General features: G+C 44.8%; 1 protein-coding gene and 2 pseudogenes across 1 annotated transcript; 1 reads left to right on the plus strand and 2 right to left on the minus strand.

Moving 5' to 3' along the window:
- Positions 1 to 3,028: 3,028 nt before the first annotated feature.
- LOC119375268 (sulfotransferase 1C2-like) lies at positions 3,029 to 9,425 on the minus strand (annotated as a pseudogene).
- An 11,194-nt stretch (positions 9,426 to 20,619) lies between these two features.
- Positions 20,620 to 21,564, plus strand: LOC119375269 (sulfotransferase ssu-1). Its single transcript, XM_037645451.1, has one exon. The coding sequence runs from the start codon at positions 20,620 to 20,622 to the stop codon at positions 21,562 to 21,564; it is 945 nt and encodes a 314-aa protein (XP_037501379.1).
- Positions 21,565 to 35,485: 13,921 nt separating this feature from the next.
- Positions 35,486 to 46,052, minus strand: LOC119375270 (sulfotransferase ssu-1-like; annotated as a pseudogene).
- Positions 46,053 to 72,089: the final 26,037 nt, after the last annotated feature.

The following is a 72,089-nucleotide window of genomic DNA, read 5'->3' on the forward strand; positions in this document are numbered from 1 at the left end:
TCTAGATTGCTTTCCTCGAGCTGTCAAGTGTACCACAGAATAGTAAGAATGAATGCCGACATTACACTAATGACCACGCAGACGTCCGTGAAATATTCGACATATTGCAGGTTAGTTAGTTCAGTTTATGCATTGCAAAACATATTCACAGTGATACTTAGAAAATAAAAGGGTTTCTTATGCATTCGCCTACGACGGCTCAAAGGCTAAAGCCATACGGTGTGGCTATTTTACCGTGAACATTATATTGACGTCCAGTATTCCCTACAAAACATTCACTAGTTCGCGTTCAACGATTAAGTCACTGCCACATTGACATAATCACTGCGGCAGTGACGTGCCACAGTCCTTGAGCTGCCTAACAGAACTTTGCTCATAATGCCCAATCACGTACGGCACGTCCATCTTCTTTGGGTACCAGGCCACACTGGATTGACATTAAGTGAAGCGACGGATACTCCGGCGGCAGAATCCCTTAAGAACCTGTCTCAAGTGTTCTAAGGCCGCCGTCTAATAGCATAATTTCATGATTCCGAAATTTTTGTCTACAAAAGGAACGTACTAAATCTTCTGTCCTAAATAATAGAAATTTTCAGTACCATGGGTTCCAATCAAACAATCAATCAAACAAAAGCTGGCTTTTCGCTCAAGACAGCTTTTTAGGACACCCATGACACATGACTGAAAAATTAGATGGTTTGAAAGCAACAGTTAGCTTTAAACAAACAAGATTAGTACTGACTACACTACATCATGTGCTGACAGCTCGTTCCATTTCTTTTATATCTACAAAGAACATAAAATAAAAAGGAGAGGATTGACTCTGAAAGCACATTCATGAACACAGGAAACAGGAAATATTTATGAAGACCTCAACGTTGCATTTACCGCACAATAATACTCCCGATACGTCATTGCGTTTTCAGGTGTTTTTGATTAATACAATATATGCAAGCTCGTTTTCACAACGAACAGCCAAAGCCCAACTAATGCGTGCAATTAAATTTTCGACGTATATTTGAAATCTCATTTCATTGCCTATGATTTTTCAAGGGCTCGTTTATCTTTGTTAGACACAATATTAATGAGAACTAACAGACAATGACGCCAAGGAAAGTATAGGGGGTGTTATCTGTAGTATTTCGTATGTAAATGTGAAGAAAGTAAAGTGGACGAAAAGATGACTTGCCGCCGGCAGGGACCGAACCTGCGACCTTCGAATAACGCGTCCGATGCTCTACCACTGAGCTACGGCGGCGGTCATCCTCCCGTCCACTTTCTGGGGTATATATGTTGATTAAACCTAGGAGTGTTAGTCAGCGCCAATCGCAGCCATGGCGGCGAGTGTGGAACACTCTTTTTTTGCCTCTTGGCGTCACGGAGCACGTGATCTTTTTACGAGTTGGCAGCTGACCAATAATCCCTCGCATACTACCTGAAGGCATTAAGTCTGCCAGGACGAGACCCTCGCTATGAATGAAGGAAAGCTATGATTTTTCAAGGGCTCGTTTATCTTTGTTAGACACAATATTAATGAGAACTAACAGAAAATAACGCCAAGGAAAGTATAGGGGGTGTTATCTGTAGTATTTAGTATGTAAATGTGAAGAAAGTAAAGTGGACGAAAAGATGACTTGCCGCCGGCAGGGACCGAACCTGCGACCTTCGAATAACGCGTCCGATTCTCTACCACTGAGCTACGGCGGCGGTCATCCTCCCGTCCACTTTCTGGGGTATATATGTTGATTAAACCTAGGAGTGTTAGTCAGCGCCAATCGCAGCCATGGCGGCGAGTGTGGAACACTCTTTTTTTGCCTCTTGGCGTCACGGAGCACGTGATCTTTTTACGAGTTGGCAGCTGACCAATAATCCCTCGCATACTACCTGAAGGCATTAAGTCTGCCAGGACGAGACCCTCGCTATGAATGAAGGAAAGCTTCAGAGGACAGAGGACCTATACCTTCAGAGGACCTAGACCTAGGACCTAGACCTAGACCTTCAGAGGAAAGAGGACCTATACTTTCCTTGGCGTTATTGTCTGTTAGTTCTCATTAATATTTCATTGCCTAATCACATAAGGGCAGCAATGTATCATCAAGAGGACAAATGCCCGCGTAGGAGCACGTCCTGATTTGTATCACTGATTTCAAACAATGTGAATGTGGAGGTTGCAGAAGCAGCAAAATTCCTGCACATTCGACTTAGTTCGGGTAACTGCAACGCAATGCGTGTAAACCACAGTTGCAGTTGTTATGTTGTTACACTTGGGAGTAACAGTCGATGCGTAGGTTTGGCAGATGTGACGACAACTTCTCAGAAACCGCATCAATGCTGCAGTATAGGTGGGTAACTTGATTTGGGTTCATAACAATTTAAAAGCATATATGAATTCACATCAAATGCGGTTGTCAGGGAAGTAGTCCTCTTATTTAAATGAAAAAAAATCAGTGCTACGCTAGTTTGACAGATTTTTTTTTTTTAAGTGAGGAACAGTTTTACTGTGCGATGTTCTATCACCCACGAAGATGTAATCATAACACGGTGTTCCACATGAGCAGATGTACTTATTTTTTGTCTTTCGGCAATGGTAACGATAATAGCTTTGTGATTGCTGTGTTAAACGTTGATTGGTTCGGTTACAAGCTTAGGCAGATTCTTTTGCACGGTAAATTGTATACATGACCGTTGTTCAGTTGTTGAGTGAGTTGAAGAGGTTTGCATATCTTTACTTTAGTGCGCCATTTTTCGCGTTCTCTTGAGGTAATTGTCTTGATAGTGCGAACCGAAAGGCCCGCCCCAGTTGCAGCACATGACCAGGTGAGATGGTACTGATAACTAAAGAACAAGAATCGCATGTGTCTACTTTAACGACACCCTTCACTCCGCCCTATTAAACGGGCCACTTTTATGTTTTATTGGAACCTTTTATTTCCTCTTTATTACGAACCGTCCTTGAATTGTCATGTTTATTATATTCACTGTTGAGGTCTTGCGTACTGCAAAGAAACCTTTATTCCGTATCAGAGTGTCAAGGCAGTCCGATGCCGTTCCACAGATTCATAACATCGCTTCCAGCAGTTTTAGCAGCAATGGTACTTTTCATGCGAGTCACCTGGTCAGGCGTGAAGTGATTCCGCCAGTCACCCACTACTCCCTTCCGTACAAAATCTACGGTTATGGGTTTGTTCATAATTTCTTCCCCGACTGCCGCTTCAATAACCTTTATCCAGCGCGGCTTCTTATCCTCAGAGATGGACTTCATGCGTTTTTGCAGTTTCCGTATATCTTCGTTCACACTTTGCTGCATAGCTTTTAAACTTGTGTTGTTTGCGAGATGGGAAAGCTCGCACTTATTATGCCTTAGCTCACAACTATACTCTTCACCGATAAAGTCCGCAATCCTCATGATCCATCCGGCAGTGTCCTTCTTTAGATCCTCGTAGGTCGCAAACAGGACGTTGTGGTCGAACCTCCGCTCGTACCAGGACAGAACGTGCTCGAAGTAGTGCCCAAAGTCCACATGACCTTCGAGGAACATGTCGAAGAATTCGTCGAAAGTGCCGTCTTGAAAGCGATACTCTGGCAGGCCCTTGGTGTGGTAGTAGTAGGAGACGCAACAGTCGTAAGGATTTCTGGTTATATAGATGTACCTTCACATTAAAAGGCCAAAAAGTGCAAATATATTCACGTAAGTTGTACACAAAAGAAAAAAAATTGGTCCGCTACTTAGCCGTTGGACGACTGCCAAGCAGGCAAGATTAAGTTTCATGAGCATCCTCAGACCTACCATGGCACTGCAGGGCAAAAGCCTCCACCACGTTACTCCAAATAATCCGGACCTGTGCTTGCTGCGGCTACGTGTTTCCTCTAACTTCTTATTCTCATCTACCCACCTGACTTTATCCGTCCCGCTGGATTACTTGCCTTAACTTGGAATCCCCTTTGTCGCTCTCAATGACAAGCGGTCAGTTTTCGTAAATCTCAAGGCTTTCGTAAACCTCAAGGCCGAATCCAAGTGCCTATAAGATGTAGCTGTAATATGCCTTTCTCTGGAGCTGTACTGGTCAACTACAATTCATGATCTGAGAATACCTGACAAACGCGCTACATCCAATTGCCATTCTGCTAATTGCTTCAGTCTCATGAACCTTTAGGTTTGCACACCATGAGACTTTGGGTTTTCCCCACTCCGATTTTGTAATAACGACATGCATCCCAGCCCCAGCACTTGCAGCGATAATTAGCCGGCCTCTGTAGGTACAGTGTCGTCCATTCCTAAGGGGTATGGTAGGGTTTATCGAACAAAAAAGTGATTTTTTATTTCATAACTAAACAGTAACACACACTCTGAGGAGCAAAACCGTGCATTAGCTAACGCTTAGGAGTGCTCCTAGCCCTTTAAAAATAACGCCGACGACCGCACCTCCTAACGGATACCTGGGCTCTTTTCCAGCACTTTCTGCGTGTATGCGTTTTATTTATAATAACAATGGATAGATCGGTGGAATATATTCACTTCTTGCCATTTTCCTAATTTCTGATCGCAAATTTTCCCACCAAAATGATCTTTTGGCGTAAATATTGATATACGTTGTGAACGCGTTTCGTGCGTGTTTTTTAACATAAAATCTTCATTTTTTACTATCAGTATTCTGCAAATTTTCCAAACTTCATGTACCTTTTCTGGAGAACTATACAAATGATCGCGCTAACACTTCCCGAGATTACGTTTAAATTTCTACCAAACAGTCGGAACCTAAAAGTTTTAAAAACTTTTATGTTATGATTAGGAAAAAAAAGATAAATTGGAATGTTTCCCTCACGGCACGTGACAAGCAAGGACAAGATATTTATTTCTTGTGACATAAATGCAGGGGCCCGTTTTTGATACGTTATGATTTATACTAATAATATGTTGAATAAGCGTGCCAAATTTCACGGTCATATTGTCTTGTTTTTTTAGGAAAGGCACATTTATTTTGTGCACCAGTCTGGACTTCGGTACTCAACCAGAAGTAAGTGAGAAAAGCTAGAAAGTCAAAATTGCACAGACGGAAGACCACAAGCTCTCTTATTGAGCACGCAAATTTCAGAACAATACATGACGCTGTTCCTGAGATATAAAGCGGAAACCAGGACAACATGTTTACCCTACCATACCCCCTTAATGTGAAGATTAGTGGCCGCGCTGATCGGAGCGCTATTGCATCCGGCAAAGTTGCGCATCGAATCGAAGCGGCTCAGGCTCACATAAGCACGCCGCTTTTGCTGTAATACAGCAAAACATGAGCGGCGTCACGTCCATGGTGGCTACTATAGAGCCTGCTACAGCGCTGGAGCGCTTTAGCAGGCTCCAGAGCTGTGGTCCCAGCGATGAGACCAGAATGCGCCAAGGCTAATTGGGGCAGGCTACAATCTTGTCGCCCCTCTTTGCAGAAACAGGCATGAGGGGGGAATTACGTCACGTCGTCGGCATATTCGGCGGATGAAGTTGCTCACGTACAAATTGTTCAAGAGGTCTTTAGTGACCGCTTCTTCTTCCTTTGTTCGCTTTTCTTTGGAGCTGCAGATGGTCTTGTGCGGGTCAAGTGCGTCGCGACAACCGATGTTTTGTACAATGGGTACACGAGAAGCTTCAGCCTCCGAGTAGGCCAACGACGTGACGATCAGAGGAATTCTCCCCTCGTGCCCATTTCTGCAGAGTCGGGCCAACAATGAGGCCTCCCCCAAACAACACTACATCATCGCGGCCCGATACCTACAGGGAATCAGCAAGCAACTGGCGAGGGTGTTGGGGAAGGAGCGTATCCGAGTTGTGCAAAAACCCGCGTCAATACATGGGCGACTCTTTCCTAGGACAAGAGACCGGCGCCAAAACAAAGATCCCCTGTGCTAGTCTACAAAATTCCCTGCGCTGATGCCGTGACACTCCCATCGCCGAGACAAAATACTTACCGGAAAGGATACGGCAACACCAAAACGACGTACGTAGCTTCAATGCAGCACGAAACGCTCTCGAAGAACACAGCGAGAAGCTGGACCATCGCCCCAACTTCGATGCCGCCCGGGTCATCGAAACGGAAGGTTGCCGCACCAAAAGACAATATTACAATATTGGCATATTCAAACGACATCTGAAAACATTAACCGGTCAACAGGGACACTGCCGAGCGTGTATATACACGTTCTCCGCCACCAATGGAGAAGACAACCAACTAACAAGAGCGGCGGGGAGAACGATGGTGGAGAGGAAGACATTAAAAAGCGCTAGCCTCGGAGCCGGCTCGGCCAAGCAGTCACCCCATGAACAAGAGACCGAATGGTTTTCGAAACATAGGCTCAGTTTTTCAAAATGAAAAAAAAAAAACTAAAGACAAAACGTGGCTGAAGAGACCTTTTATTCTGACTCTTTATGCTTCCATTTCCAACGAATATTCACTGCATGAAATAGTACAAACACTTCTCATTCTATGAAGTTGTGTAATTCCTAATGAGGTTAGGCCATATATATGTTCCATTGGTCTTCCATATTGCAAGACTTACTGCAATTTATTTTTTAATCATTCTTAATAATCACTTGAAAAGGCGTAGTCGTCATCACTAAGCGGTAACAACTCTCTTCTTTAATTTGAAATCCACAAAAAAGGATATCGCTGCAGTGTTGTTTCGTGTGCTTTTGCTAATTATGTTGGCAGAGAAATAGCAAGTGACCTTTAGCTACTCTTGTCCGGCTGCGTATGATTTAGTACCGTTCCTGTCCTCTTTCAGGGATAGTTCCAGTCATTCTTTATTTCATGAAAACCTCGCGAGCTAGAGATAACAGTTTTTACATAAGTAGTTTTAACTTGCACGCTTGACATACACCAAATTTTTATGCACGCTTTCCATGATGCACTACTATCACGGACTTTGCAGGCGCATTTGATATTTTCACAGGATAGAAGGCTGCGCAAGATGGTATTGGTTGATTTTCGAACGCCAGAACACCCGAAAATTGCGCGTCGTTCCCGAGCGTTCTATTGTTGAATGAAAATGAACGTTTCGACAAAATAATCAAGTGGACATAATTGAAGTGTGCTTTGAGGTGGCTTATATTTAAAGCTTTCCATTATAAAAACGGATGCTCTATACCCTGGTGTTTTGCTGTGTGCACGGGTGGGGGGGGGGGCATTTCATGCGCGTGCAAATGCCATCCCGATATAATATAAAAGGGGATTAAATGCGATCATACTTAGCCTCTTTGGAATAAGGGTGCAAGTGAAACGGCATGTGAGTTTTAATGGCTCCCGGTCTAGGCATGACTCTCGCTGACTCAGCACCCTGCAACTCCAAGAATGGCATGGCGTTACTCTGCTCGAGCAGGCCTCTCGGGGGCGGCCGGCTGTTGAGGATGTTGTACACTATGTGCTGTATCCATGGCTTCAGAACGGCGCAACAAGGAAGACGAAAATACGAAGGATCACACGATCCTTCGTATTTTCGTCTTCCTTGTTGCGCCGTTCTGAAGCCATGCATCTGTACCAACTCGCCCAATTGTCAGTGCTGTATCCATGTTGTTCCGCACTTTGGGTAGCTTACAATGAAGATGTCGTCCGGATGTGGCTTATATCTGAGAGCCTCACGGACGAATTCGTCGACGAATGCGGTGATGACGACATAACCGTCGACCTGGCGATACACAGCTGCGTGTCTTTCTCTTCGCTTTCTAAATTCACTTTCCTCCGTTACCTGTAACAATGCCATCACGTCAGAGTAGGACCTATCAACTGGAACTGAAAAGAGCAAATTTTGTAATGTTGAACCGCAGTGGCTCTTCAGTTTGATGTGTAATATTTTGCCACAGCATACATGAGATAAGGTAGCAAAGCAAGTAAAGTCTACACCAGTGCACTTTCAGAAGCACGCCACCCGATAGGAGTACATCTCGGCAGCAGCAAATACAAATCACAAATAACAAAAAGAGCTAACAAACTGTGCCACCTACAGTTGATAATATTTTTTGAGCTTGAATGAGCAATTCAAAATGAGCTATTCACGACGACGCTATTGACCAGACTAATGACGTCAATTTGAATGCCCAATGAATGCAGTTGTTATGCATGTTTCTGGCTTTACATCACTTCAAAATATACGAAAGCTTTTCGTGCGCCTAATTTGAAGAAGTATTGTTCGGCGCGAAATCTCTTTAAAATTTACACATATATTGTACCGCGTGCATTAAACGAAGGTGACTCTCGCGTCACAATCGCAAAGAAATATCCGCTTCACACTGACACACCTTTAATATACAGTGCAATAGAAGATGGTTACTTTCCACTCAATAAATTGTGTTGATATATGGTTTTCCTGGCTGTTGTCCTGTTAACACGCTCTTTCATTTCCTTGGTGCAATTGTGCCAGCAGTTTCTTGAACCATCTTAATCATCCACCACGAAAATAACATTTCTCTTCAAATGGTCAGTGCGTGAACTGCGTAAGCGCACAATGGCCCACGTGTGAGAGTCACGTGTGAATTGCGCAACGTGTTAGCGGTTTAAAGATGGCCATCTAATACAATGTGCTCAGCCATAACTGATCATCATCAGCGGCAGCCACAGCATCAGCAAAGGGCTCAGCTACGCTGGTATTACCTTGGAGAGGCATAGTGGACACTTTGTCACTGTTGCTCGTTGGGCTAGTTGGTCACGCATTTGTAAATGGGAAACACAGCGTAAAATGAGACGCTGCACCCTTTATATTGCGTTAAAGCAATAAAACCTTCAATACTTAGTTAATGCTCAGCCTTTGTGTTCCTTAACTTGTGCTACGTATTCTCTAGCGCTGCTCTTCATATTACAGATTTCTAACTGTGTTTGCAGTAGAAGCCCTAAGGGTGCCTACAACTACCGCTCTCACTCGCACACACGCTCCTCCACTCGCGGGACGGTAAAGCTATGCATTGAGGAGCGAAGCATGGCATACGAACGAGAAGGCGATGGGAACTGGGCCCAATAGGTCTATCGCGTTGCTTTCTGAAGCGCGACGCTTAAACATCTTCGAAGTTTTTCCTTCATGGAATATCAATACTCCTAAAGAGACCCCTATTATATCCTACACTGTAAAAAGAGACCGTTATTTTTACGCCCAATATTGAGTAAAAAAGGCGGTGTCGCCATCGTAAACGTAAACTACGGTATTCTCACCGTATACCATGCCGCGCGCATGCGCATTGACTTTTAGGAGAGAAGAAAGGAAAGAGGAGCGGCGTCATGCGCTCGCCTTTCGTTCCCCGCCGCTCATGCACGCGCGTGGACGCTGCGACGACTGCGTGGCGCGCCGGCGCACCTTGTGTTACGGTACTCGCGAGAAACCGGGCATGCGCAGAGCGGCGCAGATACGGCAAGGAACAGCCGGCTCGGCGCCCGATGCGTCACCAGTCTCGCCATTTTCGAAGGCTCTGCTAACTGCGCTGGTTTGGAATCCGTTGGGCCACGTATTGTACTCCCGCTTCAGGTACGTCGCAATCTTTTCTCAAACCTTAATCGCGCAGTGATGCATGCGAATGATGTGTGTGCTCTGGAAGTATCAGAAAGCCATTTGACTTCACTGGCTGGATTTTGTGCACTTGCTCTCATGACTTTCTTGAATAGACGTCTTGCTTTGTGTTTGCACCGCATGCACTGCTGTATACTTCGCCTTGCATGGGTACGCGCCGACTTAGTGCGCGATTATTTTTCCTTGTGTGTGCCAGTGCAAGAAAACGTGAATATGAACCTTCGAGAGTTAAGGGGCTGATATACTCCAGCGTAACGTCGACGCGCGCGCACGCTCTGCACAGCGACGCTACGCTAACAAACGCGCAGCACTTTATAGTCCGACGCGCGGCGCTACCGACGCGTCCGGCGTCCGTCAGCGTGCCCCGGCTGCAGCCGGCGCGAGATGCGACATGCTGCATTCCGCGCCGGCGACGTTACCCAGACTGCACTCCGTCTGCGTCTCTTCGTGAAGAAGGGACGCCGAGTGCACTCAAATGCGCATGCGCCAAGGCGGCGTACTGCGTCGCGGAAGTGGGAGTACTACAGAGTGCTCTGTTTTCGCGTCAACGTAACGTGACGAACCTGAAGTCGCCAACTCCCGCAGCCGCGGGCTGACGCGAACGCACGTCGGAGTATAACAGAGCCTTTACAGTTATAAGGTGGCCACACACAGCACGCCGTCAATATTCGCTACATTCAACAGGTATGTAGTTATTGTGAACGGCGTGTTGCGTGCCAGCAATGTAAGGTGTTTTGAAGTTCCCACATATGCGCACGTTTGGTAGGCTGCAGTTTCGTCGAGTTCGCGCTCTTTCCATCACGAAAAGCAGAATGAAACGGTGATAGTTGCGGAAGCATTTTTTTTTCTTCGTTGAAGTGCTGTAATATTTGTTGCCTCATGCTGTATAGTTATGTTTAATAGCTTTTTCTGGAGCAGCAGCTGAAGGAGGTTTGAGTTTCCACGTGTGCGCGTTTTGCTGCGCTACGGCTTCGAGTTCTGAACTGTCTTGGTTCGCGTTGACTTTCCGAGGCTGCCGTGAAAGAGAGGTCAAATGGTATCTTTCGCTTAGTACATATTCTGTTAACTGCGATATTAGCGTCGTTTTTTTACATGTATTGCGCCTTGAATGTACGCTTTTTAATGTGACAGCTCGCAGGGCGATTTTTCCGAACTGCATGCCCGTATGCCTAACTGTTGGATGCTTGTCGATTGGATGAGATGTTTGTTGAAGTCATGCAGAGCAAATAAAATGGTTGCAACTGTAAGCTGTGACTTGAATAATTCATTTATTTTGTACTTAACCTAGATTATCAAAATACATTTGTATTTCAGCACTGGATGGTTGTATATTTGCAAAATGTGACCTCCTCTGTTATCACACTAAGCAGAGGAATACACGTTGCGTTTCTTCAATGTTCCAAAATGTGACGAAAATTCTTGAAATAAAAACTAATCATACTTGAAGCCACTTAGCATCATTTTGTTGCAGTTGCATCAGCATATGATACAGGAGCTGTGTCAGTACGCCCAATTCATTAGCACTAGTCTCATTTTTTTTCTGACATTTAGTTGCGCAATACATGCTGAAATGAAAACTGGAACTACTTGAACTATTAAGAATGCCATATCATTGTCAGTGCTCTTAACCCTATAGGTGGCGACCTGTGGAACCCAGAGGAGTGCCTTGTTGCTGATCGCCACATGTTGGGAGCGGCTAGAGAACGTCACTACAGTATTCTGCATGTTATTCACCAGTTATTTTTCCTTTCACGTCTGTTATGCTGAAAGATTGTATTCTACTTAGGAATTCGTTCAAAGGTGTGTATTTAAAGGCCAACTCCGGCGATTTTTTGGCCATGTCAAAGTAATGGTGCTTTTATGTTCCTGAGACGCTCCTGTTACGGGCCCGATAGCAGAAATACTCGGCAAATTGGAGAATAATTTTAAATAAGCAAAAAAGCGCAACACCGAAACCGAAACCCAACCGAGTGTACTGTCTACGTATGACGTAGACGTTGTTACGAACGAACCGGAAGTCGTGCAAGGCATGCCGGTCACGCCGGCGCGGAGTATGAAAACTGTGACAGCCGGGACGACCAGCGAAGCGCCGGCCAAATTAACGCTGTCTGTCGCCTTGTGCACAGCAGACGCTCGCTGTAGCGGCCGAAGCGCCGAAGTTAGCGGTGCCCTCGGCTGCGTCACTTCCGCTGCCATACCAATACTGACGTCACAGACGCAATGTTGCTAATAATTGTGGGAAGCCAGGAGGGCGTTTGCAGACAATCTTTAAAATTCATTTGCAAACAATCTGCGCATGTCTCAAGCCTGTAATTTGGCATAAATGACGGAAACGTGCAAAGGAACGTACCCAGCGAATTTCATTGAGATCCATCGACCTCGAAAAATCGCCGGAGTTGGCCTTTAAATCTTTCTGGAGAGCATTTTCATCTCCTTTTTGTAGAGAAAAAGCTGCTAACATAAGCATTGTTTCTTTATTGTGGTGTCAAGAGATCTGCAAAGATGGTGTCTCGTCCTTGCTGTTGTATCTGCAAGCATCCTACAGATTTTCTCTTGAAAACACCTCCCAATAGTAGCCTGCTGTACCTATGGTGATGGAACTTTAACGCCGCTCTAAGGACACATGGTCATTGTCAGTGAAAATCACCTATGTCTCTTTCTGACTTTGACGACGTTTGTCTGAACGCGAAATACGTGTTTACTGTGAGAATTGTTCAAAAACATTGTCCTGCTATTTGATTTAAACTCTCCGAGTTGATTCAAACTTATTACTTATATGAGGGGATGGTTCCCGTGACTTGTTTTGAAATAGGTGGCAGTAAAAGCCTGGCAACCGTCTGTGATCCACATTCACAATTATTGCAGTCCACCTGTGAGATGGCTGGTAATAGTGACGTTTCGACTAAACGTTTGTCTTTTCTAGCTTACAAAAACTCAATTTTTAGTAACAGAACAATCTCAGGGCGCATTAATTTGCCATTGAACGCCAACTTTCTGCCCTGAGTGCATTTTTTAAGCTCCCAGATATAATCAGTGTTCCATAGTTAAAGCACCCAACTTCGGTACTTTCTCGTTCATCCTCGATGCTAATTCTCAGCGTGGGCTGAAACAAAAATGAGGTCTTTACAATAGTCGCATAATCCACATTCTCAGGGTTGTATTAGTGTATAAATATGTACTACGTGCCCTGAATGCTATCTCATAGGCTGTTGCAGTAATGAGACGACTTTTTTTAAATATTGATGATTATGCCTTTATTGAGGGGTGTCGGAGGTTTAACGTCCAAATGTGACGTCCTACCATCCTGTAGCACTTCTTCTGAAGCTCTTTTCATCCTCAAATTCAAGTTGGCAGAGGGTGCGAGTGAGCGTGCGTGTAACTAGTCAGCGACGTGGCAAGAGTATAATGCTGCCGCGGATGACGAAGAATTTATTGGTGCAAAAGCAACCTTGGCCAAAGAGGACCATGGCGCATGATATGTTCTGAACTCAATGTGACATATAAGACCTATTTTCCAAGTGTTCCCAAATATACCGCAGATATGCCGAGCAGCAGGCCAAGGGAAGCTTGTACCCATTGCATCACTGGCGGACGCCCAGCCGCACTGGGGATCGAACCTCGCACCATCCGCATGTGAGGCAGATGCTTAAATCACTAAGTCATTGCTGCAGCATAAAATCAATACTAGTACAGTGAAACTTTGCTGCGGATTAGTGGTTAACATTCATGTTAGATTGGGTGATTTCTAAGATGGAGAAATATCTCTATAAACAACATTTATGGATAGCCTTGAGACACCGAATTTCAACATTTAGGACCTGCATAACTTTTTAATATATTTTGGAAATTACTACAAATCTGGGTACAAGCTCATGAGCAGCTTCATTACTGCAATATTTAGCATTGTTTTTTTCCTGCTTTGCACAAGGCACTTTTGGTATTAACCCAGACCATGGAGGCAAGGCTGAGAAAAAAAGCAAGGAAAGAGAACCCAAAAATATTCAGTTTGACGAAAAAATCATGGATTCTGAATGGAATATTTACGTGAGTAGCACAATTTCTGACTGCATTTTCTTGAGGTTGAAGTATTGAATACAACGGACCATAGCAGTTGTCCATACTACTACTACAGCAAATGAACTTCACATGTTCAAACTTCTGGCTAAAGTCTAGCTTTATAAGTGTACAAAAATAAAGCCAACAATCTAAACACAATTTTTGGGCAGCTTGGTTCGCTCTATGCCCGAGTAGCTTCCGCTGGAGATGCCACTTGTGCATTTTCAAGGAGTTCTGTATGGATGCACAATGTTGCAAATGCAACCTTGCCTAAAACTATTTTGCTCGTCAATGTTGCTATGAAGACATGTCCAGTCAAAGCGAGGGAAATGCTGGCTTAGAGGAACATAGAAACCGTGAGGGATAAACTAAGTAAGCCTGTGCCATTTTGTTCTCCGACATTCTCCTTATGGCTTCTATACTGTCAGATTACTGATGGGCGCATCGATTACTTTGTCATCTGGGTAGCTTCCCTAGCTTCATTAGTTTTTTACCTCTTACTGATAAATTTAATTTCACACAGTCTTGTTATCGTCAGTTCACCTACTTCCATTTCATTACACGCATCAGAAGTTGACAGTAGTTGATGCGGAGTGACCTGAGAGCAGCTGCGTTACCTGTTTAGGAGGTAAAATGCTTTGTGGTCCATGCAATGTAAATAGGGGGTCATCGTTTTGCAACTAGACTGCAGATGAAGCGTATGTCAAATATCTATTCTGACTGTGCCCCAAGCTAAGTTCTCCTTGAGAAAGTGTCTAGTATAGAGCGACTACCTATGCAATGGTATTCATTGTGTGCTTACAGGAGGCATCAGAGAAATGGAATTGGAGAGTCTTTTAAGTAAAAATTTGTAGTGAATTATTTAGCGATTTGAAATTTTGTGATGATAACGTTTTATTTTTTGAATCACGAGACAACTTCAGAGGATGATGGTGAAACAAAAAAGTGAAGCACTAGGGTGGACCTAACAAGGAGTTGGAAGAAAACCTAATGTTCAACTGGTAAGGAACAGAACATCAGTTAACCATAAGTCGTGAAAGAATAGAACTGATAAATAAGTTCATTTGCTTGGCCGTGGAGTTACCATTAACTCAAGCAATAAGAGGGAAACAATTGAGAAGCTAAGAATCGCGTGAAATACACTTCGCTGGTACTCATAGTCGCGGCTTTCCAGTATCTGTCAGGACGAAAGCTTGCCACTACTCACATATATAGGACAGGATAATAGATGAGGTTGAGATTAAATGAAAGATTAACATGAAAGGGCCGGAAGAGAACAGAATAAACTATGAAATAAATACTAGTAATGATGTTGTTCCTGAAACTAAATAGAATATATGAATGGGCAGTGCATCAAGTGTAAAAAAAGAAACAGATCGTCACTTTGGATGAAGCTGTGGATTTGAAGCAATAGCAAGTGCTGTAGTGGTGACAAAAAGGAAATGGGAGGCTGAAATTAATAAATCTAGGGCACTGAGGCTGGTGCAACTACTAGGTAAGGGTTAATAGAAGGAAAGTTCGAGATGCCTTGTTCAGAGTAGACATGTTTAAGCTGATGATAGAAGTAAAGCACGGACTGAGGTACTAAGACAACTGTCTCTTTATAACCGATTTCTTCTTTCATATAAAGGTGCCGTGAGAAGACCTATGTCTGAAATCACTCCACTATTTCAATGCTGCATTCTGCTGTGGCCGCTCATTATATGCTAACAGCCTGAGTACTCTAATTTAAACCTCCATAGCCTAAAAGTCACATCGTAGGTAGTGTTATATAGTCTCTCCACGAAGAGCAGTATATTGTATTGTCTTACGCTCTTTTCTTTTTTGCAGATTTTTGAACACCTAAAAATGTACAAGATAGATCAAACTGTTACAAAGAGATTATGATAAAGTTATTTATTGTGCCTGGAATGGACATATGCCAAATGCAGAATCCAGGTGTGTGGAGAACTTTAATAAATAGCAGTATTGCCCATTTCCACTGCATTGTCTTCCTGCACAGCATAGTTACACTTCCCATATTACAGCAGTGTCCCAATCCAAGCATGCAGTTTTTAGGCTTAGTCAGTATGCCATACGTGGCTGCATAGTAGAAAAACAGCAGCGCTGCAACTGTGTTAATCAGGTCGAATGAATTTCACACCATGAAATAGCGTGGGCATTGAAGATCGAGAATATCTTTTGTGTACATTACAAATCACCTAAGTTGACAAATCTGCATGAGTTACGTTCCAGTAGTATGGGCAGACAGTTGCCTATACGCAAAAGGGATGTTAGTCTTCATTTTGCACTGAAAACCTAGAAAACCAGCAAAATGTCGTTGTGCTCATTTCAAAGGGCACGTCGTATATTACGGCCTAGAGGTTAGAAAGTCAGAAAATGTTGGTATGCATGTTTCACAGTGCACTCCATATTTTACAGTCTGCTACAACACGAGAAAATGTTGCTGCTGGGGTTTTACACAGCATTGTCTAACGATGAATTTACACACCACCGTGTTTTACACGCCACCGTGTAACAATGAATATACCGTGTAACCACCGTACATTTAACGGCTTAAACACTAGATAACACGAAATTGGTGCAACGTAGATTTTACGGGCTGTGGTTATTTTTACTGAAAAAGTATTGTGGAGTGAAAAAACAGTGGCCAGATTTTTTTTACACGATATCATTATATACACGGCATGCATGCCGTAAACTTGAAATACGGGTCGCAGTTTTTTTTACGGTAAATGTCTGGCAGCATCAGCTGCCAGTGCTTTCACCGTAAAAACTACGGTGAACTTTTTACAGTGTACGTGCACTAGCCGTCTAACGACGTCCTCCTTACAGCAAAATGTTGTAAAGGTGCTCTCTGAAAAAAAGCGCTTGTATGGAGTTTAATGTGCTGATGTGACCTTCTTTTTTATATTACAAAACATAGGTGTGCATCTAGAGGAATAATTTTGTCAGGCAGATCAATGAGTGTTTTTGTCAGTATGATAAGTAATTTCGAGAGGTCAATCACGAGTTTCCAACATACATTGAGAAATGTACGTTTTCTCCGAACCTCAGTATTCTAGAAAGATTACAGGCAACACGAAAGTGCTCGATGTTGCTATAGCTTATCGATAACACATTGATGTGATTAAAGTCGTTATCATCCGTTATTTTTTATATATTAAAATAAGACTCAGTGCCTGCTTGTGCCACATATATAATTACCGTGGGCTTCAATTTTGCGGCGCACCGTCCACGAGCGCTAATGTAGAGCCAGTGGCGGTAAACATAAAGAAATGCAGCGTATTAGGTGCATTCTAAGCTGTGCTGACGCATCAGGCGGAGTCTAGCACAAACCCATAGTCTGTTGTTTCATCTGGTGAAGTGTAGGCAAACCGTACCAGCTGCCATTTAGTAAACATCATTCTGATCCCGCACACAATAAACGTTTCGGATACTGCCTACGTCACATGTGCAGCCGTTTAGGCGCGTCATACAGTTTCATCAATATGATGTAGAGAAATTCACCTGCTTATATATACCTGCTTGTCATGCACACCCACCTCTGTTGCACGTGCACTAGCGCTTCACTTAAACTGTTTGACAGGCAGTGCGACCCAGTCAGGATTGTTGTCACGTCACCGCTGACCCCTAAATTAGCCCGCATTACTGAAGTGCTTTCGAAGCCTTCTTTCGAAATCGCAAAGCCTTAAGCTTATCTCCTAATCCGACTTCGCAGTTTGCCCAACATAACGGGGCAATTAAAAATCGTCTGACCATTTACACGAAGTGAGAGGTTTGCACTGAGTCGTTGCTACATAAGCTGAAAGTTAGTGGCGCCGAAGTTTCCTTTTAACGGAGGCGAAATGCTGTGAAGGTTCTCGTAGTCTCATAATACATGCGGGTCCATAATAGTTGTGAGGACAGCATCATTAGTGCATCGTTGCGAGAAGATGCCTGCTTATACTGACCGTCATGTTTTCCGCCATTGTCTCAAAGTCTGGCGATGATCGGTGCTGCATATTCCCTGCAGCTATATATCGTCTCCAGAATGCCACATACGAACCGTCCTACAAAATGAATCGTGCAGACAGAATTCTAGCAGGATTAAATACTGTTGTGTGGAAATGTCATGAAATAGGGCCATGTATAATAGTTAGAATGAAGCAGCGAATGAGACACAACACAACAAAAATGGCGAACCGGAGAATACGCCGCCCTCTTTCTATTTTTTCGCAAGACAAACGGCTCATAGTCATCCGTGATACCCTAGTAACACCTTCGCCTGCCTACAGCTGGTATTCTGCGTATATACTCTCCTAGCAAGAACATCGCACCATACATTGTGCTGAAAAAAGGTGCACGTCCTGTGTTGCGGCCTTTCATGCTTATATTCTGAACCGCAAATGGCACTGAACTCTTTGACGCTAGCAAACCTCTTACTTCTAAAAAACAATTCAACAACCATGACCCCTTTTTATACGCCTACTACGCACTCGATTGTTTGGAGCTTCTATTTTTGACAATCCTAAAGCACACTTTTGCGTAAACTCACGCCCTCATTTGCCGGCCTTCTGAAGAATATTTAGCTGTGCATTCAGGTCTGAACGAGGCTCACGCAGGTTCACTGCGGCGATTGCAAAAAGGTACGTACTCCACTTCTTATTACACTGAAAATATGTATTCAGAAAGGGAGGTCAGTAAAGACTGTAATGCATGCAATGGCCTCATGGGATCAGACACATTCTGGCGGGATGCCCTGTGACTCTGCCAACCCCGAAAGAAAATGGCTTTACTCGAAGAAAATGTTAAGGAGGGCATAGTCTCAACACCAGCCTAGAGGGCCCACGATGTCGCTGAAGGGTTAGGCTTGATGTTGTCATCGTGGGCGCGGCTCGCCTCGACCTGAAAGGGTCGAACATCAAGATTTGTTCAATAAAAGTGTCCACACACGCACATAAAAATTGAATGGCGATGCACTAGGGCACCTGCCAAACGAAAACTCGTACAAAATTCTAAATCAGTGCTCCGAATAATGCAGTAGATAAAGCAAAGTATAACGTTTTCTTTCAGTTTTGACTACTGCGGTATGTTGCACAGCGTGCGGTAAAGCCATCCGTAATATTTCGTCGCAGTTCTACAGCATGCATGTATACCTGGAGCATTTGCGGAAGAAAAAAGACTCAGGTTGAACGCTATTATCTCGATGTACAATACCTTGCTATTACTACTCCGACTCGAACATTTGCAGTTCACGTAATTGCCTAGGAGTGTGTCTCACTTTTCCAGAACAAATGAAAAACACAGTAGCGAAAGTTGCAAAGCACGCAGAAGGCCTGCGACTCATTCGGATAAGCCGACCAGTTCATGTCAATGCAAGACCCAAACCTCCAGCAAGAAACTGCCAACACATGCACACAGTTGCGCTTGGTTGTAAGTGCTTCAAGGAACGGTGCTAGAAATTCAGTAGCAATTGGTGTAATTCTAAATCCTGCGCTACATGCATTTCCACTCCGCGAAACCTTAAAACATGCATAGCACGGGCACCCAGCGATTCCCATTCGTAGAGTTTCCCCTGCTGCGCTTACCAAACCGTCGATGTCGTCAATGATTTCCGTAAGCTTGCAGGGTTTCCCCGGCCCAAGTGGAATATTGTAAGGGAGGTTCGCAAACTCTGTGTGCGACATGCGCGCTAGTTTTCGCTGCGCTTTGTCATTGTGCTGCTTGTTACGGCGTGTAAGATACGTGTCGTCTGCAGCGAGTTCCATCAGGTTGTTGCCACCGTAAGACGTAGCCACGCAGGCACCGGTGGGAGGAGCAATCGAGCGCTTGGTCACAAGCCGACACCCTAAACTGCTAACCACTTAAAACAAGAGGAAATACACAAATCGCACACAATATTTAGGCATGCGCGTTTTGGCTGGTTGCTTAATGACTTGCTTAGAAGCATTTGTCCTTTCCTTGAGTCAAATGAGACTGCGAATCTCTTTTTTTATGTATTGCAGAATCGTGCTAAAATATCCTAATCAGAACCGCATCACTAAATCCTGAATTCTTTCCCATACAGAAAAGTTGCCATGCATGCGCAAGCACACCAAGCAGTCGAAAAATGTCACGTCTGTTGTATTTATTGCATACCATCGCTCTTGCAAACCGTGAACCTCGAACGAAACGTGTATAGGGAGCGGGGGCGCCATCGCCTGCCGTATTTGCACGCGTATCACAAGATCTCTCTACCACTCGTTAATATTCACTATGGTTGGATGAACAGTATCATTTCGTAATGTACGGTAACGAAGTATAAGTGCAACATTTCTGCCATGGTGGTAACAGTGGTAAGGGCGGTCGGCAGTTGACCTGACAGACGCGGGTTCGCTCGCGGTCAAAACGGCACAACTCCGAAGTATTCCACTACGGAGGTGCGCTGCCTAAAGTGACAACAAAGACCATAACGAATGCTGGCACCTTTCTATTTCTTTTGTGGCAGTCGCCACCCATTACCTTGCACAAAATGCTGTCAAAGTGGATTTTCTTCGCGCAAAAAGCAAAGCCGTTAGAATTGTTTTATGGTCGCTGTCAGAATACGGCCTTTTAAGAACTTATATGGACATTTCGAAAAAAAAAGAAGCATTTAGGCACCATGCTTGCGAACGGAACACTAACGACCCCGTCTCTGTGTAGCCAAAACACGGGTAATATTAAGCAGAATGGTTCTGCAATGTTTTCTCAAACCATTCTTTGATATCAATTTCGAGGTGCCACTTTCGAGGCACGTCTTATGTATTTACAGGCGCGAAATAATACTACATTTTCTTTTTTGCCATTAACCTATAGCAAGTCGGTTACTTGCATCAGGCTGGCCTCCCTGCCATTAATTTTCGCTCGCTCTTTCCTATTTTTGCCATCATCACGCCCCACAATTGCGTTTCATCTGATTCAAGGACACGTCAGAGATATCTTCAATTCCACTCACATTTGCACTGCATTTACTTAGCTGCTCTGTCCTCACTATTCTGATTCTTCTTGTGCAGGCGGACGTATACCACGATGGACACTGATGATTTCATCAACATTGACAACGTCCCTATGCTGACCATCTTTCCCGAAGACAACGTGCGTTCGGCCATGCAGTACGAACCCAGCGCAAGCGACGTCGTTATCGTAACTTACCCTAAATGTGGCACTACGTGGGTTCAGTACATTGTGGCTCACATTTTGACCAAAGCGGAACCACCCAAGAACCCGGCTGAGTATATGCTCTGCTCTCCACTGTTGGAGCTGTTGGGGGCAGAGAGTGCCGTGAGAGCCGAAAGAAGAGGACCCTTAATCACGCACCTGCCGCTGAGCAATATAGTGTTCTCCGAGCAAGCGAAGTACATTTACGTTGCGAGAAACCCGTACGACTGCTCAGTTTCGTGCTATTATTTCTTCAAAGGCCTCACATCCAGTCGCATAAAAGACGTATCCTTTGACACGTTTCTTGAGCTCTTCCACTCCGGGAAGACCGTCTACGGCGACTACTTCGACCACCTTATTCCCTGGTACGAGATGAGGTGTGAACCGAACGTGTTATCTATCACGTACGAGCAGGTGAAGAAGAACACCGGTGAAGTAGTTCTCAAGATTGCGGATTTTCTCGGCGATGAACACGGTAGGGCCTTACGCGAGGACAAGCAGTTTTACGAAAAGGTGTTGGAGTCGTCAAGTCTTGGAAACATGAAGAAGGTCTTTGACTACACCCCTGTTGAGCGCGTAAAAGCATTGGGAGAACTTCCACCGGCGAAATTTCTCAAATCTCTCGAATCCTTCAAAGGAATGACCATAGATATGAACACGATGCACGAAGGCGCAGCGTTCGTTCGCAAGGGGGACGTCGGAGACTGGCGTAGCCACTACACAGCAGAGCATATTACCAGGACTAAAGTGTGGATAGCGCAGAAGACCAAGGGGAGTGAGGTCATGAACCTGTGGAAGGAATTGGATCTTCCGTAATGAGAATCAGGGGCTCTATTCTTGGACGACGCTTTTCGGACACATTGTTCTGGGGGCACATTGATTCGGTGTCTGAGAAGAGGCGCGCAAGTACTTCCTTTAGTCATTGGACCACGAGACATTAGGTTACGCTAAAGCGCACCCCTTGTCAAAATGAACATATCTGCACACAGGTCGAAGGTTGGCTCTCCTTTAGATGTTGCGTGATTGTCTAACCACGTCCAATTGCAGGAAATGTGCGATTACAATAACGCATATATTATCAAATGATCAGTCAGTCGTGCTTTGCCGCAGGCAAATATTCAATGGGGTAGTCTTCCGGAGCACTTAGTCAATATTAGTAATGCCACCAATTTTAGGGCCGAGGTAAGGGCCATCTTTTCTAATTACTAATGTGTTATTTACCTATTGTATAAGGATGTTTTTGTTTTCGTTTCACTGTTCCGTACTGACAGTCAATAAGCATTGTATGACGAGGTTCTCATGCTCCTGTTATCATGGACCTACTTCTGTAATGCCCCCCTCACACAATGCTCCAATGTAAGTCTGTGAGGCGATTTGAATAAATAAATAAATAAATAAATAAAATGTGACAACGAGAAACGTGTTTAAGAACTTTAGCCAAAGTTATCATGTCAGACCTAATGAACAGCGCGAAGGTATGCAACGGAGGGAAATAGCCCGGTTTTGCACCGTTGTTATTATGAAATTCTTAGCTCTAGGGGTTGTGCGCATATATGCCCAACCAAGTGGGCGGCGTGACGCCTTCCGTCGTAGCGCAATTGGAAAAGTATCGCACACGTAATTCGAAGGTTGCCGGTTAGGGCCCCACCGATGGAAAGGGCGTTTCTTCGTCCACAATAATTCATTTTCTTTATGGTATAATTAATGCACTACGGTTAAAACACAACAAATAAAATGTGCCCCTATGCTCTCCCTGGTTTATTTGTCTGTTTGTTCCCCTTGGTTACATCTAACAAAGAAAAGCAAGTGCAACAAACAATGCCCCTTCCTCCGTTCTTTAAATCAACTGGGGTTCCCTCGTGTATTCAAAGCAAGGCTTTGTCACCGTTTCATTGTACTTGGCACTCGTGCAGTTTCTAAATTTAAGTTAACTCGATTGTGAGTTTGTAAGTGTCGTAACCACGATACAATTATGATGTGCGCCGTAATGGAAGACTCAAAATTAATGTTGACCTGCTGAGAAGTTTTGACCTGCACCAGAATCTACGCGAACGAGCGCTTTTAGGTTTCGGCCCCCACTGAAACGCAGCCATTCTGCTATTCGAAACTCTTTAGATAATATTGGACAAAGCTGATAAAGATGGTCTGTAGGACGCGAGTCCGAGCGCCCTGTAATTCCATTCCTATTCATTGTGCCAAGCTTACCGTTCCTAGATTAGTGCCTTCATTATCCTGATTTTATTTTGCGCACGCCGAATACTAAACACTAAAGATGTTGCACTTTTACGATTGTCGCGAAGACGTTACCGTGCACTTTATTTGCCAGCAACTGAACTGGAAGATGTGTTAAATATCCAAATTCTAATAAATATCGTTTTTCTGCCATGTGCATCTCTCGGTCTTTTTCGTTGCGGCAAACAGCATGTTTTCTAGCAAAGCTTTCTGCATTTGAAGCATTACGAAGTAGGTCGCGGTGTACCGGCTCAACATCCGGAGAGAAGGTTTTGGCTGTGCGACTACAAACAATGCTCTGTAAGGTGACCGAGGATGCATTTATTGCCATTACTACACTCCTATACAAATAAAAAAGCCAACAGGTGAGTATGAAAACTTGGGGCACCTACGCACTTGTGGTGCGAGGAGTGAAGTAGCGGAGCTGGTGGCATTCCCCTCCTTCTTTCTCTCCTCCCCTCACTTCCTTTCGCACCACTGGCTATACTATACTATATATATGACTATACTATGCTCCACACTTTCTCTTTGTCTATTCCCTCTTCGTCACCCTCACCTCCCTTCCACTCCCTTTGATATACATACTAAAGATGGCTATGCCATGCTTTACCCTTCCCCTCCTCCTCTTCCTACTCCTAACGTTGACTTCATTTCCCATCTCCTTGCTAAACTATATGTGGGTATGGTGTGCTTTCCTTCTCTCTTTTTCTCTGCCTTTCTTTATCTCTATTTCTTTCTCTCTCTTCTCTTTTGATTATCTCTCCTTCTGTCTTGCTGTCTGTATTTATTTCTAACTCTTTCTATCTTTTTCTGTATTTCTCCCATATCTTTATCTCTAGTTTCCATGTCTGTGTTTGGTCTCCCGCCCATCGGAGTTATTGCGTCCCACGCCGGACAAATATGCGCTCGTGTTCCGGGAGCGAAGCAGAACACGAAGAAGAGGACGAAGAGAGCGCGCGAAGTTGGCGATGTTGATAGTTTTTGTTTAGGACTAACTGGGATTATTGGAGCATAAAGAACTCCGCTGTTAAAAAAAGAAGCCCGCAGAATCTTACAAATACTTGGGACTTCGTACTTTAAGCCAGCTGTTCGAGACGTGAACGCTCGTGTAATCTTCGAAGCCTGCTTCAGTCCAGCTCAAGTGATCCCATACCAACTAATAAAAGCGCCAATCAGAACTGCATGCCCTCACCTTAGCTCTGCCGAAGTCCAATGGCATGCCCAATAAGCGCATGCAAAAGTTATAAACCCCGTGAAATTTGGGCAAATAAGCAAGCGGATGAGAACGTTCTGCAGTAGAAGGTAAAGAAGCCCATCTGGGTGCATTTCTGTTTAATGTACGCGTGTTGACTGTGGCGATATGTTTTGGCAATAGCCTGCTTCCAGCGGATTCGCCTGCGTCATTGTAGCAATGAGCTTCTGACCTTGTGACGAGAACATGTCTACTCCTGATAATGAAAAAGTGTCCGTACTCTTTACACAAATAACATACAAAGCTAAAGGGCGTAGCGAGACTGCTGTCACTGGAAGCATACGAAACTAAACTTAGCGCTTCCCCCAAAATAAAAAAAAAAACATGATTGATCCCTCCATCATAGCAATCTGTATACCACGAAAGTAAAAAAAAAATCCACAGCATATCCACGGGGTGAATGATGATGAGTGGGGCGAAGCTCCGGAGGCTTTCATCGGTAAACCGTGAATACTCCGGGTAATTCGCAAAGTATATGATCAAGTAAACACGTGAGAAACACCGGGTATATTTAAACATCAAACTTTCATTGTACTGTTGGTTTACGTGGTCCATTCATTACAACGGTCGCCCTAGCGTACGTTGCCGCACTAAATCGAACGATTGCCTTCCACCAATGACACGCGCCATATGTGAATCTTCCGTGAATTCTGCCCAGTACATCATCAACGACGTCAGATCTGGCGCGTTTATACTAAAGCGTCGATGAGAGTCATGGCGACTTGTAGCTCACTTTAATTTTACATTTACGCTCTGAATTTTTATTGTTTAATCACGCACAGGAGAAATCTCACGCAAGCACGACCTTGGAGGTCAAAATCCTGTGCCTATACATACGGGGTGGTCAGTGAACGGTTGTGCAGCGCGAGCGGTCTGCATTTTCAATCAAGAAACTCGTTAGCAGACGCTGCCTGCGTCGGCCTTCCCAGGCGAGAGAGAGGGTGGGGTCTAGAGCCAATGCCCTAGAGCACGCGTCTGTAGGGAGCCTACATGACCGCCTGGTCGTTCATGTAGGCTCCCTAACGCGTCTGCAACGCAGCGAGCGCGGAGCGTCGGCTTCGCAAGGCGAGAGAGGGAAGGAGGGGGACTAGAGCCAATGCCACCTAGAAAAAAAATTCTGCTAGAGCACGCATCTGACACGGATGGATGGATGGATGGATCCTATGAGCGTCCCCTTTATAACGGGGCGGTGATATATCTGCCACCATGCTCGAAGAAAAAAGAAAAAACTTCCTTGTTTCATGCTGGCCTAATATCTTATCTACATTTATTGAATCTATGTTATTATACCAAAAAATTATGAATTCACGGTCTATCTATCTGCCTCTTAAGGCAGATGACCTTATTTTTTCCCCATTATTTATTTCTGTACTTTATCTCTACTTTTCTGCCACCAATACTCTAACCGTCTCTTACTTATTTCTATCGCGGACGTGTTCAGCTTTCCATTGTTGTCCCTAAAACCCAAGGCTTCCTGTAGACTCGTGCCCACACGTATACCTGGGTGAATATCGCCACATTCAATCAGTACATGTTCCATCGTTTCCTTAGTTCCCCCGCAGCATGTACATTGTTCTTCGTTTCTGAATCTCGCTTTATAACAACGCGTTCTAAGGCAGCCCGACCTTGCTTCAAACAGTAAAGCGCTTCCCCTTGAATTATCATGAAACATTTCCCTCCGTATTTCTTTTTTTCCCTTTCGGTAGTTACTCAGAGCCGGCTTCTTTTCCATCGCTGTCATCCAATAAGTCCTCTCCGCCTCTCTGACCTTCCGCTTAATGCTCCTTGTTGCCATATCGCCCGCACTGCTAGCCGTATATTTACTGGTGAGCCTCCTAGTTCTTTTTCTCCACTGCGTGTCAACGCTTTTTCTATGCAAATACCTGAAAACCTTCTCTGCCCATCTACTCTTCTTCATTTTCCTCAGCCTCTCTTCGAATCTCATTTTGCTCTGAGCTTCCCTCACTTCAAAGCCTGTCCATCCCATATCACCCTTTACAGCCTCATTTGTCGTCTTCCCGTGAGCGCCCAACGCGAGGCGGCCCACCGTCCTTTGATTTACATCCATTCCTGATTGTACCTTTGACCTCATGCACACCACTGAGATCCCAAATGTAAGCCCCGGGACCATCACACCCTTGCACAGCCCTCGAAGCACCTCGTACCTATTGTATCCCCATAAAGCTCTGTGCTTCATAATTGCAGCATTCCTCTTTCCCTTTGCTACCGATGCTTTCTATTGTACCTCCATATATCTATCCCCCTATTTTACCCATACTCCGAGATACTTGTACTCACTTACCCTCGGTATTTTTCGGCCCTGTATGAAGACCGCATGGTCTTCGTGATGATTGAATGCCATCAATCCACATTTGGTTGCACTAAATCCAAGTCCCAGAGCCTCACATTCCCTTCCACATATACCTGCCAATCGCTGTATATCATCTTGACTGTCCGCAAATAAGACCATATCCTCAGCATAAAATAGACCTGGAAGCTTCTGCTCAACCATCGTGCCGACCTGTTTGTGCGACAAATTAAATGTGCCCCTAAATGTGTCCTTACATAAGTAGCTGTGTGTTTTAAAGGCGATAGTCTTTCTTGGGAAACTTAAAAGCAGAAATTTTGGTCTGACTGTCTGTCTGTCTGCATGTCTGTCTGTCTGTCTGTCTGTCTGTCTGTCTGTCTGTCTGTCTGTCTGTCTGTCTGTCTGTCTGTCTGTCTGTCTGTTTGTCGGCGCGTCACTCGATTCAGCCACTTGGCCAAAGTTCAACCACTTGCCCAAGGGCCAGCCATCTTAAACGGCTGACTAGGTTCATACTTGTGTACATTGTCGATCCAAAAGGAAACATTACGCATATCTGAGGCGTAACATCACTAGGTGAGTATTAGGTGGTGTATTCCTTTAATAGAAAATGCATACATACGTAATTCTAAAGACCCTAGTTTCTTAAGATGCGCTGAAAATGAAACTGCGCTGAAACTTGCCTTCATCCCTGCCCTCTGCACGAGGTCATTGTTGTGTTTCGGTTTCGGTTCTGTATTGCACTGTACGAATGCCATGGGGCACCACTCTGGCATTCCTGTTTTACCCAGGCGACGTGTAAATGAAAAAGTGTGTGAAGGGTACTCGTTGAGTGCGGACGTTTCTTCTGCTTCGGCGCTTCGCGACAAACCGCGTGTTCGGGCTGGCTGGCGTCCTCGCCGGTCGCGTTGGTCACCGCCGGTCTTCGCCTGCTGCTGCGCCGGGACTACCAGCCCGCAACACACCACTCGTGTTTCCCGATGTATTGCCGGATGGCGTCCATATCTCACGCAGCGCCTCTTCTATCGTTTTTAGACGACATTTGCAGCGAAGCACGCAGATAGGCGGCCATTTTTTTTTGTAACACCGTTTAACGTGGATGCACCCGAGTTGACGTTAGGTGGCATATCTCCATCCCGACGACTAACGTCCATGATCAACAATTATACAAACCTTTGTGGTAGCTGTAGTAGTTATCGGAGAGAGTGTAATCAGAGAAAGCGGTGTGACAGCCAGAAGAGTGTCGACTAAGGTCGCCATTCCGCGGCAGGTTAAAGAGTAAACAGATCTCCACGGCCAGACTCGGGGGAAACGCAATGCGCGTCGTGCCTCCGCTCTAGCCCGGCCGTGATTTTTTTTCGGGGCCAGCATAAGCGGGGAACGCGGTGTAATGAGGCGGGAGTGCGTTGCACAGCTATTTTCAATGCGAAGAATTTCTTAGCGAACCTTTGGCGCGTTGAGTGCTTCTATCTATCTATCTATCTATCTATCTATCTATCTATCTATCTATCTATCTATCTATCTATCTATCTATCTATCTATCTATCTATCTATCTATCTATCTATCTATCTATCTATCTATCTATCTATCTATCTAGCCGCCTGCGTCTGGGAGCTCTCATGATCACCTCCTTCACTTGGTGTAGACCATAATCGGCATGAGAGGATAGGAGGATTTGACGAATATGACTGTTCGGTCATGATATGAATAACGTGAAAATCCTGCCGCGTACGTCGTCAAACCCTTTCCTCCAGACACGTGTGGCACATACCCGTATACTGTAAGCGGGTGTGCGCCACAGGAGATTTACAGTTTATATCTTCCTGGAACGGCGAGAACAAAGACGGATAATTTGAATGCGACAGCGTTAAAAAAACCGGCATCGCCGCGTTGACCCGACGAATGGGAATAATAAATATTAGGATCCCAGCAGCAGGGCTGGGCAAAGATACTTTAAAATTGTATCGCGATACGATACAAGATACTCAGGCAAGAAGTATTGAAGATACAGATACAAGATACTGCCGCAATCATTGTATCCGATACGATACTCGGGAATTGTATCTTAAGATACTTCGATACATTCTCAAATTTCTTATTATAGATCCATATAATGTAGCAGCAAACGCCTATGCACGAAAATGTCTGCTTGAAAATTTCTTAACTGTGACCTATTTTGTTTCATTTGAATAAAATATCTGTTAGTATCTCAAACGTTTTGCCCTTCTTGCTCAAAGTACATTAGTTTCCTTCTCCAAAACAACTTATTGCGGTTTGTTTTAGCTTCTTTACAGGACAACTCGTTATACACTTCGCTGACAGTGGTTCTTGTTTGTCATTTTTGCAATTGGTGGGAGTTGCTGCTCAGATTGCCGACCAACTAGCGGGTTGCCATACAATCTCAATAAATTCAATAACAAGCCTTCGCACGACGGCGCAAATACGTGTGTGGACTTTTACCTTGTCCGTAAAAGACAGTTTGCGCAATACCGTATATCCAGACAGGTGTACATCAGCAACAACGCTGGTAGCAACATTTTTTTAGGGGGAGGGGGCATAGTGTATTCTAGGGGTTTAAGACCTTTCCCTAGCGGCCTGGCCCGCACACATGACCGTCTTCGTCCCATTTGTTTTTATTTTCTTAATAAGTATGTTCGTGAGCTACACAGACACGACTGGTCTTAAGCATTCCTTTCGTGAGGAACGGTGGTCACCATGAGCTGAAACATAACCGTTGAACAAAAGCTGTATATTTCAGAATCCGCGTCCAGATTTCACTTGTTGTGTACATCGGTGTCGATGTTTCTGAAATGTTGACTCCGTATCTCCTTCTGAAATGACCTATATATGAGATATGGGAAAGACTTCCCTTCAAATGGCGACGTCATTTTGTTCAAGCTCTCTCAGACCCCCCGATCCCACCATCTTCACTGTCCTGGCCCTTGGAACTAAATTTAGTTACTGCGGCCTGCTGGCTATAAGCTGAGTTTGATACTCCTGGTGTATACGTAGATGACGTAAAACTGCAATAAATTTTCATATTCTACATATCCGCTGGCGTAAAGGATTCTTTGTTGATATACTCACTAATGTGCAATTTTTTAGCAATTTTTCCTCAAGAAGAGAACATGTTCAACACAGAAACGTCTCAGAAGTCTTTGTATAGTTGCACAAAGCGTCGTAGGACGCTTTGTGCAGTTAGAAGAATAAACAGTTAATGACAGTTAGAAGAATAGAAGAATGTTAGAAGAATGACAGTTAGAAGAATAAAGCAGAGATCTTATTTTGGTAGCGCGTTACAAAAGACATACTTCGGTGACCAGACCGAAAAACAGTACAGAGACCTAGGTAATGCATGGGATGCAAAATGACAGCTAAGAAAGCACTTGTGCTAATAATCAGACTATGATTTCATAAATTCTTTGAATAAATCTAACAGGAATTGAAAAATACGATACGCCAAGATATTTTCTGTTAGTTAAACGCTTGCTCTATTAGATCTAGTATCAGTACCAGTGCTGCTAAAGTTGTTAGAATCTCATTTGCATATAAGTTAATTCATTGCATGCAGTCAAACTTACATCCACGAGATTCTTCAAATCGCTGATATGTAAAATCCACGAAACGCAAAGCAACCCTATTCTCACACGCATCACATTTCGTTACGAATCAAGACGCAAGGGAATCTTCAATAACGACACTGTAGCGACATCAGAATTTGCGCTATAGACGCTGCACGCTGTAGAGTACGCGGCCCAGGACAGTGACTGCAGCTGAGAGCAAGTGTTGGGGCATCGGCGCAACCAAGAAGAAAAAAAATAGAGAAAACAAAAGGTACGTGGGCTCGGCGTACACGTCCGCGCGCTTGTCTTCCTCATATTCTGCCCTCACTGGATGACTCTGGCGTGAAAATAAAATAACGTCACTGCCCCTAGACTTGTTCTCATGGGTTAGTGTCACCAGTACCAGCTTGAGAAGCGGAGCTTGGCCAGCGATTATTGTTTCGCACGGTTGTGTTGCAATAGAAGTATCTTGTATCTTAAGATACACGATACATTATCGAATGTATCGGAAATACAGATACAGATAATCGTTTTTCGAGACGCATCGCGATACAGATACAAGATACCCAAAGAGTATCTAAGATAGTATCTAAGATACATGTATCTTCGATACTGCCCAGCACTGCCCAGCAGGAATCGAACCCAAGCATTCTGCGTGGCAGTCAGGTATTCTACCACTCAGCGACGTCAGTTCTATAGACTGGTTTGTAAAAACAGCCTATACAGGCGTACTGGCGGTACAACGTCAATTGTGGTTGTGGTGCTGGCTATCCAATATTACAAGAAAGAAAAAAAAAACGCTAGATATGTACTCCTACGAGTACATATCACATATATACTACTAGGAGTACATATATGATGTGATATATATGAAAACACTAGATATGTACTCCTACGCGTCATATCAGATTGACATCTGTGGTTCCAGTGTCGGCTCCGCTTTCATAGCAGTGTAATAAACATTGCATTTGTATTCATATGATTCAGCAAGCTATAGTGAAGCATTGCTCGACCCCGGAGAAATACATTAACGAATGTTACGTATGATATTCACATGATAGCACCATAAAGTGCACTTATTTTCGATAATAGTGCCACGTGCGTTTCTTTATCACTTTTGCTGTATTCGGTTTTCGGCCACAAAGACTGTCAGCAACGCTCAGCGCGAACCGCGCCTCGTTGTTCGAGAACCTTCGCGATAATTGTAGATCGTTTTGTTAAGATCGCGCGCAAGACGCGCACACTCGAGCCTATTCTAGAATTTGCACGACAGCCAGCGATAACGCTGGAATATTCGACGGCACATGTTTCAATGCCGACGCGCTTCACCGCTTGTCACTTGATCGACGGTCGACGCCCCGTTCGCCGCTATTATTGTACAGCGTGTATTGCTGTAGTTTGACTATCAGTTTCCCAGCCACAAGTTCGGCCAAATAAACAGTTTCATCTCGGATGTGCTGACTGCTGTCTTCGTAGACGTCACGACCCCGTGACAATAGTGACTTCTGTACTCTAACGTGAGGGCTGGCCTTACGTCGCACCTTAAGTTACCCTTTAAACGCCAGTGTTGTCGACGTGCCTGGTAAGCACACGATGTCCACACAGCTACTACACTTACAAAAGCACCTTGATGCACCTTGTAACACTTGGCTCAAAGCCATCAAATACAGCATAGAAGTACTCGCGGACTGCTTCCCATGACACCGATTCCCACAATGTGTGGAATCTGCCCATTTTTTTTTTGGTTAGCTTGTGTTGCGTTTCGCCGGAAAGATTCTGAAACCTTGTTGGGGAACCAGCCTCGTAAAGGTAAGCTTCACCACATTGCTCCCTTGCCTACGCTGGAAACAAGACCTTGTAGCGTGCACGCCTTTAACAACACGTATACAATTTAATGCAAAGCGGTATCCATAGCGCGGATCAACATAAATCTAAACCCCAGCGCCCAAGTCATTGTGGCCTAGATAGAAACAGAAATGCCTATTTACACAAAGGCAGAGAGGTCGTCCTGAGAGGTAGTATGTTCTTGCCTGCTACTCTACACCGGGGGAAGTGAACGGGAAAGAAAAAAAAATACACCATTTCCCGCTAAAGGGGACCATCAGGCGATACGAAGCCGGAGCACTTGAACGATCGCGTTCAGTTGTCGTTCGTTGGGCATGCTACCGACCTCGCGTCTTGGAACGCGAAGAGGAACACTACGCCCGTCGTGTCTTCCCACTAGCCTGGCCGTTAGTTCTCACAGGGCGAGCTGGGAACGCGATCGTCAGGCGCGCGAGAGAGGGGCAGCGTAGGAGAGGAGAGAGAGGAGGAGGGGACGCGCATGCGCTGGCCCTCATCGCGGCGTTGCGAAGGAGAGAATTTCGGCATGTCGAGCCCGCATTTCAGAGGAGTCAACCGGAGCAAGCGCTGGACTGAACGCGCGCAGCGCTCTACCACTTGAAGGAGACTAGAGGAGGAGAGTAGCGCATGCGCCGGGAGAGCAGAAGCGAGAACGCAGGAGAAGTGCGAGCAGGTGCTGGGGGAGAAGTGGAGAGAGTAACGCGCAGCTGTTGGAGAGAATGAAGGAGGAGGGTTGCGAATGCGTAGTGTGAGTGCGGACGCCAAGGCCAACGCCGCGGGACATACCCCCTAGCAAGAAATGCGTCGCATCTAAAAAGTCACATTTTCACCGCAAGGGCGAAGCAATGAATGCGAGAGCAAGAAGAGCGGCCCGTGATGGACGCGCTGCTACGCCGCAGAAACATCTGCCCCCCCCCCCCCCCCGGCAGCAACTACCGCGCGAGCAGAAAACGGAGGGGCAAAGTTCACCCTGCGCAAATATTAGAAGAAGCGAGCGAGCTGGCCGACGACTTTTAAATGCGCCCGTTGCGCTCCTCGCGCCATTTCGCAAGTAATGAAGAAATGCTTATAAGCGCCTGCCGTCTCGGAGTCCTGCAAGCGGGAAAGGGTATGTATATAACGCTCGCCGTTAGCTACCTGAAGGATCTGCGCTTTGTGGCGTAGTGGTTAGCGCCATGCGCTGCCGAGCGTGAGGTCGCTGGTTAGATTCCGCGCTTCGGTAGCATTTTTCTGAATTATTTTTCCTTGGGACTTTTATATATATATACATACTTATACATATATGGTGCATGACGGCGGCTGCAAAAACCAGCCAAGACGGTCCATATAATTGCTATCGCAATAAAAGTGTAATTATTAAGGATGGAAAGGTAGGTATGTGAGTACATACAGTCCCGTCAAGTTAGCGGAATGCTAAATTTTAGCTACAATCCCAACACGACGAGGAATCTCAACACGACGGCAGTGCTGCGCCAGTTTATTTGCGCAGTCAGGAGCACGTCCTCGCCTGGTTCTAAAATTGCAAAGAAATGCGAATATTGAGGATGTAGCAGCAATCGAATTTCTGCATCTTCTACTTGGCCCCTTCGAAAAATCTCATACGACAGATATGCACAATTTGCTTGTCTGATATTGTTTTGTTCATGGATGTTCACGTGAGGACATATGTTGGGTTGTTTCGCTGTGACGTTTTTGCCAACTTTAAGAAGCGCGTTTCCTTTTCCATGAAGTTCAGTTTTTCAGTCAGCGCCTCTCCCGTGTCTTCTTTTCCGTGTCCTCTTTTACACGCGCTAAATCTCGCCATGACTCGTATCATCACATGACATTACTCGATATCTGCCATATGAAATGTTTCGACAGGAAAATTTGTTCAGGTAACAGGGACACGATCCGTGTAAATCATAAGTTCCTCTGTTAAGTTGTTCCACCGGAAAAAAAAATACTATATTTGCTCGAGTAACAGTTTTATGCATGGGTGTGGAAGTTGAAACAACTTAACAGAAACAACATCAACGCTGTTGTTAAAAAGGTAATGCTTTTTTACACAAGCACCGTGCCACGATTGCCTCACAGAGAAATCACACGAGTCATTCTACTTTGTGATGTATGACCCGCGAAGCACTTGCACACCGCAGTGTTCGAGAAGAGCAGGTATATGTAGTTTCCATTATTTGCTAACAGTAGAGATCATAGCTTTGTAATTCCCGTGATATGCACTGATTAGTTCGTTTAGAATCGTAGACAGACTATTGGGCATCATACATACACGGCTGTTGAGTACTTAAGCGTCTTGGAATTGTTAGATACGTCTTTACATTCTTGCGCCAGTTTCTGCGTTCGCGCGCTTTCATTGTTTCATGAAGCGGTCCAAATGGTCCGCAGCAGTGCAAGCACATCAACACCTGAGAGGATATTTTTAACAATTATACAAGAATTTTATTCTTCTGGTCGTGTCAGAATAGCTCTACCATGCGGCAGTAGAACTTGTAACAGGGCAAGAATATGTAAAGCAATAGGAGATTATGTAAAGTAATGGAAAGAAAAATAATGAGAGATTGTTAGAAAAGGGTACGACGTATGATGGCCGTCATTTTTGTAGATATTCAAGTGTAATGGCAAAAGTCTAAACGATGTGCTCGTTAAAGGATAAGAAGCAACACCCTTTTTACCTAACTAGTAAACGGGCCACTCCTTTTTTGTTCTTTAAGATCACATCGGCAAACTTTTCTGCCGTCGTAGTGGACCACAGTGGCGCAGTTCTCAACTCTGCATCTCTCATGAATACCACCCCGGCTAGAGCCGAGCAGGCCGCGGTGACTCTCGCTTTACTTGACGAGAATAGGCATGAAATCTACTTCGATTCCGCGCGGCTGTCAGAGCCCTTGCATCAGGTTCCGTTTCCGCCGAGGTCGCGCACATCCTAGGTGACAGAGTCATTTCCTCAGACACCATCACGTGGTTTCCGGCTCATCTCGGGTAACACTTACCCTCTCTGATTAACCTCAACGAGGTCGCCCGCACCCGCGCGCACGAGCTAACCCACCGCGCCGGGTTGGACGGAGGCAGTACCTCGGGGACTGGTCGGGAGGTCTTTCGAGATCCTTTATTCACTTTCAACGAGGTTTCTAAGGACTACCAGCTGTCTAGGCGAACGTTTCCTCTTCCGCATGAGAAACTCTCCAGGCCTCAGGCTGCCACGCTTCGAATGCTACAGACCAGGTCTTATCCTAGTCTATCAACGCTAAGTTCTTGCACGGGTGCTTTTGAACCGGACTGAAGCGGACTGGCGCCAGAAGCAATTTAGATCACATGCTACGGCGGTGTCCCTCCTTACGCGGCCCTCAACGCCTCACTGAAGAAGCGTGGTGCTCCGAGCTAAGGAGTTCGAATCTACTACACTACTTAAGGGCCGTCCAGAGGGCCCACGACGCGGCGATGAGGCGTGGCCTCCCCGTCCCCACGTGGGAGCGGCCCGCGGCGCTTCCGCCCTGAACGGCTGCGGTGCTCCTCAGGACTATCTTAATAAAGTTCATTGTCTGTCGGTCTGTTAAGATCAACATTCGCTTTCTCTTTATTTCACACCGTTATTATGTTGTGTCATCTTTATCATATTCCCTAGTGTAAAGTTCGGACCTATTGGAAGCTTTTATGTCATATGAGGGTTTCACGGTAGTCCAACACCGTCCCAGAGACTCATGACATCACTTCCAGCAGTTTTAATAGCCATCGTCTTTTTCATGCGGATCACCTGATCAGGCGTAAAGTGACTGCGCCAGTCACCCACTATTCCCTTGCGTATAAAATCTTCGGTTACAGGTTTCTTCGCCATTTTTTCACCCGCTCTCTCTAGAACGCGCTTCATCCACCACGGCTTCTTGTCTTCAGACATGGACTTCATCTGTTCGCACCCCTTCTGGATAACTTCGTTCACACTTTCCTGCATAGCTTTTAAACTTGTGTTGTTTACGATACGCGTTAGCGCGCTTGGGTTCTGTTTTATTTCGCAAGCGTACTTTTCCTCAATAAATTCGGCAATCCTGATGATCCACGCGGCCGTGTCTTTCTTCAGATCCTCGTACGTCACGAAGAGGACATTTTCGTCCAGTCTTCGTGCGTACCAGGACAGAACGTGCTCGAAGTAGTCCCCAAATGGCTACATTGCCTTCGATGAACATGTCGAAGAATTCATCGAAAGTGCCATCTTCGAAGCAATAGGCAGGCAGGCCCTTGGTGTGGTAGTAGGAGGAGACGCAACAGTCGTAAGGATTTCTGGTTATGTAGATGTACCTTCATATGAAGAGGTAAAAAAAGCAAGAACCTTCACGTCAGACTCTACACAATAAGAACAAAAGGCAATAAGCAGCCACTAAGTTGTTGTATGTCTCCCATGTAGACGTCATTTTAGATTTTGTCCACTATAAATTTGCAATAGTGACATGCGTCCGAGCCACTGCACTTGAAACTGGTAACTGGCTCGTCTGAGTATTTGCGTACCTATACTCGAGCATTTAATTATGGTAAGTTCAGCCTTTCAGATACATCATTATGGAACAAAAGGCATTCAACACGCCTTGTGATAGGCGTATACGTCCTATACGTCATAGGATTGTCCTGAGCAAATTACACACAAACAGCGTGTCTAAGTTCAACTAAAATTACTATATTCTGCTTAGCTCTAACCACTAAGGGTAGTAATTAGCTCATGGCCATCAAAGGCGCTGATCAAGGAGCAATTAAAGCACATAAACGCCTATTTATGCTTCCAGTTGCAGCAAATATAGTCTGCGTCATATGGTTAAAATCTTTCTCGTGGTTTCTATTTGTGTTAATGTTAATGTGATTACGCAATATTTTTCTTCTTTAGGTGTTACACATTGCATGAATTCCTACAATTTATTTTTTATTAATTCCAAATGGTCACTCGAAAAGGCGTACTTGTCGCCAGTAAACGGCAACTCTCCTTAAGCCGCATCTCGATAAGAAAAGGCTACCGCCGAAGTGGTTTTTCTTGTGCTTTTCCCAATTTTATTGGAAAAAACAATAACAGGTGATATTTAGCTAGTCCTGCCCGCCTGCATATGCTTTAGCACCGTTCCTGGCTCCTTTCATTGTTTCAGTGTTCACTGGGCCTGTCCTAGTCACCCTTCAATCGATAAAAAAAGTACGCACACTATAGATAACAGTTTTTCCATAAATATTTTTAAAATTACATGCATCGAAATTGACCACACAAATTTGTAAGGGCGCTTTATTTAACGCACAAATGACACTGACTTGGAAGATGTATTTATTGTCTTCACAGGGCAGAAATCAGTGCAAGATGTTAGGTCCACAGGGTGCTCGGAATTAAAGGGACACTAAAGAGCAAAGCGATTTTTCTCGTATTAGTAAACTGCTCTTTCACGATACCAAAAACACCCCGCTTGTTGCGAAAAGACGCTTAGCAAGCGAGAAATCAAGCAAAAAGAAAATGTGGGTGGTGACGCCACCTTGATGTTTCCGCACCATTCGCCGTGACATCCCATATTTTGACGGCCCCTACTGGGAGCTAGGTCATCCTTTAACGCTAAAAATGAAGTACACTGTCCTCTGAGAGGGACATAGAGTTAACATACCAAGTTAGAGGAAATTTTGTTAAGCCAATGGCGCCAAATTACGATGAAGACACTGAAACCCGTGCGTCACGCGTGGAAATTTTGCGCGAAATTTAAGAATGAGACTCTGAACTTCATTTCTCCTTTAATATTACACCTATGATGGTGAAATTAATGGCATTGTAGTTATCAAAGTACAATTTATCAATCTAAACCAATACATTGTTTCTGTTTAGTGTCCCTTTAAGCCTAATGACTTTCTGAAAATTCAGCACTGGGAGGTACGTGGAAACCACCTTTGCACATAATAATATCTGTGGTTTACCTTCCCAAAACCACGACGTGATTATGAGAGACGCCTTAGTGGTGGGCTCCGGAAATTTTGACAACCTGGGGTTCTTTAACGCGCACCTAAATCTAAGTACACGGGCCTCAAACATTTGCGCCTCCATCGAAAATGCAGCCGCCGCGGCCGGGATTCGATCCCGCGACCTTATGGTCAGCAGTCGAGCGCCATAACCACTAGACCACCGTGGCGGGGCGCCTTTGCACATAAGTTATGTATCTAGAGGGACACACAGTGAGAAAATAATTATCGATGCTAGCTGGCCAGTTTACAAAGATTGAGTGAAGAACATTTTAGTGACTGCCGCAAGCGGGCATGTTCGTTTTCAAAAGTCGGAAGCAGTCGCGTTTCTACACAGTTATCCTTGGAAGAATTATTGTAGCATGTCTGTGTCCCGACATATCTCGCTGCAAATTTTAATTGCAGTTTCCATTATTACGCATGCAAGACAGCGAGCACTGGTACAAAGCTCCTGCCCGATTTGCCGCGGCAGTTGCCAACGGCGTTTAATATGACAACGGGTCGAAGGCATATGATAACGCTTAACCTTTTACTACCGGCTGGCGATAGCGAGCGTGACTGCTCGCCACATAAGGGAGGAACATTGAACGGATGCTCACCGCCTTGCATGTGCGGTGTTTTCAGCTTCGCCGCGAGTGGATAATTGCAATTCAAGCACAAAAACTAGGAGCCGAGTGAAAATGCGCGAGCAAGTACACTAACTGCATGTATTGTGGATAATTGTAATTCAAGCAGAAAAACCACGAACGGAGTGAAAATGCGCGAGTAAGTTCACTAACGGCTGTATTCTATAGTGTGAGGCCCACCTATTCCATTTTACGAACCTAATTTGCGTGACACGCAGCTGGTTTGAAGGCAGACGCAAGCTTTGTGTGGGGGTGCACTCAATACCTTTGAGCGGTTACTTTGACGAAAACGTAGTGCAAGGTAAGGCTTTAAAGCACAAACAATCAGCATGCTTTGCCACTTTCAACGTAGTATCAAGCTTTAGTGTTATTCATGGCATCCACGCCTTCAAAATTACAAGCGTTCGTCTTCAAGCGGTAGTAAATGGTGCGGTGTTCCTCAAGAGCTGGCCAGAATTCCATGCTTTCATTCCAGTGTTTGATGTCCACAAATTCATTTGGACCCGAGGCATCCAGCTGCACATAATACATATAGTGGCACGTAAGTAGACAGTAGCGACGTAAGTGTCCTTTACGTCGCAGGCGCAGCGCTAGCTCAAGCAGCTAGATTTTTTGCATACTTACAAAGCACACATTTATTACGAGACAGCAGGATTCCGCCCATTTCAATATCGGCTTCACTAAGAGTAGCACACTTTCGCTTGTAAAGCAGCATCGTTACAGTACTAAAGTTGTGCAGATAGCTTCAAAATGGATTGATGAACGATACTGCAGGTGACACTCTCTCATAGCATGCTTTTGTGAGCGAGACGCATTATTTGAAGAGCTCTCGTGAAACACAAGTTACTTTCCGCGAAACTACCCGCAAAACCTACTCTAGTTATTGCGCAATGCTTGTTAAAATAATGAGTTTTCACAAAACTTTGTGAGCAACTTGCAATATGTGGCAACAAAACATCGTTTCACTCTTTCGCGAGCTGCACTGCAATTACGACTCCGCGTACTACATCGAGGACGTTTTTTAACAAATGTAACAGCGTACGCACATAGCGGGGTTGCCTCCGCAGCCTACTCAGTACGCACTTGATACATTGTGGGCTTGCATGAAGCCAGGTGTCCATGATGTTCCAATAAAAACAGCGAAAATATCCAGGCCAGAAACAACGCGAAACACGATCTCCGAAGGGCTCAGTTTTGGGAGTTTTGTGTTTGCTCAGTGTAGCGGCTTCTGGCATGGCAGCCCAGGAATGTTGTTTTGTCGCGTGTGCGATAGATGGCGCGACCTACGATGCAAATATGGCTGTATGCATGGAATTCCCTGTGTGCTGGTCTCTAGAAAATGAGGCCTCCTCTAATTGTTGTGGCGTAATGAAATTCAACCATATTGAACGGCGAAACCGAAGCCGAGGCTGCGATTAGCGCAACAAGCAGATGACCAGAATGACATCACTGTTCAGCACAACGATTACAAAGGCGTAGTTCTTCCGCGTTCTTTAACACATTTGCGCCATGCGCGCTTTAATTGCAAGCGCACCCCGCGCACCCACACAACGTAGTCGCTTGATGGTTTATATAACGATGCTGACTCATTCTGCGCGTCTTAGAATAATATTGCAGCTGCGCTCTTCCGCGTTTCCGTTTTGGTTTCGCCGTTGAATATGGGTTAATTTCATTAGTTTCATTACGTGTACCAGTTATTACTAGATGCGGCTGTTTCGAAACCTCAAGGCTGCAACGGGCTCTTCGCACGAAGGAGTTCAATTTTCCCATTGGGCATAACCACCTAAATCCACTAATTGAAAAGGTAATTAATTCAACTTTCTTAATTACTGTCCCAAATGATGTCTTTAGCCATCTTAAAAGGCCTGCGGCTACTGCAGAACTAATTGGGAAGGCATCAAATAAATATCGCATTTCCCTGATTTTTTGAGAATTTTGCGCACATTCCTTGAAACACCCGGTATAATTGGCTAGCGAGATAGCGTGATGTGAATCCGCTGCCAGATTTGGAATACGCGCGCTATTATCTGATTAGTCAAAGCAAACTCACGTAAACTGCCAGTTCGGCTAATGGCATCTCAGTGGATGCCGTCCGACACTGCTGCTGCTACTACTACTACTACTACTCCTACTTCTGCGGCATATGTAAGGTATAATGCACCTTCGCTCTAATAAACGCCTCGCCGCAAAAGCTAAGTGGTCATCTTTGCGTGTGAGGTGGCTCATTTTTAGAATTTTTCCTTATGAAAAATGATTCGTTCTACTCTTGTGTGAAGGCGTGTGCGCGAATGCATTTTATGCTCCTGTGAATGACAACGCAGTTTGATAGAAATGAGTTCAAGCGTGATCATACTTGGCCTGCTTCGAGTAGGGGTGCAAGTGAAATGGCATGTGAGTTTTAATGGCTCCGGGTCTCGGCATGATCCTGGCGGACTTGGAGCCCTGCATCTCAAGGAATGGCATGGCGGTACTCTGCTCGAGCAGCCCTCTCGGTGGCGGTCGGCTGTTGAGGATGTTGTACACAATGTGCTGCATCCATGTTGTTCCGCACTTTGGATAGCTTACAATGAATATGTCATCCGGGCGCGGTTGGTAGCTGAGAGCGTCACGGACAAGCTCATCGACGAACGAGGGGCTGACGAGATATCCGTCGATTTGGCGGTACACAGCCACGTGTCTTTCTTTTAGCTTTCTCAGTTCACGATCCGCTGCTACCTGTAACAGTGCCATCACGTTCAGGGTAGGGCCTGAAAATTGAAATTAAACGAGCGAATCTTGTAATGTTCAACGGCAGTGACACATTAATTTAATTTGTAATATTTTGTCACAGCACACATGGGATAATTACGATAGGAAAGCGAGTGCAACCTACACCAGTGCAGTTTGACAAACACGCCCCCCGATAGTTAACTGCATCTTGGTAGTAGCTAATACCGATTACAAAATATTTGCAAAATCAGCGCGCACGACAAGCTGAATACAGCGCTTAAATAAAAACGATTACACATGAGCAAAATGTTATGTGACGATAAGGAAACGCAACCTCAGTGAAAAGTGAGCGTAGTTGCGAACACGGCCCTTCCAAAAGTACGCATGATGCAGGCTTAGAGGAAGATGAGCTGCCATCGGCATATCGCCCAAATTACATTTTGGAATTTCCTTGATAAACTGCCAAATCTATTTCTTTTCTTATTTGAAGCTATGCGAATTTATTATTCCTACATTCTGTTTCTCTCATCAAAAAATGAGTTGCCATCGAAAAAAATTTGTGTTGCGGCAAGGAGGAAACAATGAATGCGATAACAGGAAATGGGAATGTCGTACGAAGAAAGGCTAGCATTTCACTCCTTGATGGTTATTTGCTGGCTTGGTGCTACGATTTGCAACATTCAAATATTGCGTTCAATGTAAATAAATTGCACAGAATGGTCATTCGCATATTACTCGCTTGGTATGCGTGTGGAGTACAGTGCAACCTCGGTGATACGAATCTCACGGGACCACCAAAAATATTCGTATCATCCGAAATTCGTATCACCAGAAAACTTGGAAAATTAGCATGCGACAAAAGAAAGCTGGCGTACATTTTCATTTATTGTTTTTCAGGGCCGCAGCAACGTCAGGAAGAACCCTGAATGATGGTCAGTTAAGTTTTTAGATGTGGGCAATCACACCAGCCCTCGTATATATACGGCCCATACGCACATATCTAATTAATGAACCAGGTGCCTCGTCGTGACCCGCGACAGCAGTAGCCTTTTCCAAACGCTAGTATGCTTTTTTGCATGAGATCGGAGTACTGCAGCGAAAGTAACAAAAGAAGTGCTTTGACGCGATGGATCAAGGCTACAAAATTACAGAATCACGGCCCTGTGTTTCGATTTTGTTATCGCGGAGATGTTGGGGATGTGTTTTGGGAGATTTAAGGCCGTGCCCGCACAAGTGGGACCTCAATGGTCGCTCATGTTGACGTTGTGAGGCCTGACTCCTTCACCAAGACCGTCCTCGCCTTCTTTCGGTCCTCGTCCACCTTTCATAGGATGTCTGATGCGCGAGGCAGGCACGAGTACAAGGCAGGCGCGAGGCAGGCGCGAGGCAGGCACGAGACAGAGTACAACGACAGCAGCCCGCGTCGACGCGTAAGAAAAAAAAACACGGCGCTAATGTTCTCTGTAATCTAAACGCGAAGGCACGCGGAGGCACAGAAGAGCATCAAAGATTCGCGCGCACAACTTGGGAGGCCGTGAAGCGTCTCTGAAGGTTTATTCTGACCGTAAGAAAAGTGTTTTTCTTACACCGTGATTCTGACGATTTGGCGGTGCTACGCGCATGCCCACGCTTGCGTTCCCACGCTCGCATGTGCTTGGCGCGTCTTCCGCGACAGCGCGGACAGCATCTCTTCGTACCTGGGCGCTAGCGTACGTTCGTATCAAACGTCGCTGGGTGAAAATCGGTTCGCAACAACCGTACTCTATTACATTACAGGCCAATGGGCCTTGGCCGGGACTAACGAAATGTTTGTGTCACCCCGAAATTCGTATCAGCTGTGATCGTATCACCGAGGTTTCACTGTACACTGGCGTGTAAAAGGTGGCTCGTGTTCCGACGTATGGTTGGAACTCACACTGAATGGATGTCCCGTTTATTGCCACGAAGTGCAAGCTACGGTTCGATGATGGTTTTCGTTCAATCAGAAATGATTTGCATTCAAAAATCAAGGTTCGGATCGCAATCGAACTCAAGCATTCTGAGTGGCAGTCGAGTGCTACTTTTTTTTGCACAGGGCTACTTTTTTATTCTTTCCGAATAATTAAAATTACAGGCCGAAGACCTATTTGTAAAGCGAGTCATGCATACCTTTCGTTTATTCAGCGGAAGTAAAACCTTCATATGTTTATCAACGATGCGCCATATTATCTAATTGTGTTGATGAGCCTACGGAGCATACGGTGTAACAGAATGCTGGTGAGTCATGCTGATTTGAATGAGCACCCTGTTCCAGAAAAGCGACTATGCAGGCGTCAAGTCGGGGGATGAGCTGACAGATATAATATTGCGTGACAGATGCGTACAATCACAGTAGGCATTACTTCATCTGAATTGCGTAACGAGTGGCAGGTTTCAAGTCGCGCACCTGTATAAACAGACTCTGTCACAGTTCGCAATTATCATCATAATCATCTTCATAATGGAAAGCCATTGCATCAACAATGTGTGCTGCGACAATATGTATAGCCTTACAGACGCATAGTGGGTACTTCGCAACTGTAATTGCAGTAGACGCCTTACGAGCGCACGGTGTCTACTGCAAGTGCAGTTGCGGCTACACTTGCATCTATGCAACTGTCACGCGCAGGACGTTCCTGTAGTAGAGGGCCCGGATGAAAAGGCTATCGATAAGCTAAGAATGTCATGTGAACGGGGCCTGATAACTCTATCAAGGCACGCTCTTACAGGCGAATTTTATACGTCCACAAAATTTTAAGTTCGTAGTACTTTAGGGGCCCGGCTTGCCGTCCAACCACTATCTCATGTCGCGTAGACACCGAGTGGTTAATGCAGACCTGAAATAAGGTTAGCTCTGCTCAAAAGCAGACCAAAATAGAATAACAAGACCTAGAATAATGTGAACTGCAGAAATAAGGAAGAATTAAGCGCAATTATTTGCCTAATATAGCGAAGAACACGTCTGAAACAGCCGGCTGATACCCGCACCGCGCAAGAGAAGGCGCCACTGTCTCGGCAAGCGCGCGATTGCCAAGGGATTCACTGGGTTGCCCGTGCTACGCATCCAATCAGGCCTCACCGTAATGCAGGTGCATCAAGCGCAGGATTTAAAATTGCACCTACATCATAACGGCATCAGCGCAGGATCTAGCGCGCGATTTAGAACTAAGTGGGGGCCTGCACTAGAACGACATCAGAGAATGATTTATCGCGGGAGTTACAACTGCGCCCAGACTTACACAAGAACTAAATTAGCGCCAGATTAACCGCGGAATTAGCGCTCGATTAGAAAAGAACCTTTTTTTCTTGAAATATCAATACGCCTAAAGATACGCATTATTCTACTGTACATGCGTTGTCCGTCTAGCGTGCTGACGTGGAGGTGCTGAAAAAGTGGTCCCTGAGCGAAAGTACTGCAACGGGGTTTCGTACGCAGATTTAACCTTTTTTATGTAACGGAGAAAGTTAAGCACGGATCTGGGAAAAAATATTCCGTCAGCTGAAAAATATGCCTCATTGTAAGCATTGTAAATGATTTGTAGGCGTCAGTGCGGAGTTCTAAACAGTCATTGAAGACTGAAACTTTTTTCAGCTACAAGCCTTTCATATTGATTTATCAATTTAAAGGGGTCATGAAGCACCCCTTGGGCTGATTGAAAAAACACATCCTGCGGAAAGCTGACACGGCTATGAACTGCTCTGCCAAATATTACAGTCGTGCGCCCCGCGTAATGGCCACAAGCGGAGCGCGAAGTTGCCGTTTCCCCAGGCACCCTCTTTTCAAACAGAGGCCGGTTCTCACTCTCGTCGGTGGGCGGGGCGTCTGTCCGCTGTACGTCGCAAGAGACATAGCAGGCTTATTGGCCGATAGCCGACGTAAATCGAGAGCGGCGTTCGGATCAGATGCGCTTCTTGCCGCGGGGTGCCGCCACTTGCCGGCGCCGCACTCCTCAGTACACGGTAGCCGCACTCGCGCAAGCGAATCACAGCGGGAGAGCGATCGCGTTTCATGACACGCGCTGGCGTAACTTCTTTCCCCCATGCCATCCCTCCCTGTCTTGCTTCCAGTGCGCTCGTCGGCACGAGAAAAGAGAGAAAGCGCTGGGAGCGTGCGCCAAACCCCCGTAACTCCGCTTATTCTTGACGGATTCGAGAAATTTTTGCGGCAATCGATTCGGGAGGCAGTACACTCCGATACTGAGGCCATTAGATCATTACTTGGAAAAGTGGTTCATGACCCCTTTAATGCTAGCATAGTGAACTTCTTGCATTCATTTTATCTAAACGTACTCAGCTCCGCTACGCCTCCACTCCTACCTCATTAAAACTTTTTGGCAGTCAGTTCAACCGAGGCAGCGTTGTTGCCACGTCACCACTGATCCTTAAGTGAGCACGCATCACTGAACTGCTTGAGAAGCCCCGTTTTTAAAACGCGCTGTATTAACTTTATCTCCAAAACCGACTTAACGCTCTGGCTTAACAAGGTAACTAACTTTTTAAATACAGTTATTTCCTTTCGCAGGATTGAACATCGTAATTGCTTACCTCAGTTCGTACGTTAACCATTTTTAAATTATACATGCTCTCGTCCTCTTCCTCATCTATAGTGCGTTTAAATTTCTCAATTCCTTTGTACCTATATCGGCACATCGCGACTGTTTTGACTTACATGTGCACTCACTCTTACCTTAGCAGTAATGGTCTTCAGCATGTATGTCGGTGTAAATAAATAACTAACTAAAAGCACCAATCCGAGAAAAGCCCTGGTGATACTGACCGTCAGGTTTTCCGCCATCGTGCAAAATGTCAGTGACGATCGGCGCAACAATGCACCAGCAGCTATATGTCATCTAGAATGACGCATGCGAACCGTTCTACGCGATGCTTCGCTGAACCTTAATTATTGCAGGTTTAAATACTGCTGTGTGGAGGCGTCACAAAATAGGCCACACACACACACAAAAAGGTGTGTGTGTGTGTGTGTGTGTGTGTGTGTGTGTGTGTGTGTGTGTGTGTGTGTGTGTGTGTGTGTGTGTGTGTGTGTGTGTGTGTGTGTGTGTGTGTGTGTGTGCAATAGTGAAGCATCGATCGGGAACAAACAATAAAATTGCGAACTGAACACTTCGTATTTATTCTATTTGTTAAGATAGTCCTTCACCTGGTTGTACTCTGTATGAAGCTATAACGACACACCGTATATTGTCCTGGAAAAACAATTGTGCACATTATGTGTACCGGCCGTTTGCGCTTATATTATACACTGCAAATGACATTGAACTCTTTAGCGCTAGCAACCATCTGACTTCTAATGCACAATGCAGCTAGAGTTAGCTCTTTTAGAAAGACTAGAGGCACTGTGAAGCGTGGTCTCTGTTGTTTTTTTTTACTCTCCTACAACGCGCTTTGCGTATGCTCACGTAGCGTAGGCGCAGGCCTACGCCTTCATTTTGTGGTCTTCTGAAGAATATTTAGCCGTGCATCACACGAAAAATAGCGATGCACTTGGCTACATGTTAAGCCAAAGCTCGTGCAACTATCTAACTGGTTCTCCCAATAATGTCGCCCAAAATACAGTGTAAAGACTTTTTAACACGAAAGTATTTTATGCCGAGGTCCACCCACACTTCACTGACATCATTTCTGTCACGGATGTGACGTCGGTAAAATACACACAAGCAAATGACAAATAAAATATTCTATTGATTTGGATGACGTAGGAGTCGAACACATGACCTCTTGGACAGCGACGATGGGAGTCGGGCGTTTTGAAATTGAAATTGAAATTTAAATTTTATTCCGCAACAAGAACACGTTACGAGGAGGGCAGGTAAAAGTTGTGAGAACAGCTTGAGAAGCCCTGACCCCCTAGTACACAAGGTGGCACAGAGGACGTGCGGCTAAGTACAACCAAATTAAAGAAAATTATGTTTCACAATATGCTTTAAAAACAAAACAAAATAAAAGATTACAATGTAGGTATAAAAATGAAGTCGCCACATGACAATATACACACACTAATCGCAGTTGTTTTGGTGATCAGCTAGATATGTCAATATTATGTTCCTTAGTTATGCGGTTTAGAAGTGTAGGCAGTTGAAACATTAACATTTGATTTCAGTAATTTGTTTTACATTTCGATACATACCACAATTCAGGTTGACGTACATTATAAGCAGGGAAATGTTTCTCTAACCTTGCTGTTCTTGCAATCGTATCATTATTTTTCAAAACCGAACTCATATAGACGACTTAGTTTGTAATCATGTAATTATGCAACCTGAATGATGCAATATTTTTAAAAATAATTCTGCTGTGTGGGAGCGATATGGCACTTTACAGGCTAGACGCAAAGTTTCATTTTGCAAGAGGGTAAGTTTGCTAATGTTTACATTTGTCGTTGTGGACCATACAAGAAATGCATAATTCATTAAAGAAGAAAACAACGAGTTGTACATGAGCGTGTTGACAGAAACCGGAAAGTTGTAGCAATGGCGGCGCATAACGCCGATTATGCGAGATAGTTTAGTAATAATATGGGTCTCATGATCATCCCATGTCATGTTTTGTGAAAAATACACGCCTAATTATTTAAAACTGATGACAACTTCAATTTCTGATTTTTTTAACGAAATTATCGGAAACTGAACTTTTGTATGGCGGAGGTGAAATAAGACAGCTTTTGTTTTGTTTATGTTTAGCTTCAGGAAGTTTACTTGGGCCCATGAGGTAATTTCAGACAGTGCGTTATTCGTTCGATTACCTAGATCGCTGCTACATCCGCTTGAAAAAAAAAAAACTCGCATCGTCAGCGTATATATTGTAATGGGCTGATTCATCAATACGGACTATCTCATTACATAAAGTATAAAGAGAAACGGTCCCGGGATGCTTCCTTGCGGGCCGCCTGTTATAATGGATTTTATTGCGGAATGTATGCCTTCAATTACGATGAATTTAGTGCGGTGTTGCAAGTACGACGTGATTAATTAGCGCGCAATGCTTCTTATACCGTAATGATCCAACCTTTGCAGGAGAATTTTTTGAATAATGAGGTCGAAGGACTTTGAGAAATCCAGAAGAAGACCGAGTACCGTATTTCGGGATTCAAAATGTTCTAGAATGTACTCCTTTTGTGCCAGTAGCCCCACCTCAGTAGATTTATTTTATCGGAAGCCTTAGTGTGCTGAACTGATGCGGTTGAACTTGTCAGTAAAAGAAGTCAGGCGTTTCAAAATTATTTTCTCCAAACCCTACGAGAACACAAGTAGAATCGAAAGAGGACGGTAGTTGGACATGTCATTTCTTGGACCCTTTTTATAGATGACTGTCACTTTTGCAATGTGCATGTTTCGCGGTAAATGTCCTGTGGACAGACATATGTTAAAAATGTAGGTAAGGCAGGGTGCTAGTATGTCAATAACATATTTAACAGGTTTCATTTGAATATTGCCCGCGTCAGTGGCTTTGCTCTTACTGAGTGTCAAAAATGTCGCTACTAATTCACTGTCTGAAACTGGCTCTAAAAATATTGTTTAGTTCCTTCGATTATTCATATATCTTAAGGCGGTACTACTGATTGTAGTGCCACCAACTGATAAAATGAAGTAGTTAAATGCATCAGCTAAGTCAGGCCCTTCAATTTCTATCCTATATTTCACAATTTTCGTTACTGGCTCCGGTGCAATGCTAAGCGTACTGTTAATTGCCTTCCAAACGTTTTCTGAAGGCCCTTGTGTTGACCTAAACAGGTTCGAATAATATAGTTTTTTTTTTCATCACTAAGGCGTTTCGTCACGAAGTTTCGGTACTTTTTAAGCACTTTGAGAGCTTCAGAGGACTTACTCACTATAAATGCCTTGAACAATTGGTCCCGCTTTCATATAAGCTTAAGACATTCTTTATTTACCAAAGGTTTCCTACTTTTTTAGATGTTTTAAGTCTTTATGGGAAAACATTGAAGATATATTTCTGAGAACTTCTTCATAATTAAATCGTGCGCTTAATTGGGGGCGCTCGCGGCGAACACATTGCTCCAGTCGGTTCTACCTAAGCGTTCTCTAAAAAGGGCCAATGTTTCAGGATACACAGGTCTATAGGAAAATTCTGCGCGCACTTGTTTAGGTACGTTAATGAGTTGGCTTGCAAACATAAATATAGGCATGTGGGCACTAATATTGTGAATTAAAGTGCCAGCCGTAATGATGGAAGGATCGAAGTTGGTTATTAAAAGATCTATAAGTGTTGATGATTGTGAAGTGATCCGCGTAGGGGCCGTTATAACATTTTGGCAATAATGCGAGCTTAACATTCATTCAAGTTATAATTCAACACTGCTGTCACCTAACATCTTGATGTTGATGTCACCACCTAAAATTAAGGCATATTTTTTTTCACTCACAAATTCCAACATTGAGTCTAAAATAAACAAACGGACATTATTTGAAGGAGGGTGGTAACATACACAAAAGACTGATGTACCACGTCTAACAGTAAGTATTTCATAAAAAGCAGAAATGCAGCAGAATTCAGACACCAACTCCCAGTCTATTGAACTTGATATTAGCATAGCTACGCCACCACCCCTTTTGCCTGTGCGGATCATATAGTACGATTTGTAAGTTGGAAACGTAAATACATTGTCTGCCGAAGCAAACCATGTTTCTGAAAACATCACAACGTCAAAGCATACTTGTGCTTCACTAAAAAAATACTCGAGTTAATACTGTTTATTCCTAACCGATCTAAGGTTTAAATGAACGCAACTGAGGCTTTTTTCACAGGTGTCACACAAGTTTCTAAGATTAATAAGGTCTATAGGTGTGGTTGAGGGAAGCGTGATAAAAAGAATATCAAAAGAATATCAGGAGGGTAACAGTGCAATGCGGGTAACAGTATCACAGCTTATCAAGGTTGGCCAAACAACGAATGGCAACCGCGTTATCGCCCTCTCATTTCCTAACGAGAATCATGCCGTTGCAATGCCGTGAAAAACGATAGCCATTGTTCTGTGCCTAGTCTTTTGCCCAGGGCAGCAGCTCTCTGTCTTGCTGGGTCATGTTCTCAGTGATCGAAACACCCGATGAAGCATCTCTTAGGACTTTCCGTTTTCCCAGCCACTTATCACGAGTTGACTGTTGTGCAAATCGAACTATGATTCCGGGTGTTAAGTCTGTGGATAGCGCCAATGTAACTCCCCGTCAGCTCTGGCAATTGTAAAGTATCATGCATGAGCGTCAGAGGCGCCTACTGTGCCCCTGACGCTCATGCATCATCTTTTACAAATGCGCCTTTCACATCTTCTCCCTTTCACAGGTACCTTGTTGGCGTGGGGCGATGTGGCCGTCTTGGTGAGGTGAAGTACGATATCATGACACTCAGTAGCGCTTACAGGACGCGCTTCAGTAGTGTCAGCGCCAGGGCACCTCGATTCTAGCGTTCTTTTCTCAACGCTGGCGTCCAGGCACCCTACTCATCGCCCTGGAGGCTAGCTCCCCGATGTCCGCTGAATGTCGTGTCAATACACTCTGCGTGAGTGCTTTGTAGCAGTGAGACACGACGGCGGGCAGCGGGACGCCTTCGCGCGTTCACAAGTCAAGCTACGAGCTCTGCCTCTCGTGTTCCTGAAGCGATGTGTGGTAGTGTATATTTGAGCAGAAGTGTAGCTTACCCAATGACTGGAAAGCCCACGCCGTGACGTTTCTGTCCTCAAATGATGAGAATTTCTATGAGCAATGATGACGTGCTCGCTGATTCCATTTTTGCGCGAGATTCAACGTAGCCTTTGTCCGGGTTTATGTTAAAGGGACTGTCTAGTGCTCGGAAAAAAATTTTTAGATTGTGGTGAAAATGAGAAGATCGTTCGTCACATCGGCGGCAGCAAGCATGCTTTTGTGCCATAAAAAATGAACTATATTTTTAATTTGACGTTGAAAATCGTGAAAGAATGACCGCTAGCGTCACCCAACGGCGATGTGGTTCAATCTACTGGTAGGACAAGAAATACTCGCCGCTAGACTCATCTTGCTTAAGAACAAACATGTACAACTTGAAATTGTATTTAACGCACAGAAAGCATTTTTTGGCCTTTTTTTTCCTCACGCGTCTAACAAGGCGCCCGGTGGCGCTGCTTACGGCGCCACCTTCGATTTCGTCTGCTCCAACTCATGCGCTATTCCATGCGGCCCTCCGCGCTGGCCGTACCGTGCTGCTGTATTGCTGTTAGAATGTCGCACGTTTGCTGCGCTGTGAAGGCGTGGAATTATAGTCGCCTTTTGATCAATCAACTTTGCTTGGATTGCAGCAGCACTGCTAAAATAAACGTATAGTCTGCGATTACAGCAAAAGAAGTGTTCTGTAATCGTGTAACACGGCTTCATTTAACCGCAAGTGCGCTGAAAACGAATGTTACATTCATTACATTAGTGTTCAGCGAAAATAAAGTAATCCTACAGAAATCACATGCCCTTTCGGTTTTAATTTTTACCGGCACTACAATCGTCATCGCGTCCACCAACCAGTGTTGCGGGCATGTTTCACGGCAATTGAAGAAGACCGAACGCAGATCGAAAAATTCTGTTTTAAAAATTTCTACTCACTTTCCAAAGAAACCGCTGCAGGGTTGGATAGTTCAGGCTGCATGCTTTCGATTGCTGTACAAAACAGAAAAGCGATGAAGGACGGTAGACAGTCCCTTTAAATACTGCAGCTACCACAAAGGTTTATTCTTAACCACTGACGTTGCCAGGCGTGTTTTGCCGAAGGGCAACGATATTATTTTTGCACCAGCTGCGCCTGTTTACGGATCCAGCAAACCGTCGCATATTGTGCGGCGTCATGCCTAAGGTCACATGTCCAACGCAGAATAATACGAGCAACGGCCCCGTTTTCTTTTTTCGAGTTACAATATTTTCTTTGCCATATATGGTCGCACGCTACTCGCATAGCTGAGAAAGCTAGCCCTTACAGCTGGATAAAGTTGTTCAAGAGCACCGATAATCCCGCGAGAAGACAATAGCATTTCGTTCCAGCCCAGGCGCTTTTAGGAAGCGTCGCGTGTACAATTTGTTCTCTTTTCCACTGTGAGCCCAAAGCCATTCTTTCATTTTTTTCCTTCATTTTTTTTCCTAAACAAAGTTCTCGCTGTAGTTTTGGCCTTTGTAAAACACCAGTAATTTAGACGCAGTTGGTTCCCAGATAGTGCTCCTAACTACTTATTGTACAATCTTCCTTGTTAGGTCTAGCCTACTACTACTAAAAACAGTTATTAATGATTACATTTTCGCAACCTGACTTATTATTTTTCACCGTATTCTACAAGTCTGTGTGTCGCACTATCAGGCACGGTGTTGCTAATGGTATCGTTCGGTTTGCACATGCGACTTATGTTCTGTTTACGAAGCTTGTAGTATGCGAGCATTTCAACAGCTGGTGGGGCATTTCGAGAGCATTGCAACAACCGTTTCGCATAAGGTAAAAAAAGGTATAAGGCTGACGAGAAAGCATGTGAATTTTCGTTTCAATGCACCCGCGCTTTCTATTTCACGTCGCCACCAGGTATTGTCTGGAGCAATACATACACTCACTGGCACAGCGGTATGTCCTGCTGAGCAGTTTATAGCTCGAATTGAGATCAATGAAAGAAAGCTGCACATGCCATTGCACATGCCATTGGAAGCACAGACAAAACAGATGCATAATGCAGTCAAGAATGAGGATAAGGAATAAATAACTAATAAGACGTGAGCCCGAAAATTTTTTTAACATTGTAAATTCATGCACGCACATCAGCGAAGCCACTGCGCAGCGACACGTCGTCCCGAATTACTCGGCAAAATTACGATGACTCAATTTTTACTGTAGCCTATTGCCACGAGAAGGAATACCATCCATTTGAATATAACAGCAACGTTTGGCGAAACATTTTGGATAGGTCTGTTTAGCATGATCGCGTCTCCAATCGAACTGTACTGACACAATCGATACAATGTAACGCTACCACGAAATGTAATGACACAACATTTCTCAAGAGCTTGCTGCACTAGCACGGAAGTGCTCAAGATATGGCGACACAGTGAAGAACGGAAGGCAAAGACGGACGCACGCGTTCTTCATTGTGTCACCTTTCTTTCAGTACTTACGCGCTTGCGCTGCACTGTGTCGAATAGTGCATTTCCAGCAACTCGGCCAAATCGCCATTCGTCTTTAATACAACATCGTATGTACTGAGGCTAGCTGTGAGTTAGGCAATGCCCATAAGTCTAAAAGGAATGCTAGATAGTATTTGTTCATTAACTGACGCTCTATATCAGGGATCTCAAACATGCGGCCCGCGGTCCCTTCGCTAGCGGGCCGGCACTGCTGGGCGCTAACTCTACAGGCTACTAAGCTCATCGCCATGTTCGGAAGTACCTACTTGTCCTCCCTGTTGAAGGTGACCAAGTCATGTCGACGATCGGCACCTGTGATCGACCATGATGATCGCCAACGCACTAGAAGTTCATCGGACGTTTCTCATCGCAGCTAAGCGTTTCTAGGCATAGAGTCAGCGTGTTCAGAAATTTAGTCGTGATCTTGTGCTTAACAAGAAGTAAAGTTGTATGACTTTTATAAAGACACCCCTATTGTTTACTTGCCTATGGCGAATAATAAGGCTTTAATAGGGTAATAAGGTACACCGACGTGATTCTTCTCAAGCATCTTTTTTGTGAGGCACCCCATGCGGCCACTTTGTGTAGAAACATAACCGTAGAACAAAAATTATATTTCAGAACCTGCGTCTCCACACTTTAGTTTGTTCTGAAGATCGGTATCGGTATGTTTTTCGAAATCTTACGTCAAATTACCTTCAGAAATGGCCCATATATGAAATATAGAGAGGCCTTCTTCGACATGGCAGCGTTGGCCAACATTATGTACCCCCTCCCCCTGTTTGCTTCAACCTTCTGCCCAGTCCCGGTCCTTGCGGGACAAAGATTCATGACTAGATATTCCTTTCCTCTAGCCCTCAAGCGCACCATAGAATAGCAGGAAGGAATGCCAACGTTATACTAATCACCACGCAGACGTCCGAGAAATATTCGACGTATTGCCGGCCCGTTTATTTAGTTTATGAATTGGAAAACGTATTCACTGGGGCACCTCGAAAATGAGAGGGTCCCTATCCACTCGCCTAAGATGACACAAGGCGAAAGCCATATGATGTGGCTATTTTACCGATAACTTTATATCGACGTCTAGACGAAATATTCACTAGTCCAAGTTCAATGATTAAGTCACTGCTCGCCCAGTTTGCTCTGTTCCAAATCATTTATATTAATGAAGCCTTCACTCGCCCTTGTGTGGCTTTCTCTTCCCTAGACGCCAGCAAGCCGACGCACGAGAACGCATCTTTTCTTCGTGCCCTTCGAAAGGCCGGCCCCGCTCCGCGGAAGCTTACCATGACACCCGTTGCGCCAACGGATCTTCTTCTTTACCTTCTTCTTTATCGCCTCGGTTTCACGCTTTCGCACACACGAAGTTAGCGCGGAGCTCGCACGTTCACTTCGTATTTTAATCTATTATTCTAGTCAAGCCAACCATATCATGGCAGCCATGACATATGACACAAAAAAGGTAGTTTGAACGCAACTTCAGGCTGGCTTAAAACAAACAAGATTAGTACTGACTGCACTACATCCTGTGCTGGCAATTTTTCCCTTTCTTTTATTTCTACAAAACACATAAAATGAAAAGAAGAGGAATGGTTCGGAAAGCACATTCGTGAACACTGGAAACAGGAAATATTTATGATTACCTCAACGTTGGATTTACCGGACACTAATGCACTCCCGATACGTCATGCGTTTGATAGTTTTTGATAACTGCAATATATGCAAACTCGCTTTCACACCTTACGGCCACAACCCAACTGATGCGTTCAAAGAAATGTTTGATGTATATTTACAACATAATTTTATAAAATAATCACATCATGACAGCAGTGTAGCGTCAAGAGGACAAATGCCCGCGTAGGAGCCCGTCCTAATTTTAGCACAAGTTTCTAAAATGTGAATATAGAAGTTGTAGCAGGACTGAAATTCCAACACATTCGACTTAGTTAAGGTAAATGCAACCCGATGCGTTTAAATCACAGTTGCAGCTGTTAAATTCTTGCACTTGGAGAAAAATATTGCAAGTACACAAGTAACAGTGTAGGTTTAGCAGATGCGTAGGTTTAGCAGATGCGACGACTTGAGGGAAACCACATCAGTGCTGCAGTATCGTTGGGGAAGTTGATTTGGTTTCATAACGATGGAATGGCACATATGGATTCCCATTAATGGTGTTGTCAAAGAATGGCCCTCTTGTTTAAATGAGAAAACGCCGTGCTACTCTACTTTGAAATAAAATATTTAAAAATGAGGAACAGTTTCACTGTCCGATGTTCTATCACCCGCGAACATATAATACATAACAATGTGTTGCTCATGAGCAAATGTATTTATTTTGGTCTTTTGGTAATGGCAACAGTAGCTTTGTGATCGCCGTGTTAAACGCTGATTGGCTCGGCTACAAGCTTAGGCATACTCTTTTTGGGGATGTTAAATCTATACATGGCCGTCGCTGAATACTTGAGTGACTTGGAGTGGTATCCACATCTTTACTTCAGTGCGCCATTTTTCGACTTCTCGTGAGATGATTTTGTTATTAGTGCGAACCATACGACCAGCCCATTTCCAGCACATGACCAGGTAAGATGTTACCGATAACTAGAGAACAAGAATTTCATGTATCCATTTAATGACAACCTTCATACCAAACTAGTAAACGGACAACTTTTTACGAACCGTCTTTGAAGTGCCATTTTATTATATTTACGGATGTAAAGGTCTTGCCTACTGTAAAAATATCTTTATGCCGTATGAGGGTATCAAGGTAGTCCGCTACCGTTCCACACACTCATAACATCCCTTCCGGCAGTTTCAGCAGCAATCATAATTTTCATGCGAATCACCTGTTCAGGCGTGAAGTGATTCTGCCAGTCACGCACTACTCTCTTGCGTACGAAATCTACAGTTCTGGGGTTGTTCATACTTTCTTCCCCCACTCTTCAATTACCGTTATTCTGCGCGTCTTCTTATCCTGAGAGATGGACTTCATGTGTTCTTGCAGTTGCCGGGAAGCTTCGTCCACACTTCCCTGCATAGCTTTTAAACTTGTGTTGTTTATGAGATGCGAAAGCTTGCACTTATTCTGCCTTAGCTCGAAACCGTACTCTTCACCGATAAAGTCCGCAATCCTGATGACCCATCCGGCAGTGTCCTTCCTTAGATCCTCGTGGGTCACAAACAGGGCGTTGTTGTCGAACCTCCGCGCGTACCAGGACAGAACGTGCTCGAAGTAGTCCCCCCAAATCCACATGACCTTCGAGAAAAATTTCGAAGAATTCGTCGAAAGTGTCGTCTTCAAAGGGATACTGTGGCAGGCCCTTGGTGTGGTAGTGAGAGAGAGAGAGAGATAAAAGCGAAGGAAAGGCAGGGAGGTTAACCAGGTTGCACCGGGTTTGCTACCCTACACGGGGGGGAGGGGAAAGGGGAGAAAAAAGAATAGAGATAGCGAGGAGGAAAGAGGGAACAAGTAATACGCGCACACACGTCAGTGTTCACCGCATACACAGAGACAGTCACAACGGAGAAATATTAACCATCGGTTCCTCTGCGAGATGTTAAAAAAGGCTTGCAAGGACTGGCTCCAAGGAATCGAGAACTTGCAGAGCGCATTGAGCTGACGGATTTGTCATTCCGTTGAGGAGAGTGCGCATCGTGGTCATGAGAGACTTCAACACAGCGAGGACTTGTAGGTTCTTGTCATGGCAATCATCTGTGGACGATGAAGCACACTGCGGGGCATTCTGCATCGGCTCTTTATGAGTGCGCAGTGGTGGCAGTGAGGGCCACGCGACATCCGCCGCCGCTTTCAAAGCTTCTGCGTCTTTCCGGCTCTCCAATTGTGATGCATTGGGCGGTGGTGGTGGCGGCAGTGGTGGTAGCTGTCGCTTAAGAGAAGTCTGACGATCTGTCGGAGTAGGAGATCGCGTTGTCCGTCCAGATTTTGTAGCAGTAGTTTTAGACCTTCGTCGCCGACGCGAGCGTCGTTGTCTATTTCTCACCACATCAGCAGCCTCTTTGTGCGTCGAGCCGTCCCGCACCATTTGTTTCATGACACTCCATTCTTTTTTCACTAATGGACAGTCCCTTGATGAGGCTTCGTGTGATCCATGACAGTTGGTACACTTCAGGGCAGTTGCTCGGCAGGATTCCGCATTGTGTGGATCTGCACAGCGGGGGCAAATCGCCACGTTCCTGCAAACTCCGCTCACATGGCCCATTTTTTGACATTTACGGCACTGGAGTGGTCGTGGTGTAAACGGACGGACCACGTGACGAAAGTGTCCCACCTTCACGTGGGATGGCAATATGTCACCTTTGAACACAATCTTTACGCAACGCGAGTTGCCCAGACGTGAGACTTGGACGATGTTGCTATGGTCACTAACTTCCTTGATGAGCTTTGCAAGGTCGCCACAAGGAATGGAGATGTCGACATCGTATATTACACCTACCACCATGTCCTTGTTAAGTGGAAGGTGAGCTCGAACCTTGATACCGTCGAAGTCTGTGACCCTGGTCAGAGCAAGCAGAGATGCCTGGTGTATAACGTCGATAGCCAAGACATTCTTGCGGGGGTTGACTCGAACATCCTTGATTTCGTTTGGAGCCAGAGACTCGAGTTTCCTCGAGATGGTCTGCCGATTCACGTGTCTCAGATTGTCCGATGGCGAAACAGGCACAAATAAGACGGTGTAGTTCATTGAAGCCTGCTTCGGCTTCAGAGTAGATGCGATTGAAGCTGGTGAAGCACCCATAGATCGTCGTTTTGGTTTACGACTGTAAACAGGCGTGAATTCATCGTCGGAATCGTCACTGCTTGCCGAATACAGTTCGGTGGACTCACTGTCGGCGTCGCTGAGTTCGCTGTTCCGTTTCCTCCGCTGCATGCCTCCGCCGACGGCGGAGGCATGCCTGGAGGGTGTGAAGGCCAGTCTACTTCCAGTGTAGCCAAATAAAATACGGATGGCTACGCGAGGAACATGAAAAATCACCAAAAACTGTCACCCGGTAAACAAAGCGCTGTGCAAGACGCACACTTCGTCGTCGTAGTCGCAACAGTCGTAAGGATTTCTGGTTATCGAGATGTACCTTCGCATGAAAAGGCCAAAAAGTGCAGATACCGTCCCGTCAGATTGCACACAATATAAAAAAATAGTACGCTATTTAGCCATCGGATGATTGCCAAGCAGGCAGGGCTAAGTTTAATGATCCTCATCAGCTTGTCTACGCCCCTACAGGGCAAACGCCTCTACCACGTTTCTCCAAACAACCCGGACCTGTGCTTGCGGCGGCTACGTTTTTTCCTCAAACTTCTTAATCTCATCTGTCCACTTAACTTTACCCGTCCCCCTGGAGCGCTTGCCTTATCTTGAAATACCCTGTGTCGCTCCGAATGACAACTGTCATTTTTTGTAAACCTCTAGGTTTCTGCGCCGAATCTAAGTATCAATATGATGTAGCTGTAATATATATTTCTCTAGAGTGGTACTGGTCAACTACCATTCACGATCTTAAAATACCTGAGAAATGCTCTACATCCAATTATCTTCCTTCTAATTACTTCGGTCACATGAGCCTTTAGGTTTGCAAACCATTAGACATTAGGTTTTATCCACTTTGTAATCACGACATGCGTCCCAGCCACAGCACTGAAAGTGATAATAGGCTGGTCTCTGTATGTACAGTGTCGTCCCCTCTTAAGGGGTGTGATAGGGCATATCGACCAAAATAGCGAAATTTTATTTCATTATTAAAAAATAATACACACTCTGAGGTGCAAAGTCACGGATTCGCGATCACATAGGAGTACTCCAAGCTCTAGAAAAATGGCACCAAAGACTGCGCCTCCTAAAGAATACGCGGGCTCTTTTCCATCGTTGTTTCTCCATGTATGGATCTTTTTAAAGATAACTATGGCTAGATCGGTTGAATATTGTAACACCGCTCTCCACGAGGATTTGGTATTTGCACTATATATTGAGAAACGAACTTGTGCCCAAAGCCAAAAGGAAGCACGGAAATTTCTGAAGGAACCGAAAGTCCGTAGCTATCACGAGCCTCTCTATCGAACGCCGTCTTTCTCTTCTTCACGCGCGTTGGCTCCTCGGCCGGAGCTCGTGCGTATGCAGGGCCGGCCGGCGCATTGCGGCTGGCTTCATCTGTCGCAGGGGTGCCGTCGGCGTTTCGCTTCGTTTGCGACGCCTGCGTTGTACGGACTGATGGCCGTTTTCCGTGGCATGATCCCCCTTTCAAGACGCATCGCCCCGATGCGTGCGATGAGGCTGTATGCAGAGCTTCATTTGTGGGCGGGTTTCGAGGAACGAGGAGGTAGTACAGTGGGCGACTGGGGTGGCTAATCTTCGTGTCGGTCGGGGTAAGGCTTCATACGCACAATGTGTACGCGCTCAGTGGGATTGCGTCGTCGCGAACGCGCGTGTCCTGCAGGCTTGACTTCATAAACCAGGTCACTGAGTCGCTGTACTATTTCATAGGGACCAAAATATCGGCAAATGAGTTTTTCGGAACCGCGTCGTCGTACTGGGGTCCATATCCACACTTTATTGCCAACGTCATACCGCGTTTCCCGTCTTCCCCGGTTGTAGAGGTCGGCGTCGATCCGGCGTTGGCGACGTATTCGGTACGTTGCTAATTGGCGGGCTTCCTCCGCTGGTAGCAGAAAGTCCTCAAGATCAAGGGGGTAGTCATCTTGGTCTATCGGTAACACAGCGTCCAGTGTTGTGGTAACTTCAGGGCCGTAAACTAGTTGAAACGGGGTAACCTTGGTGGTCTTTTGTACAGCGGTGTGTTATATGGGAAGAAGACGGTAAAATTTCGTCCCACTTGCTCGACATCGAAATACGTAGATATCATGCCGGTTAGAGTTCTGTTCAGCTGTTCAGTCAGGCCATTACTTTGGGGATCATAGGCGGTGGTTTATATAGTGTGAGTCATATTCAGCAGGCACTTCATGAGTTCCGCCGTGAAGGCCGTTCCACGATCAGTGATTACGACATTTGGAGCGTCATGCCGGAGGACTACCCAGGTAGCACACATGGTCTAGAAAACGTTTTTTTAGGGATAAATTGGATAAAACGGATTGTAAACCAATTTCGACGTTTTAAAAACGTCACAGAAAATCCGTATTATATCCGTTTTTGATAACGTCTAGAAAACGCATTTTTAAGACCATTTTGGTCTGAAACGTATATTTCATGACGTTTTTTTCGATTCTAAACCAATTTCGACGTTTTAAAAACGTCACAGAAAATCCGTATTATATCCGTTTTTGATAACGTCTTCAAAACGCATTTTTTAAGAACATTTTGGTTTGCAATGTATATTTCAAGACGTTTGTTCGATTCTAAACCAATTTCGATGTTTTAAAAACGTCACAGAAAATCCGTATTATATCCGTTTTTGATAACGTCTAGAAAACGTATTTTTTAAGACCATTTTGGACTGGAACGTATATTTCAAGACGTTTGTTCGATTCTAAACCAAATTTCGACGTTTTAAAAACGTCACAGAAAATCCGTATGATATCCGTTTTTGATAACGTCTAGAAAATGCATTTTTTGAGACCATTTTGGTATGGAACGTATATTTCAAGACGTTTCTTCGATCGTTAACCGATTTCGACGTTATAAAAACGTCTTGTTCGTGACGTCTAGAAGACGCACTTTATAAGACGTTTTGTCGCCCAGCAGCGGACTGCGCGCCACTTGGCCCATACATGCATGGGCATGCATGAACCACCGCGAATTGAAACTTGAACTCGAGCCTGCGCACGCCATCTCTCATTGCGATAAAGAAAGTAACGCGCAAAAGATAAAGGCGTATGGTGTCTACACTGCATCAGCAATAATGAAGACTTCAAAGTTCGTTAACCAGTAAACTTTACGTAATTTACTGTAATTTACTCGCAGCGATAACCGTCTAACTTCCGCACGAAGGCCTTAGCGCTGACTGTATCCATCCGCGCGGCCGTTGCTTCTGCAATGTCAGTTAAACTCGCAGATTTCGCATGGGCGGTCGAGCTCACCGGTCATGCACTCTTTTGCTTTATTTCGTGCTTGTGTCGTGGTTCGTGGAGGCTATAAACGCAGCTGTGAAGACACTATACTTCGCTGTGTGTTAGACTTGTGGACCCGAATGCAAGTATGTCTGCGTGGAGCGACTGTTACCCTGACTGACGGTTAGAGTCCCGTAAGATTCTCTGTGGAAAACTTCACTCATCAGCTTGCGCGCGGGACGCGCTCGCAACTTCATTTCTTTTATGCTCGAGGGACGGGCGTGGTTACTTTGATGTGCGATTAGTCTTCTGTGGATTTGCGGATACTGTAAACCACGGGCTTCTGTCATTTTTGAAGGTAAGTTCATTTTTACTGCATTTGCGCTCAGTATTTGAGAACTATGACAAATGAAAAAGCGTGTTCCGTTGCATCACGGGCTGCATGTGTGACATGTTTCAGCACTAAGTGATTGCGGAATTTATTCAGCATACATGATAAGGCTGTCGAAACGTAAATGCACGTCAAGGTTTCCGTCCATGTTCGAACGAACATGAGCGAAAACCGTATGTATATTTGTTAACCCAATTTCAGCACAATGACTATGTTTTTTTCTTGGCCGCTTGATGAGGTAGCTTTAATATATACGTTAGCTTAAGCTACATGTGCCGCGTAAGAAGAAGTTTTAGAATGGGGTACGCAAAGATAGCGTTCGTTGGGCGCATATGCTATTTCCGCCACTTAACGTGAGTACGCAAGAGGATGGCGTGCGACGCATGCGGAGTAGCCAGTTTTACAATGGGATACGCAGATAGCGTTTGTTATGTACGTAGCGTATAATGCATGCGCAATGGCGATGAACGAACGCAAAGCTTTGCTCACCCAATTTTAAAACTGCATTGTTGGAAGTTACGGCATGTGTCATCTGTTTTAGTGTGTCACTGAAGTTCGTGGATGCGAGAATCTTTGCAGCGACAGCGTACTGGTTCATGGTTTCTTCCACAGTACTAGCTGCATGTAACGAGAGGCTGGTCACGCTTCTCCGTTAGTTGCGAATTTCTGAGGGCATGAGTGTCAAAGACGCGCTTCACGGGAGGAGTTCGGCATTTTTTCTCAGTGCTGCCTTGAGTATCTCGATGCGCTTTCGAACTTCTGATTTATGCTTCCCCTACTCTGTTAACCTCCTCCTTCCTGGTAAAGCCTGCAGCTCTTAGCAGAACCAAGAGGTTCTCTTGCGCGTCTTTTGTGCCTGGTTAAATATAGCAGGCTCGCTCTCTGTCGCCGTACGATGTTATCGAGTTTTCATCTTTTCACACCGTCCTATTTTAGGTATAATAGCAAATAATGAAATGATCTTTTCTCCTATTTATTGCAGGTGGTACTGTCCTAGACGTTAAGAGACGCACCTGGTTAAATATAGCAGGCTCGCTCTGTGTCGCCGTGCGGTGTTATCGAGTTTTCAACTTTTCACACCGTCCTATAGGTATATTAACAAATAATGAAATGATCTTTTCTACTATTTATTGCAGATGGTACTTGCCCTAGATGTTTAGAAACAAAGGCTACACCAACTAAATTATTACTTTCTTCTTTTTGATGGGCTGACTGACAGGTTTTAGTATGAAAAAAGATGGATGTAAAGAGATTGACATTTTCCTCTTTTCCTTGGAAACTTTCAAAAACAAAAGGTCACAGTTTGTAAAGCAGTTAACGTTTTTGAGCGTCTTTGTTTGTCGGCATCTTCAAGAAACCGCACTAGGGCTATTGTGCTAAAATATATTTGACGTGGAACGCTGCCGCATGCTGCTAATGGCACAACAACGTTCGTGTGTATGCTATTTGTAGTGTTCTTTGCAGACTTCCTGATGCGCCTAGTGATTTCCATCAAGTACCTGTCATGAAGCCATGTGTTCAGTCTGACTTGCCACACATTGTGATATTTTGACACTGAGCAATGTGATGTACTAAGTGCAATACCCTGATCTGCCTCTGACAATACTGAGTTTACAGCTGTGTGCTTATTGAGTAAAAAATGGGGAAGAGTCCCAATTTCTTATGCTGATGTGTCTTATAACATTAATTTGTTCTTTTAGCCTGACATTTTGTAATACTGGGCATCATAAAAGAATCATGTTTTTTTATCAGGCTGGCATTTTCATATTCCTAATTTTTTATTCATTCATTTTAGTAAGTGGCTCATTCATTGTAATTTTTGCGGTCGTTTCGATTAGTTTTCTGTTCATACATTTTGTTTTCCCGCTACAGTTGGTTTAGTTGAAATTTTTGTTATATGTCGCTGTAATTTACAGTGCTCATATTTTCTGCTAGCCATGGCACATTTAAGCTTAACTGTGTGCTCTCTAGGGATGTCAGACCATAATTTCTGTGATAAGTTTTGTACGCTGCATTTCGAAGCCTGAAACCGTTACTCCTTTAGTGGGCACCGTTGAAACACGTATGCTGCATCCACAAATGTTTTTAGCTAACGTATAAAATGGCGCCTTTTGTTCCCAACGTCTATCTTACTTCTGTAATGATGCTAGAGCTTTTTCCAAAACTTTTTTCAGTGAGAAATGTTCCAACAGAGGCATGTTGTAATAGCGTTCCTAAAAGTTTCATTTTGTGAGCAATACACTTCAGCAACAGTGATTTTGCATGCAATTTACGTTCTTTTTTTCAATACGCATTCTTGGCTCGGTGGGCCAAATATTATTTTGCAGTTTTGTTTTGTTCTTAGTGATTTCAACACATTGGAGACGATTTCCTTTAACTGTGGTCTTAAGTAGCGCTACTGAACGATTGTCTTGAAACGAAGGGAGACACACACCAGGTGCTTGATGCATGCCTCCTTTCCTGCTTGGAACGCTGTGTTGGAGCAAGATGGTGAGTTGGGCCTGTTGGTTTACGTTCATGTTTGGAAAATTAGGTTGAAGCACACTGAAAGAGAAAAACGTGGACAGTAGAAGTGCACAGGAGTAAGTGCTGTCCTGTCCACTTCTACTGTCCATGTCTTTTTGTTGTGTTGCTGTGTTGGCTGTGGCTCGGTGTAGCGTCTTCTCATTCACCTATCGGATTGGTAGGGCAGATTCATCAATGTGCGATAACTGCAACTGCATAGAGACTATCGATCATCATTTGTGCCGCTGTAGCTATTTCAAACACATCGCCGGCTCTCCAGTGTGCCTTCAGGAGACTTGACGGTCGGCCTTTTCCCGAAGGAAAGATCTTGGGAGTCTGTCTTCATAGCACATCAGCCCAGAAAACCACACGAGCCCTCCTGCAGTACTTCAAGGCACCAAACTGAGTGACCACCTGTGATACACTCCTCTGTGTGTGTGTTGTGAAATGTGTCTCTTTCTCTCGATTTTTACTCCCTCATTCTCCTCCCATGAGTAGGGTAGCAAACTGGACGCTATTTATCCTCCCTGCCTATCCTCTGTTCCTTCTCTCTCTCTCTCTCCTTCCTGCAAGAAAAAAGTTCAGCGAAAGATGAAGCGTTGAGGAAACCTTTCATCATGAATGCTTGTCATCGTCAGGGCCCTGACGGCAGGGGCGTAGCCAAGGGGTTGGGTGGTTCAAACCCCGCCCCCCCCCCGAAAATTTTCTATTTTGCTCGTGTTTATATACACGCACAAATACAAACGCACGCACGAACATATATAAAGTATGGTTGAACCCCCCCCCCCCAAAAAAAAAAAAAAAATTCTAGCTACGCCCCTGCCTGACGGAAACTAGTCCTCTTGTCGAGGCGTTGGCTTCAGCGACATTCCCTTTTCGACAATTTATGTTCAATTCATCTTTGCGTTTGATTAAGCAAAGCTAATGAGTCGACGCTTACATATTGCAGAATGGCTGTGCCAGATCCTAAATTTTGTCATATTGCACTGTTAGTTGTTTGACAAAAATTTTGCGAATGATGAATCATGCAACAAAAAGTGTTCTTGAAGGTTGGATACCATGTAGCTGCATTTTAATTACCGCGATATTTTGTATTCTTTTGCCGCTTCTGAATAATATTATATAGTCGCATGCTATATCTCATTTCGTGGTTTTTACGTTTCTATGCTGTACAGGAATCGTTGCTGTTTTACATAATAAATTATGACGTGACCGCTTTTGTCTGTGAATCTACTGAGCTCTCACTCTGTAATAGTAATTACGGAATAAAGTAACTGTAATTACTATAACAGAGGGTGGTTCCTAAAAACGTGCATTAATATAATTGCATGCGCAAAAACAAAACAGCTAAAAGAAAAGATATCCTGCATGACGTCTTAAAAACGTTTATAAAACGTCTTTTCAAAGACGATGCAATGGGATATTTTTATTTTATCAAATGGGATATTTTGCGACGTTTTTAAAACGTTTTGTAGATCGTCTTAAAAACGTTTAGAAAACGTCTTTTCAAAGACGATGGAATGGGATATTTTTATCTGTTTTAAAAATGGGATTTTTTGCGACGTTTTTAAAACGTTTTCTAGAACGTCTTAAAAATGTTTTTTAGATCGTCTTAAAAACGTTTTCTAGATGGTCTTAAAAACGGATTCTAGCCGGACATTAGACGAGATATAAAACGTTTTCTAGACCTTTAGCTTCTATTCCGTGACGTTTTCTAAACGTTTTTATCGTCTCGGATAAACGTTTATAAAACGTCAATTATCCGTTTTGTGCTACCTGGGTATGCTGTGTACAAAAGTTCATTGCATATCCACGGGTGAATGATGAAGAGATTTGGCGAAGCTCCTGAAGCAATCATGGTTACACCGTGAAATCTCCAGTGGTTTCGCCCAGCAGTAATCAAAGCGATAGCCCAGTACATCATCAAAGACGTGACAAACACTATATATATATTTATACAAAAAAATTTATTAATCGTAAGTGGTAGCTAGACGTGGCTTCCGTTCCCCCTTCATTATAACGGCTTTATGGTCGGTGAAGTGATGGATCGGTGATGAATCGTAGTGGGATGTTCGCAAAGACGAAGTAGTGGGCAGTTTGCAAAGGTGGCTTCCGTTCCCCTTCATTATAACGGCTTTATGGTCGGTGAAGTAATGGATTGGTGATGGTTCCTAGTGGGATGTTTGCAAAGACGAAGTAGTGGGCAGTTTGCAAAGGATGGGTGATGGGAGATACTGTTCGGGAGTTACTGCCGGTTACGCCTTACGCCGGACGCGTGACAAGGTTAGACTAAGAGGAGCTTCGCCCCTAAAACTGGGCCACTTCAGCTGCCGTTCCCCGTTGCAAGGAGTCTGTTTCGGCGTATCTGGTTAAGTAATTCGTCGCCACAACGATCCATTTGTTGCCGAGTGAAGAGGTCGGAAAGGGTCCAAGGAGGTCCATTCAACTTGGAACGGCGCTTTCGGCGGATCTATAGGTTGGAGAAGGCCCGCCGGTTTAATACATGGTGTTTTTCGTCTTTGACACTCACGGCATGTGTTAACATAGTACTGTACTGAAGCTAATAGCTTGGGCCAATAAAAATGGAGACTGGTTCTAGCAAGCGTTCGAGTCACGCCCAAATGTCCAGATGTGGGCTGATCGTGGCACGCTCGTAGTACTTCTTGCCGCATAGTTGCAGGAACGACAAGCAAGAACTTTTCACGGTTTGGATTAAAGTTTCTTTTGTAAAGAACATTTCTTCGGAGGCAGAACGGTGTGAGGCTTCGAGAAAATATACGAGGTATTCGTACGTTGCACCCTTCCGGGTGTTTAATGAGCGGGAGCAATTCTTCGTCTGCGCGTTGACATTCGGCTATTTGAGTAGTCTCGACAACCCCTACGAACCGAAAGTCCTCTTCCTCTGATAGTGCTGTGTCTGCAGGCGCCCGCGAGAAACAGTCGGCATCGGTATGCTTCCTCCCAGATCGGTATACGACGGTGATATCATATTCCTGCAGTCTGACGCTCCACCTTGCTAATCGTCCAGATGGGTCCTTGAGGGTCGCCAGCCAGCAAAGGGCATGATGATCGCTGGTGCCTTGAAAGATCTACCGTACAGGTACGGCCGAACTTTACTGATGGCCCAGATGGCGGCAAGGCATTCTTTTTCTGTGGCTGAATAGTTGGTTTCCGCTTTCGATAGAGCCCGGCTGGCGTAAGCTATCGCTTTTTCTTCGCCGTTCTGCCACTGTATTAAAATGGATCCAAGGCCGATGTTACTGACGTCTGTGTGTATTTCTGTGTGAACTGTCTCGTCAAAATCTTAATTCGTCGAGGCGCTTTGTTGCTCGTTTTTGCGACTGGAAAGGCACATCTTCTCTCGTAAGTTTCGTTAAGGGATCTGCGATCTTCGAGAAGTTTCTGACAAATCGTCTATAATAAGCGCATAGGCCAAAAAACCTCCGTACTGACTTTTTATCTGTTGGCACCGGAAACCTTGCCACCGCGGCTGTCTTATCGGGATCAGGGCGAACACATTGGGCGCTGACGACGTGCCCAAGAAATCCAAGTTCTTCGAAACCGAATTGACACTTCTCTGTCTTAATTGTCAAATCTACTGAACGGATTGCCTCTAACACTGACCGCGGACGCTTGATGTGCTCCTTCGAATGTAGCGGCGAAGATGATCACGTCGTCTAGGTACACTAAACAACACTGCCACTTCAATCCGGAAAGAACAGTGTCCATCATGCGCTGGAACGTTGCAGGTGCACAACAGAGACCAAATCGGAGAGCCTTAAATTCATAGAGTCCGCCCGGGGTAACAAATGCAGTCTTCTCACGATCGCGTTCATCAACTTCGATTTGCCAGCATCCGCTTTTCAGATCCAGTGATGAGAAAAACTTTGCACACCGAAGAAGATTTAACGTGTCGCCAATGCGCGGAAGGGGATATACATCCCGCTTAGTCACAGCATTCAGTTTCCGGTAGTCGACAAAAACCGCAGCGTGTTGTCCTTTTTCTTGACAAGCACCACGGGGGATGCCCACGGACTCTTAGAAGGCTGGATAACATCATCTTCAACCATCTTCCGTACATGATTCTTGATCACCTCCCTTTACTTTGACGTAACACGATATGAATGCTGGCATACCGGCCTGGTTGTCTGGTCTGTTATGATGCTGTGTTTTGCAATGCTCGTGCGCCGTTCCATTGAGCTATTGGAGAAGCAGGTACCAAATTCCCGTACGAGGTCGTATAACTGGCGCCGTTGAATCTCTGAAAGGTGGGGATTGACAGATGTTACGTCGCAGACGTCAGGTGTTAGTTTTACATGCACTGACGTTGTTTCGAGACTGCATATTTCTGTCGCTGCACAGAAATCATGGAGAAAGGCTATGGTTGTTCCTTCGCGATATGCAGGAATTCGTTCCCGAAATTTGTCAGGGGGATATCTGCGTACCCGTTTCGCAACTGAATAATTCCTCGTGCCACACAAACGCCTCTTTTCAGGAAAACATCTATGTTGCTGTCAGCCACAACTTCGCAGTCATTAGTTGTATGATTCCTGAGGAGAACCATTACACTGCTTCGTAGCGGTACGGTCACATCATCATCGACGACGCGTACTGGAGTGGTGTATTGTTTGTCTGCTGCTGCTACCTTTATAGCATGTTCCGTCGAAAATGACACGCTTGACCTCTGTAAGTTGATAATTGCACCATTAACTTGTAGTAAATCCGTTCCCAGTATAACTTCCCTCGAACACACGGGCAGGACGACGAAGTCACCGACGTAAGTGAAGCTCCGTATCCCAACTCTTGGGTGCACCTGCCGAGACGCGTTATAATGTGACCGCCTGCAGTACGCACTTGAGGTCCAATCCATTCGGTTAAGACTTTCTTTAGTTTCTTTGCTAAGTCGTAACTGACCACAGAGTAATCCGCACTGGTATCGATTAAAGCATTGAGCTCTAGTCCATAGGCGGAGAGTACGGGGGGGCTAGGGGGCTTGGCCCCCCCCCCCGGACTGCCTCATGGGGGGGCAGAGCCCCCCCTGGCGCCGGCCCAGGGTATTTTTTAAGAGCTTGGATTAGGTCCCCGGGTCTTCCTGTCTGGCAGCTATTTTACAGGAGGCTGTTTATGCCCGCTTCTTTTTCATTTCAGCCATTTAAAGTTCGGCACATGGGCCAGTGACAAGTCAAACATTCAATGGAAAAATGCCCCTCAAACGTATTTTTATGTGCAGAATATGTTGTGCTGATGAACAACTGAAGCGACGACTTAAGCTATGACAAATTTAAAAATTTACCGGCGATTACGATACTGCCTAATTCGCTGAGCGCAGCCTCGCGTTCGGGCAACGCCAGCTGTGTTTGAAGTTTTGACTGTCCGCAGTTGTAGCAACGTAACATTCGTTACATATTGCCACAGAAACTGCCAGCGCTCGAGTGCTACGCACACTATATACTCTGTGCATTGCAGCTGTCGCGAACCAAGTGAAACGCCCACAGCCATGTTACGACAAGCGAAGCCAGCCGCAGTGCACGTGCCAGCCCTGCATGCACACGAGCGACAGAGGAAGAAAGCGAGGTTAGAGGCCAGTATCTCGTGATATCGACAGACTCCGCGTTCGCTCTCTTTCGTCCTCGTTCGCGCTATCGGTTACGCCGCCGACGCCAACAGCGATGCCGCTCAACGCAGGAACGGACGCCTAAGAGCTGCGCTCTAATTGTCTTGAACCCCGTAGTGAACGGTTTTGAGAACACAAAATGATACTGAGAATACAAAGCAATCCCGGCACAGTCATTCAGTGAACGCTTTCGCACAAACTTACTCGCCAATAAAAAAAACTGGTAATTTTTTGGTTGCCTACATATTGGTACCCATCGACATGCCTGCTTATAAAAGTGTCGAGAAAAGATTGTACGCAGTTTTGATTTATCAGTACAGGGTTTTACTAAAAGTTCGGCCACCAATGAGCAAATCCATTTCTCGTCCAGATTCATAACCGCAGCTTCGCACAAGGTGTTGTGGTAGCGTATGGTATTTGCTACCACCTCAGAATTACTTTCGGCCATCTTGAATTGAACTCACTGGCATATAATTAAAGCTTCCCGTGATAGCGTTAGCCTACTCGCTCCTGTGTGGCGCATGTTTTAACAAAGTAAAGCCTAACCCCACGCATTGCGTGAATCGATTTTACGCGACGCAATCAACGAGTCAACGAAAAAGGTCGCCTACGCGACGTTTTTCGCTTCGAGCCAAGAGTTACGAGGTGGATCGATGTCTTTGTGTAAATTGAAAAATAAATCTAGGGTCTTCCACACACACACACACACACACACACACACACACACACACACACACACACACACACACACACACACACACACACACACACACACACACACACACACACACACACACACACACATATAGAGGGTGTCCCAGCTATCTTTAGCCAAGGGTTAAAAAATACAATGTTAGAGGCAGGTGAGTGAAATCAGTTGCAAATTGCTCACAGCCACCTTGCGCACTACAGACAATTTTTTGTTTTGTAATTAACAAATTTGTTAATTAGGACGATTTAACTAAATTGCTAAAAATTGACTTTAGTCAAGAAATGCTGCTTGCAAAGTTCGAGAGCGTCCTCAGAAACCCCAATTGCATTATTTGCGATAAAAAAAGTCTGACGCATACCATTTTTACCAAGCTGCAAAGAAAGCCCGCGAAATACAAAAAGAACCACGTGACTAGCGCACTCACGCTTCGCGAGGATGCTGCCCTCAGCCGTTGTTTGAGCGAACGAAATCAGCTGCGGCCGCGACTCGCCGTCTGCGTTGAAGCGGTAGACCGATAAGTTAAAGGTGGTTTCTTGGCCTGCGCTCGCTACAGCTTGCACCGTCACGCGCGCCAACTGGCTGGCAACGGGCCAAGAAACAACGGCCCACTTATCGGCATACCGCTGCAACGGAGCCGGCGAGTCCCGGTCGCAGCTGATTTCGTTCGCTCAAACCACGGCTGAGGGCAGAATTCTAGCGGCGCGCGAATGCGCTAGTCACGTGGTTCTTTTTGTATTTCGCGGGCTTTCTTTGCAGCTTGGTAAAAATGGTATGCGTCAGACTTTTTTTATCGCAAATAATGCAGTTGGGGTTTCTGAAGACGGTCTCGAACTTTGCAAGCAGCATTCCTTGCCTAAAGTCAATATTTTGCAATTTAGTTAAATCGGCCTAATTAACAAATTAGTTCATTACAAAACAAAAAATTGTCTGTAGTGCGCAAGGTGGCTGTCAGCAATTTGGAACTGGATATATATATATATATATATATATATATAAATATATATATATATATATATATATATATATATATATATATATATATATATATATATATATATATATATATATATATATATATATATATATATACAGGGACAGTGAGAGAGAAATGTGGCACAGCAAGCCGGGCCCCCGCCCCCTCCGGTAAAATGACAACTCTCCGCCTATGGAGCTCAAAACTCTCAACTATATACAATCGATCCTGGAATGGAATTTCAAATTCCGATTAAAATTAGCCGTTCTGTAGAAACAGTAATTCACAGACTTCGTCTAGGCACTGTCTACACTGAGAGCTTCCTATATAGGATAAGAAAAGATAACTGCGCTACATGTACATGTGAAGAGACAGAAGAAGACATAGAACACCTCCTTCTACAATGCAAAAATTATGCTGTTCCCCGTAAAAAATTCTTACAAAGACTAAACAGATTGGACAGACGGCCGCTATCAT

The sequence above is a fragment of the Rhipicephalus sanguineus genome, chromosome 11 (genome assembly GCF_013339695.2).
Source record: "Rhipicephalus sanguineus isolate Rsan-2018 chromosome 11, BIME_Rsan_1.4, whole genome shotgun sequence".
NCBI lineage: Eukaryota > Metazoa > Arthropoda > Arachnida > Ixodida > Ixodidae > Rhipicephalus > Rhipicephalus sanguineus.

What these genes read in the sequence shown, in the direction of transcription:
- LOC119375269 (XM_037645451.1), top strand. Translation starts at nt 20,620, where the DNA reads ATGGACACTGATGATTTCATCAACATTGACAACGTCCCTATGCTGACC.